Here is a 69,687-nt window from a genome sequence, read left to right on the forward strand (position 1 = left end):
TAATGAAGTGGAAAAAAAAACATAAATCTGTCACTTTGCCGTATACGTCGCATCTATTATGCAACACCACTGACTGACCACCCAGAAACGTGTGCTGGTGTTGTGCCAAAAATCAATTGGCTGCCAAATGGCGGCCGCAGGAGCGTGCACAGGAGGACTTTAACAAGAATTTAACAAGATTAACACCTAAAACAATTATTTTTTTCCTCAGAATTATAGCAAAGGTGTGCCTCAGTTTGACTTTTCCTTAATAAATGCACTTTGATGGTAAAATCAGCTTCATTTCAAAAGCCGATACGCGGAAGCAGGAGCATGCAGAGGGACGACTCGCTGTGCATTTCTTCAAAATTTAACAAGATAACCACCTAAAAACAATTATTTGTTTGCTCGACATTATAGTATGGGTGTGCCTCAGTTGAACTTTTACTTAATAAATGCACTTCATTGGTTAAATCAGCTTAACTTTGCTGGACGAAGGTGGCAGGGTATGGCAAGCCAAGTGTCTCATTAATAGCCACTTTTACCTATTACATGACACAATGGCATGCCATACTGCTTGAGTGCCATCTAGCGGCTGAAAATGGTAGTGTTCAGTATTTTCAGTCAGAATTAATGAAAATGGTCATCTCTCAGCCAAAAACTGTTTTTTAAATATGGGGGGAAAACAACGTAAATAAGTCGCAGGCCATGCAAATTATACAAAAAAACTGTGACTTATATGTCGGAAAATATGGTATATGTTTTTAGTCCAATCTACGTAGAAAACAAAAGCTGAACTAGCCATGATAAAAACTTTTTATTCTTGTTTTCTTGCAGGCTTGGTCTGAAGCTGATTTTGAGTCTCCATCTTCCTGGATCATTGACTCGAGTCCATCGTCGGACATGTTCAGATCCTTTGACACTTCCTGCGAGTCAAACCACCGTACGTTATTCTTTTCATTCTCCTCAGATATTCTTTATCACACCTTGGTGCTGGAACAGCTGCTCTACAGTTTACCAGCAAGGCTCAATCAATGCAAGAACTCATCTTCACCATGAACATGGTCCAATAAAAGCCCACTCAGTACCTGTCAGATCTGCTTTATTAGGAGCCATTGTCTCCTCACTGTCAGTGCTGTGTTTGGTGTTCTTTTGCCTCCGGTACACTTAAGCCTGCTAATCCTCGTAAGGGCCAGCTGGCTCGTAGCGTTGCCTTCACCTATAAGGCCAGCCTGTGTAGATTCATGAGCGATGGTTCAGGAGCAGTTCTTACTCTAGGGACCACAAACACTGGAAAGCTGGCAAGAAAAGTGTCTCCACAGAGGACGTTAAGAGGCATCCTTGATTGTTTTTTTCCCCTTGCTTCTTTGGTTTGACCACATCAATCTGCGTGACCACGGTCCATTTCTTTGCTTGATTCTTGACCGGTATCAGTCATGGCGCTGTAGCTCTAATGGTCCATAAAATGTTGTGATTCTGCAGGCTGTTATAGATGCATCCATCACACCTGGATTCATCTGTCGGTACATGATTAGTTCAAGGATGCAGAGATGCTAAATGTTGGTAAACATCTTGGATCTCTACAGTATGAAGCATGTTGCTTATTACGCCAAGGTCACATTTATTTATGTCATATTTTTGACAGTTGGCCAAAGTGTTTCACTGTGAAATAAAGTTTTAGGTAAAACATCAGTGATAAAGAAAAACACTATAAAAACTTAATAAACAGAATAAAACTCACAGTAAATTGACAAGTATTATGTAGTTCGTGCTTTTTGCAGAAGTTCGGAAAACTTTTCCAGACAGTTAAGATCTTTTGAAGTGGGGTTATGTGGAGAAGTTATAAACAACTAATATATTACCTGTTGTAGATAGCTCTTTTATTGACCTCAGTTTGGAGAAATAGTTTTTTCTGATTAGATTGAAAAGCTAAAGACTAGTCTGAGCAATTGCTAAGACCGTCAGCCATATTAAAACAACCCAATTTTATTAAATTTATATCAGTGCTAGGGGTGCAGTTTTCTGGCCGATCACCGATTTATAAAAAGCCTGATCTGCTGATTCTGATTTTGGCTGATACCTATTTTATTTTATAAGCAACACTGTCAGGTGTTATAAGGTCACAATGCACGTCAGTTTTCCAATATTATTTTATTGAAAAACATACCCTTGAACAATATCCTAGAAACAATACAAACTTGTTTTAACTGGCCTGTTTTTAACTGGTAGTGCTCTGAAATATACATGAAGTTTAGACAATTTTTGTTAAAACTACAAAAAATTGATCAAATCAGTTTCTCATGTAAGTATCGGCCGATCTCCAATCTCCCAAAATTAAGGAAATCGGGGCCGATAAATCAACTGGCTGATTTATCAGTGCACCCCTAATCAATGCAGGTGATTGTCATCACTTTGCATTACGTGATTTTTTCAGCAGAAACTTTATATTATTGCCAAAAGGTCCCCAGGCTGAACAGGAACTGCTACAGCTAGCTGCCACAGCTATTTGCACAAATATCCACAGAATGCTATGTCAACAACAGTGTAATGTGAACGTAATGGCGGCATAAAGGCCTGGAGGCCATCTTATCACCAGCAAAGTGGGTTTTTTCCGCTATGGAGTGTGCTGTTTGTGGGACTCACTCAGTTTGTTGATAGCTCCTCAGACTGAAGAAGTCCTTTGGATGAAGGACAATATGTGTCAGCAAAAAAAAAAAATAGAAACCGTCCAGATGGCATGACTAAATGCTGGATTTTAATCTGGATTTGTGAGCACAAACTTTGGTGTTTCTAGAATAGCTTTCACATGAACTTGCTGTAAATGTTTATATTGGAGTTACTATACAGTAGTATAGCAGCAGCCCTTTGGTCCTGGTTCAGCTCAGACTAGCCATGAGCTTGTCAGTGAGGTCAGAATTAAAGTCCGTTTCTCTACACCAGCTTCAAAACATGTTCATAACCTTTCCACAGAACCCCACTTCTTTCTGTAATGTCACAGATGTTTAAACAAGAAATTGAACTTTTTGTGTCAGAAAAAGTTTTAATGAGGTGTGTAGAAAGTTACAGCAATATTTGGAGCCGTTCATTTATTTGAAAACGCGGTGAGTATATGTCAGGCATGTGAGCTTCTGTCAAACCTTTAGCGTTTTCTGGGCGTTCTTTAACGTTGCCTTCGCTGTGCAGTTCGTTTGTCTTATAATGGACGACCACACAAGTAAAGGGAGTTTGTGAGTGTTTCGTAAAAGAGTTGATTGATTTGTTATCTTGTTAAACATGTACAATGAAATGTGTGAAATTCTTTCAGCTTTAAAGTGCATCTTTTTTTTATCATCAGCACATTTTAAAATGAGTTGTTCCTGGTTTCGCCATCACTTATACAAAGTCAGAAAAAGAGACTTCACTTTCAGAATCACAGTTGTGAGTGCTGACCTTTTAGAGGCCAAAGGCATGGTCACTCTCATGAGGGTGGTGGTGGTGGGGGGGTCATCAGCAGGGCGAGGAGAGGTCAGTCTTACGGTCACCCCGTCTCTAAAAAATCCCCAGTGTGGAGCTCGTCTTTTGTGTGGATAGGTGAGATTAGGTCACCCTGGAGGTGAGAGCAGTTCAATGTCTCAATAAGACCTCGGAGTGATGGGGGGGATGACCTCATTCTGACTCCGTCATCAGATCAGTCAGGATAATCAGACGGGCTGATTTACATTTAGATTCAGGAGATTACCTCTTTAACGTCTGATGCTTTCCCTTTTTTGTGAAAAGATCGTTTTTGCAGGAGTAATGCATAAAATGGGACGTTATAGTGACAAATCTGCAGATTAATTAATTTGTTTTCCATTTGCATCAAGTTTTTCTTGTTCTTTTAAACCAAAACTTTTCACTTCTTTAATATTTTGGAGATAATTGTTGAATTTCAGGCTCCAAATGAACACTTGTAAGCAAAAACATGACTTTCAATGAGTCTTTTTGGTGCCTAAACAGCATTTGAGGACAACAACAAAAAAAAGCCTCACTGTGAATTTCTTTTTTTAGCTTTTTATTCTGACTTTGTCTCTAATTCATGAGGCACGCACTCAATGGCTGGAGCATTTCCTGTCATTATCGAATATTGCTGCAGTCATTGAATCATCTGCTCAGACTAAAATGAGGCTTTATGAATAAAATGAAACATGCACAACATTATTGAGCATATATGAACTTTTTGCAACATGTTCATGAAGCTGTCCATGCATAGTTCTTCTTTTGAAAAGCTTTTGCCTGACTTCAACGACTATTTCAGCCAAAGAAATTACAGTTTGTGTTTGTTCTACATGTTGGGACAACAACAGGAAAACTCTCAGCTAAATTAAAAAAACATGTTTTATTCTTTAAAATCATGATCAGAACAAAAAATTACAAAGTGGAAAAAGTAATAAAGACTAAATTAAGAGCAAATGTGAATAGTTTTGTAAAAATTACATAATCAGTTTTATTTATGTGAATTGTAAATATTTAATGAGCATATTGCAAATAAAATATCAGAATAAGCTTTATTATCGTTGTACTGAAATACAGTAAAATTATGTTGGTACAGTCGTCCGAAAGATGGGCGGAGTTCACGTTGCTGCTGCTACAAGAACGCAGCCTCTTATCCTTTTTCAGAATACGTTTTTAGATAGAAAGGGGGAAAAAGCCATGAGGTGAGGATAGTGGCATTACAAAAAAAGATCTCTTCACACCACGTCCTGTCAGCACACGATTTGAGACATCAAAAAACTCTACCAGCAAGCACATTTATAGACACATTACATATGCATTTGACAGCAAGACGGTGAGATTTGTCCATGAAGCACTTCCAGGTAGACCATAGTCCTGATAAGATGTTGGAAATTTGATGTCGGCCTGTTTTCGAGGCCAACTGGGGGAGTCAGATTCAAATAAGCCACAATTGTTGATTTTTTTTTTCAGGCAGACTATATTTTCTTGTCATCTTTGTGTCCTGCTGGTATTTTCAAGATTCAAAATGGCCAGATTAGTGGGCATTCCACTGGTCCATGCTTATGAGCCTCCTTCAAGTTCGTCTCCAACATGCTGGTGAGTCCCAGAAGCCGCAGGTGGCCTGCGATTCTCACAAATCGCTTCCATCTTGTGGTTTATCTCATAAATCAGCTGATTTTGAGCTGATTTTTTCCATGGCCAAAACTGCTGCCATTGTCTTCTTTAATAGCCAATAACATAGGAATCCACCGATGCCAGAAAGCAGGAACCCTGCTATCGTGAATCCATTTATATAAACATCTTTGGTGTCATCCTGAGACAAAATGGAAAGACACATCAGCTTCCAAACTCCCCACAGATCCATGACATATCCTGCTGCGTGAGTCTCAGCGAGGCATGAGGGTTCTCCAGGACCCTGTCGCTTTGTTGAAAAGATTTTGTTAATTGCGTTGAAAGTCCAGATGACCAGATCCATGACGATAGCTTTCGTTTCAGAAGATGTGTAACAGGAGCTCAGATTCACAGACAGAGAGCAAAAAAGCAGGAGGAGAACAGGAGAGGGAGAAAAGGCATCCGCCTTGCACAAGAGCAAGTGCGGACAAGTATATATATTTAAGAGTTGAATTAATATAATGAATTAATATAATTCAGAGTCTGGAATATTACATTATTTTTGTAATTTTTTGACCGTTTTAAAAGTTGCGACCTACTTTTACACATTTTGCCTTTTTTATAATGCTCCCAAACATAACTTATCATCAAAATTACTTTATAAAACGCGCAAAGTGCAAAACAACAATGACTGAACATCACTATAAACCAAATATTACACGAAAAAGGCATTCTCTTTTCATCACGCCCTATTTCTCATGAGTTGTCCACCTTTATGGATCGACTGAAAACGTCGGAGCAATTGAGAGATTAAACCGAAGCCAGAAACCAGCTGTGATAGTTGCCTCTGCTCCCAGGCGAGGCTCGTGATAACAGCTCTGCTCATCAGGCATTCATAGGTGGAATAATCCCTCCCCTCATATTTGTTTCACGCTTGTTAGTGCTCGGCCCACAGTTTAGCATTCAGCTGCTAAGTAAAGATATTAGAGTCCAAATGAATGTGGTGATGTGCAGGGCCACAAAGAGCACTAATCTGAACTGACCCTGGTGGATTGTTTCCTGAGGAAGCTACGGGACAGATTAAGCTGCAAAAAGACAGAGATGATGCGAGCAGAGATTAGTCATGTAGCGAGCAAGGATCAACCCCCACCGCCACCCTCCGCAGACCACACACCAACAGTGTAGCCATGTTACTATTGTCTCTAAGCTCCCATCACTGTGGACTCACAGACAATTGTTTCTGAAATCCTGCCGCGTTTACCCAAAAAACTTTTGATTGGCACTTGTCAGCGCTGATAGAGGCTTTGGGGAAAAGGTCTGAAAGGAAAATCCCATGAATAATAATTTGACGAAGCTTTTTTTTTTATAGTCCACTTCCCTCCTTGTCTCCTATTCTTTCAGGAGATAGAGCAGCAAAGGTTCTGCAGCACTGAATAGCTTCTGGACGCTGATTGTCTCGGTGCTGCTCATCTCTTTCTCAAACATGCAAATAATAAAAAAGACACAAGTCCAACCTTCTTGCCTCTGCCTGGTGCGCTGGATGCTAAGGGGTGGGCAGTTTGTGGTGTGTGTTTTGTCTTTGGTGGCCTTTCTGAGATCAGCGAGGGGATTTGACTTGGCTGCTTGCAGCCAAATCCAGCTATCTGCTGTGCTCAGATGCTGCGGTTGCTATGGTAACCTGCTCTGTGTTTATAGATCAGCTCTGGTTTCCAGCCTGACCTGACCCACAATCACGTCAGTGCATTCGTGGATTAGCCCTGTTAGAGGTTAGGATAGGGGATTTTTGTTTAGGAACTATACCAAAGCCAGAATAATTTTAGTCTGAGGCAGAGCGCACTTCATTCAGTCAGAGCTGAAATCAGATGTTTTGTCCGAAACAATTTTCTTTTTTTTTTGTATGTCTCTTACATAATTTGTTATCAACAGTTAGAACAACTCTTTAAACGAAGAGAATATAAGCACTATTTAGTTGTTGCCCTACTTGTAAAAATATTTTAAAGGTTGTCCTGATGCACGAATCATCCAGGTAAATAAATCCAAAAAAGTGAAGTCAGGTCATCTGGACAGATTGTTTTCTCAAAAATAATAATAACTTTTAGCCCTTTATCCAATTGTCATGCATCCCTACAATGGAAGAACAAGAGGTCTTGTGTGTTGTGCCGTTGTTTGCCCACAACACAAAACTATGGAGACATCATCCTGGACGTCTCCATCTTAACATTGAAACAATTCAAAATAGAGTTTAGAGAATTGTATTAAACGTTTTAAAATATGTCATGACACAAAATATGCCTTTTTTTTTTTAAACCAAGCCAAACTCTTGATTTTAAAAAATGCAACAGATCTAAAAAAAAAATGTATGTGGATTGCAGCATTTAGTAACAGGAAACCTTTTTTTTTTTTTTTTTTTTAACATTTTAAACTGAAAGTTCAGCTGTAGCTCAGGGCTTCCATCATACCCAGCCCAAACAATAAACCCTGTTTCTGTGTGCTGGTCATTTTTAAATAAAAATATGTTTAAACGTCTTAAAAGGCTGATTGTTACAAGCCCCTCTTACCTTCTCATGTAGAAAAGTGTTTTTTTTTTTTTTTACATACAATAAAAAATTGTTCAGATATAATGGGTCTCCACTGACTAGACAACAATCAGAAACAAACTTTAGCTGTTAAATTCCTGAGCCTTTTCTATAGATTCAGCAAAATGTTGTTAAGCTATCAAAGTTCATGCCCAATAATCTAGGTAAAAAAAAAAAAAAACAACAAAGTTAAGTCAGGTCATCTGGACAGTTTCTTTTTTCTTTTTTGTTGAAACGTTTCATCCGTCATCCAAAAGACTTCATCAGGATACCACAACCAACTCGGTCCCACAAGCAGCACATTCACATAGTGGGCCAACCAGTTTGTTGGTTGATGATGTGTGTTTTTATTTACTATGGCTGAGATTGTTAACTCTGCCCATGAACCGCATGTTTGGGGTTAGTAGAGAACTGGATGAGGAGCTGAGTGAGGCTGAGCTGTTGCCTCAAGGACGCCTCCGAGTCTGTGAGCTCCTGCTGTTGATTGTTGCTCCTTTTGAATAAGATAAAGTGAGAATATTCTCCAGCAATGAAAGCCAGTGACTAATGCTTGCATGTGTGTGCTTGTCTGTCTGTTAGATATAATATGTGGATGGAGTTTGATGAAGGACTCGTGCATCTCCAAATGTGACTCTTTGGAGGTAACCTGATTCAAGATGGCCTCCACAGCCTATTAACCTTAATACAACAGAAATGGCGTTAATGAAGTCAATTATGCACATATTAAATTTGAATTTGATGTGATTATTGCTGAGAGTCATTTAGCCCATACTCTGTGTCCTGATAAATTGTGCAAAGTCTTGCTATTTTGTGTGGGATTGAGGCAGCACAGTGGCTCAGTTGGTAGAGACGCCACCTTTCAGCGAGCAGGTCGCCACGGTTCAAATCCCAGTCGGGGGCCTTTCTGGGTGGAGTTTGCATGTTCTCTCTGTGCATGTGTGGGTTTTCTCCGGGCTGTATCCAGGTACCAGACCAGAAACATGAATGTTAGGCTGATTGGTAACTCTAAATTGTCCCAAGGTGTGAGTGAGAGAGTGAATGGTTGTTTGTCTCTATGTGTCCCTGTGTTGGACTGGAGACCTGTCCAGGGTGTCCCCCGCTTCTCACACAGTGACTGCTGGATATGGGCACCAGTGACCCCTGCGACCCCAAAAAAGAAGAAGCGGGTAAAGATGATGGATGGATGTGTGGGATTGTGCTTAACTTTATTTTCTTGAATTGATCATAATGACAGAAATTCAGTCAAGAAGAATTTTAGTTTAAAACTCTGCTGTGAAAAGTGGCAGGTGGTGGTGGTGGTATGCATTTCTTTCAGGAATGCTAGACCCATTTGTGCTACCCTGTAGTCGTGTTTCTAAGAGTGTAAGAACTGAAGCCCAGGAAGACTTGAAAGGTGGATGGTAAAATTGAACAGGACGTTTATTTACAATATTTACAAGATATATTTCTGGGGAATGGGTAAGTATTTAGAGTGTCCAGCTTAGAGACTTGAAAAGGATGGGATTCCAGAGTTCCAGGTAGGTGTTGAAGAGTGCAGGTCGAACCAAAAACGGAGGTAGGTGACAAGATCCTATAGGCTCTGTATAAGGGAATGGTTCCAAGGAGTAGTCCAAACCCAAACTCAGGCAGAACTAGCTGTTGATACCAGACTCGAGGAAACAAGAACATAATCTTTCAGGGAGCACAAGGAAAGCAAGCTTAAACCTTTTTAATCACAAGTACACAGACCGTACACTGAACACCGTGTCAGTGTTTCAATGGCGTCCTCCGGCAGCCTCGCACCTTATATAAAGCAGAAGGTTCATTAGGGAGATGACAACAACACTACAGCACTATTCTCTGACATTTGACAGAATTAATGAATCCCATTAATGAGTTTAAAAACGTAAAAACATGAATTTAACACCCCACATTTTGTGGCTAATATAACATGTTCAAACAGAAGTTCTGCGTTTTTGGAAACTGAAACCTTCACTTGTCATTCATCATGATGTCAAGAACAGGGTTTTATGCTGCATGCGAGGACAAATGATGAATTTTGTGCCGTGAAGATGAATAAATCCCCCGTCCATTTTTCTGTTTTGGTGACATTGGAGCTGCGGCGGCACACGAAGGCGTGTGATTGTGTGCAGCGTGGTGGAAGACATCCTGTCAAATGAGACACGGCTCCATCAATCTGTGCTGCTGACCTTTGCACGCTCGCCGGTGGAATAAATGAATTCTCCCCGCCACGTTTGGAAGGCTTAATGAATCTGGTGCACGTCAGCTACTCCAATGGTCAAGCTCTCTCCTTCTCAATGAATAAAACCATCTCCAGATGCAGCACTTTTTGAATTAACAAAAGAATCTCTCATTTTGCATAAGTAGCACGAAGAAAAACTCCTGAAACTCTAATGGAAACTGTTGCAGAAGACAATCGCAGACTTCTTTAGCCTCAAGTCTGTACTGATGGCGCTCTTTGTCTCCACACTTCTGCACCAAGAAGTGTTTTCAGTGGACTTTGTGTTGGGAGATAATGGTACTCCTAATTGGCTGAGCGATGACAAAACAGATGGCTGTTTAAGTTTCAGGAACAGTGTTCACTTCTGTGAAAGAACTGAAGGGAAGTGTGGCTGTGATGAGAATCATGGCATGTGATGAAGTGGCTTTGTGCAGATCTTCATGTTCATTCTTGTGTTTTATACATTTTAACATTACTAGCTACAAGCATTGCTTACGTTATTTTAAAAGTACATATATATCTAAAGCTGTTTGCTTACACTCCAGGTTTTCATTCACATTTTGAGAAGTCCATTGAGGAGGAAGCCAGTCTTCTGGGAATGAGCAATCAGGTTCAGCAATCGGACGGAGAAAGGGTGTTCAGGCGTGTTGAAGAGGAGAGGGACCCACGGATGGAGGAGAGGAAAACAAAGGCGTTAAACATGCTCTCCAAACTGCAGGACAACACACCTCAGCAGAGCAACGGCAGCAAAAGTCGCTCCAACTTTGAGGAATGTGAGTCTCTTCTAACAAATAAAGCATTTATTTTTTAAACCGGATCAAAATCAGAAGGAAGTCGCTGTTTAAACACGTCATTAAATGGAAAAAAGTGGTTTCAAAACAGCAGGAGAAATGACAAAGTATTTATTTATCACTGACGGGGATGAGATGCAGGGAACTCAAACTGAAAATCTGATTTGGAATTAAGCTGGGATGTTGTCGCAGCAACGCGTTAAAGCTGTAATTTTAATTCGTTTAAACAAAGGATTTTTTACTGTCTTTACTGACCTTGTTCAGCCCTGACTAAACAAAAATGCTAAAAAAAAACTTTAAATATTCTCCATTTTGGTTGCCTCACCGTTACTTTTAATTATATTTTAGTATTATTTGGTAATTAAAGGAGTAGTCCCGTCAACTTCACAGTGATATTTGACTAAGTGTTATCCGTAGTTAGTATCTTATCAGTTAGAGTATGGAGTGCTGAGAAAGAAGCAAACACCATATTACTGTTCTTATTGCAATGCACACTATGCAGGGATCAGCCAGGCCTCCATCTCACGTCTTCAGCTCATCCAGAATGCTGCTGCTCGGCTTTTAACCAGAACTTGTAGGTCTGAACATATCACACCAGTTCTGTCCTCCCTTCACTGGCTCCCTGTTCGTACGAGGATAGTCTTTAAAATTCTTCTGTTGACCTTCAAATGCTTAAATGGCCTCGCACCCTTTTACCTCTCTGAGCTTCTGGAACCTTACGTTCCCTCTCGGGCCCTGAGATCATCCGATCAGCTGCTTTTGGCTGTTCCAAAAACAAGACTGAAGCTCAGAGGAGATCGGGCTTTTTCAGTCATGGGCCCCAAACTCTGGAACAACCTGCCCCCCAGCATCAGGCAGACCACCTCCATTCCTCACTTCAAATCCCTGCTTAAAACACATCTGTTCTCTCAGGCATTTCACACAGTGTAAATTGATCTAGTGTTTTTTAATCTGTGACCCTATTTTTTTAAATGATTTTTATTAATTCTTCAGTTATTATTATTAGTGTATTGTGTATATATATATTTTTTTTTTCTCTTTAATTTACTCATTGATTGTTGTTGTTGTTAAGCACATTGATAACAGGTTCTGTTTTAAATGTGCTCTATAAATAAAGTTGACTTGACTTACAGTAATTAGAAGCTTGAAAACTTTTTTTTTTAATGTACTCAGTTTTTGGTTTTCCATGCATCCTCTCGCTGATACTCGTGCTCTCTGCTGCTACTTCAGACCACCAGAAACTTTTCCACTATGATTTGAAACAAACGGACAGCTCGTCAGGATTCTGTCGTCTGAACCGGCTGTTCTTGCTTTGCTTTGGTATAGAGTGCTTTAGATTGTATTTTTCTGTTTCTTTTCTGGAAATCATGCTGTGCTTGTTTTTAGTCCTACTGAACAAACAGATAATAACGACCATCATGTTTTTACAGTCTCGTCTGTTTATTCTCTACTCCTCAATCGCAATTATTACTTTTTTTCTTTAGTTTCATTAATGTCTTATAAAATAAAAATAATTTTATAATTCTGATTCACTTGATAAAGCTGCATGGTAAGTTTAGAAGAAGGATAAATATTGGGAAATTGCAGTGCAAGTCTTGGTTGGATTTGGATTTGACATCTTGTTAAATGCTGAAGAAGTATTTAGTAGTAGTATACAAGTCGTCACAAGTAGTATTTAGCTTTCATTAGTAACACATTGCTTACAAAACTCTTGCATTTCTTTCTGCAAATGGAAACCAAAATTTGATCTTTGGAATATATTTTATTTTATCAAATGGGAAATATTGCCTCTTTTTAAAATCCGATTCGTTTGGGGCGTAGATTATTAACAAGAAAAAGATGCTCGTTAGGGAAATGTGCTGAATTTGTCACCGTACAATCTGTTTTTGTTTCGGCCTTCAGTGTTCACTAGGGTCTTTTTTTATTTATCCTGATGAGTAGTTTGTGCACACACACAAAAGTGTTTGTGTCCCCCAATCTGACGACTGTCTCCCATCCAGACTCCTGTGGCCCCTCATTAGTATCTGAATGGGACTAACAGGTTTTAATTGGTCTTGTTTTATCCAGCGCTGACAGCCTGCCAATGGATTCCCAAAATTCTCTCCCTGCACACTCCACATCCACGAGTAACTTCCTGTATTCAGCCACCCATATTCTGTTCTCCCCTTTGACCTTCCTGGTCACCATCAGTCAGCGAGCGCTGCAATGTGGCTCGTGTTTGAAGTCAACATTCGTTCTGCAGCAGAGAGTTTGTACACAAGCACAAAGAGCAGATAGATATAAACTTGGTAAAGGGATGAAAAGTTTGTACAAACCTTTGTAGACGTAAGAAGAAATGTTGGTTTAAGATGAAACGATCACCAATGTAGGTCAGGGTTCACCATAGAGTTGACTAATGAGCACATCTAACATATTTTTACTTTGGCTCACAAATCTGACAAAAAATAAAATAATATCCCAGGCCAGTTAATTCATGTTAGAAACAGCACCGAGTGGAAGTTTGTTACTGAGGGAAGAAGACTCTGGGTTAGTTAATTATAAACCAATAAGAAGTCTGAAAATGAAGTCAGAAGAAGTGAAAGAGGTAAGAGGCTTCTTAAAGAAAACTGTATTGGATATTCCCTCCGTCATTGAAATATACTGTAAGTAAGGTACCGGTGGCCACATCTAGGCTATCAAATATTGAGTTGTCAAGTCAAATTCCAAGATGGCCACCACTATACCTATACATATATATGTGTGTTTGTGTGTGGGGAAGGGGGACTGGCCATGCCTATAATTTGAGGAAACTATGCTCTGTAGTTTTTCTATTGCATGAAAGTATAGTTTTCTCAAATTATTGGGGTGGCCCTTGGGGTTGCAAGACCACCATTAACCACCCCCTGGCTCCGCCATTGCACATGGTGGTGGATAAAATTTCTCCCTCAACCTGCCTGGATCTGCCACTCTGCGCTACTAGGGACAAACAAAAACAAACAAACAAACAAGAACCTTCTGTTTTGTAACTCCAACCCACTTGAATATTTTGTGTTAAACCCGTTAAGGTTTATCTTGATGCATGGGAAATATTGCCTCTTTTTAAAATCCGATTTGTTTGGGGCGTAGATTATTAACAAGAAAAAGATGCTCGTAAGGTTTACTTACATTCACTGTTCAACTGCAGTCCATAAAATCACTTCTGTCGAAAACAACAAACATTTACTATTCAAATCCCTCAGCAACAGGCATATCAGCATACCACTTGTCTACACAGGAATTATTTAATTGATTTTTGAATAAAATATAAATTAAATTGGTTAAATTTGGAACCGTTGGCTCGTAGATTTACAAAAACCTGAGAACTGGGGTGTGTTCATCTCTATCTGTCGGTCTCGGTGGTGACTTTATGAAACGATAAAAATTAATCCAACACTTACGATCTTCTGTGGTAATTCATCCAGTTTTCAGTGTTTAAAAACAGCAACTGTTATTGTTGTTATGTGCTGTTCTTCTGGCAGCCAATAGGAAGCCGTTTCATTCAGCATGAACGTTGTCCTACCTGTCTGACTACGGATATCACGATCTGGTGGTTTGTTGAACCCAAAGTGCAGACAGATGCTCAGGGAACTCGAAGGTAAAATAATAATTATTATTATTAAATGAAAACAAAAGGCTGACGGGGCAGCAAAACTTGCATATAATAATGAGGAGACATGGGGGAGACGAAGAGGACGCCTTTACAGGACAATCCACTGACGGGAACAACAAGGAAACACTAATGGGAGACAATGACGAACACCTGGGGTGACTGGATTAGAGGATGTGTGTGACAGGAGCTGGCAACATGAGGGATAAACACCGATGAAGGCAGGGCAGATGACACAAGAAAAACACAAATAACACACAGATCCTCTAAACTGCAGCCATATAGGCTGACAACAGAAATGATTGGACAACCTAAATCCAATACTTAAAATAAAAAAAAGAAGTACTTTCATATCCAAATGATTAAACTTGTCCCAGTAAATATCAATTACAGAAATGTAGCAAACGTTTAAGAGGTCATATGTTGCACAGAAGTATATTTTTAGATCCTTACTATTAATGGACTAAAACATTCATTCAACCTTTATTTATACAGGTTAATCCTATTGAGCCTCGGGGACTCATTTAAAAGAGAGACCTGATTTTAACAAAGAATGATGACAACAGAAGACACTCATAAAAAGCACACAAACTGAGACAAACAATTAAAAGAAAATGGTATTAAAAAAACGAAACAAAAAAAGCTAGGTTATAAAACGATGTAGAAAACTAAAAACAGGAACATGTCTGCATTGGTTTTTGCCATGAACGTAGCAGGTGTTTGAAGCCACTTAGAGAGGTCAAGGTTGAGAGCTTCAGATCTTTTTGTAAGATATTCTAAGAAACAGGAGCGGAGTAGGAGAAGGCCCTTTTGTCTAGTTCAGCCCCCACTGAGAGAACACTGCAGGTAATAATGTCCTGAAAGCGCACGCTGTAGCTGCACTTGCGCAGACATAGGAGGAGATGTATGAAGGCAACAGATCAAAAAGTGATTTAAAGATGAAAATGTACCAGTGATAGAGACTACGTGAAGTTAGTGATGACCAGTTAACCAGTGAATACAGGGTGCAGTGATGGGTACGATAGTTACAGCTAGTTATGAATCTTAGTGCATCCTGATAGACAGCGTCCAACACCTGCAAGGTGCTGGGGGCGTTCATGTAAATAATGTCACCATAGTCAATGGAATGAAGGAAGTTACAAAGCAGTTACAAAGTGTTTCCTAGCATTCAGAGTTAAACAGGATGAATTTCTGAAAAAGAAACTCAATTTAGCTGTCTTTACCAAGTTTTCCACGTGAAGCTTAAAGGAGAGATGAAATCAATCAAGAAACAAACATTTGTAGGAATCGACAAACTCTATAGGAACACTATTCAAGGATGTAATCGAAGGAAGAACTGCTGGGACCGATTTCCTGTTTGAAAACAGCATTCCTTTGATTTTGTCAGCATTTAGGACAAGTTCGAGATGGAACAAATCTGACTGGATGATGTCAAAAGCAGATTGCAAAAGCTGGAAAACCTGTGTTAGCTCAACAATAGACAACTGTATCGTCAGTAAAGAAATGTAAGGATGCACCAGGGATGTTCTGACCTACATTACCTATGTAGATTGTGAAGAGGGTGGGACCAAAGACTGAGCCTTGAGGTACACAGTTATTAACCGTTATATAACTGGAAGAGGTACCATTATGTTGAACACACTGTCTCCGATCTGAGAGATTGTTAGAGAACCAACCAGTGGTGTGATCTGAGAAACCAGTTTCTGAGAGCTTATGACACAAGATGTTACGATCCACAGTATCGAAAGCTTTAGACAGGTCTAAGAAAAGTGCAGCACAATAATCCTTAGTATCCAATGCTTCAACACTGTCATTAAAACCTTCAGTGAAGCAGTCGTTGTGCTGTGTTTTTTTCCTGAAACCAGATTGATGTGGAGGTAAGATGTTAAATGAGTCCAAATACTTTTTCATTTGAGAGTTTATCCGTTTTTCTAGAACCTTGGATAAAATGCAGAGTTTAGAGATTGGTCGATAGTTGTTCAGTGAGGTGGGGTCACCTCCCTTCAGCAAAGGAAGAACAAAGGCCGTTTTCCAAGCATCTGGAACAGAGTTTTAGCTTATATACATTATTTACTGCTATAATTATATGTTTTCTTGACTTTGGGACCTGTTGGGGCCTATTTATCCTCTTCTGCCTAACTGCAGAATACAGCTCAGGCTGTGAGCCCAGGAAGAACACTAAAATCACGTAGCTGTGGTTTCCTTTGTGTTGTCAAACAGAGCCTGTTAAGCAGCGGCTGCTGCGGTGCGAGGAACTTCGTGGGTTTCTGGTGAATGTTATTACTGATACGGGACACCTGTCGGCCTTGAGCCAGCTTCACTTTGACCCCACCCAGCAGTGCCAGCAGCACATGTTCTTCCAGTCTACATCAAGGCTAGCTGTTGTTTCCAAGCAATGAAACACACACACACATACAGGTACGCACACACAAACAGTGAACAAGAAAGACCAGTCTCTTAAAGAAACATGGTTGTGCGAGGTGTTTGTGTGTTCAGGTACAGTGCCTTTATGTAACTCCTGTTTGCTCAGCCTTTGGTCTGGAATTGTGTATTTATCAGTCCAGAATAACTGGGCAAACAAACAGCTCGTCTATTGATGAGCGACAGCGTGGAATATGTGCGCTGCATTCACAGCACAGAGAAAGGAAGGGGCAGAGTGGAAGAGAGAGCAAAGTAAATCTGTCAAAGAGTCTATTATGTGGTGTCCAAACAGAGAGCGCCGTCCACAATGGCCTTATTAATGGGACAATGTCAAGGAGCGGCAGGGCGATAATAGCAGATGATTTTTCTTTGTGGGGTTATCTCTGAAGATCTGCTCTTGCAGTAAAGCAGATGATTTGGCCTCTGGGGGTCATATCAGTGAGGATCTGTGGCAGGAGCTGATTGGTCTAATGTGTGTGTCTGTGCTCAGAAAGCGTAAGTTGTGGTTTGTGGCGAGGCCGGTGGCGTGCAGCCAGAGACAGGAGCGTGGCTGCTACGTGTGTCTTTGTTTGTTTTCCTAGCAGAGCTTTAACCCCCCCCTCCCACTCCACCATACACAAACACACACTCCTTGGTCTTTTTAGAGAAAGTGAGGTTGAGGAGCTGTGTGTCGGTGTTGCAGCACATTGCCTGCAGGAGAATGCTCCCAGATATTGGCATCCACTGTTACCTATTTATTGCATATTGGCTGCATGTATAATTCTGCTCACTATAACTTTCCTCAGTACCCTGAGCATCAGTAATTACAGCTGTGCCACGTTTCAGTATCTGTCCTCTAGATTAAAAACTGGAAAACTGTCCTCTAATCAAATTGAAATCATCTTTAGTCCCGTTTTAGGTGTATAAAACCTCATGTTTGAAGTTGAGATAAAACTGTGGCATTGATGATGTCACTCTAAACATTGTAATTGAATATTCCATTTCCTTACTCTGCTACTCTCTTTACTTGCTCTACTCTTCCTGTTTTGTATTTGTAATTATTGTTATCCTTAACATGTGTTTTTTTTGTCTTTCTTCCTATAGAAAAAAAAAATGGACCTGCCATTCTGTTTGTTTGTCTCTCCTTCCTGTCCTCTCAAACCCCAGCAGATGGTCCTGAGCCTGCTTCTGCTGGAGGGTTCTTCCTGGAGAATGTAGAAGTTACAAAATAATTTGAAATACAGATGCTCTATCAGAAGGTGTCAACAAACCTTGACATTAAAAGGATAGTTCAGATCTTTGAAAGTGGGCTTCTGTGGTAATGTTTTATCCGAACCTCATTTTGAAGAAAAAAAGTTTATTTCTAATCAAATGGATGAGCTAACTATGAGCAGAACCAAGATTAGAACAGGCTGCTGCTGTTTCAAAGCAGCTTCAATCTCAAAACTCTCATTTGCAGTTCATGCCGACACTGTTTATATGGGATTCTATAGTCGTTTTGTAACTGCAGCAGCAGCTAGCTGTAGCTGGTCCAGTGCAGACTGGGACACTTCCAGCAGGAGTATTTAAACATTTCTGCCAGATTAATTGTGTAAAACAAATTTATCATCTGGATTTTTATAAAGATTTCAGGTAAACACATTTTCTAAAAAATAAAAATTAAAATCTACTTACCGTAGTTTGTGGTTGTCATGCCCAACTGATAGCAAATACTTTATTTATTCCTTAAGACTGAATTATTTGAATTTTTAGCCCTGAACCCCATTTTGTGTGTTCACACCAATGAGAATGTCTCAGACCTTTATGATTTATAGCAAAGAGGTTTTTAACCCGTACAAATCAAACATCAAACTTTTTTGGAGGTTGAGGAGTTAAAGCTGAACTTGTAACAAATACAAGCATATAAAAACTACAAAAAAAATTTAAACAAAGAAACCAGACATCTATTTACAGCTTTGTTAAAAATGCCAACACAAGCATACAAAATAAAAAGTAGTACTGTCTTTGTCAGTTAAAAACATTGTATTGCCTTAGCAAACATTATAATGTCTACTGTATTCTATCCCTCTATATTATTACTGTGCGCTTTATTGTCATTCTTCCTAAATAAGCTTAAATAAATTATTCTAGAAGTTGAAATCCGTCACATTCTTGTCTGTTTACGTGTACGGTTTATGTGTACGGTGGCCCTGAGGTGTAAATAAACAACATCTGAAAAAATGGAATTACATTTCAAAAAATGAAATAAAATTTGAAGAAAAAAAAACCACACAAAAACATAACATTTGAAAAACCAGAATTCCATTTGAATAAAATGGAATTACATTTGAAAAAACAGAATTACATTTCAAAAAACAAAATTAAATTTGAAAAAGCACAACAAAACCAACAAAAACACAACAACGTTTGAAAAACGGAATTACATTAAGCCAAATCGGAAGAGGCCAAAGCAGAAGTGGCCAGAATCACATTTGAAAAAAACTGAATTACATTTGAAAAAAAATAGCATTACATTAAGCCAAAGCCGAAGCGGAAGTGGCCGAAATCACATGAGAAATATGGAATTACATTTCAAAAAACAAAATAAAATTTGATAAAACACAACAACGTTTGAAAAAAACTAAATTGCATTTGAAAAAACGGAATTAATGTAATTCCGTTTTTTTCAAATGCTGTTCATTTACACCTCAGGGCCACCGTAGTTTTTCGTGCCATATGGGCATAGTGATGCTTCTTTTGTTTCTGGCTTCTGTTTATGCAAAAATAATTGGCAACAACTCATGGCACACTGACTTTTTAAAGTGTCACAGTGGAAGATTTTAATCAAAACTTTATGTGACTTTGAATAAAGGGCCAAGGAGTCGTAGTAACAGATTGTAGTAATTTGTAGCTCTGCTATGAGTTACTTAAAAGGTTCACTTTTATGATTACACGTCGACGTTGTTTCCTTAATCCAACAGTCTTTGTGCTGTTTTATGTTCCTTACAAGCACTTTGGTAGTTGTAGAAACAACAGCCTGGTCTTTTTAATCTGTAAACCTGCAGATTCACTCCTACTGCACCTCCTGCTGGCCCACAGCAGCCTTGAGTTTTTTTGCTGACACGTACCTTTAATGTGGACCCATTCGTGCACAGTAAAGCTTCATAGAAATGATTTGCTTGTTCTGGTTCACAGGATGATGCTCAGACCTTCTTATCAAACAGCACACGCTTAATATTTTATAAGAATTGTTGTTGTTTTTTTTTCCCATCACGTTGAGATTTACAAGATCATCTCAAATTTAGCAACATAAACCCAAATAATCCCACAAAACTATTTCTCATTGATTTGTCTTGTTAGGATACAGTTTTATCACTGCGTATGAGTCCATCTCACTCCAGATTTGTGCTAATGACATGTTTTATGCCTGTAAATGTGGGACACACACTCTGACATTCTTCTGCTATTAAAAAGGGGGTCACCTCCTCTCCGCTGCTGAATGTGAGCTTTGTTAAAGGAATGACGGGACATTATATACAGTGTGAGTTGATGAGCAGATACAAAAGTCTGGCATTAAACGGGAAAGAGAGCAACAAACAAGTTCAAAACACAAAGAGCGCCTCTGTGTACAAGAGAGACTGTTTTACTGAGGTGTGCATTTTCTACAGTCGAAGTGTGTCTTTTATAATTAGTACGTTTTGGTACAAAACATTTTAAATAACGTGTATGATTACTACACTGAAAAACAACACAAATATAGGATATAATGTTTAAATTATCTTTATGTACGTAAGAAAAGTGTGAGCTAGCCCTCTGCCCTGCTAGCTATTATTAGCCTTGAACACTGTGCAGACCAATTGGCTGAGCATTACGATGCAGACTGGACCATCTGATCAGGGATTTATCTGCAGTAATGAGGGCGTTGCTCCAGCCTGTCATGGTAAAGTAGGAGCTGTTGCTCATGATGTACTGCGCTGTCTACGTTCCAACTCTTCATTATTGATGGGAACTTGCTAAAAAAGGTCTTACCTCTAAGATATTATCTCTGGCCTGGGAACACCTTGCGGTTTATCCAGGAGGTGTCGGAGAGTACTGAGGAGAGGGATGTCTGGGTTTCCACTCTGGACCTGCTGCGTCCACAATCCAAAGAAAAGCAGACATGGACAGACTCTCTAAATGACAGCAGCGCAGACATACGACTTGTGTCTTGTAGCAGAGCGCACTATCACTAATGCTAGGTCGAAGCCACTCATCCTGTGGCTACAACCTCCACACTCCACCTGAAGGTAGTGGAACTTTTGGCAGGGGGAAAAATTCCCCACTCCCCCGTCCTTGGACCCTGCCATCCTTGGGTAATGGTAAGGGAAACACTGAACCTCAACACCTGTCAAAATCCTTTTTATTCTTGACCAGTTTATTTATTTTGCGATATTTGGAGATCCTCTTAAGACCTTCACTTGAATGTTTTGTGATCCACAACAGGGTCTTGACCTCCTTTGCTTGTGTTAGACAGTGTTTAGATCAAAAACTGACCAAGCATCTCCAAACGTCAGGTTACTTTCTAAACGGTGAGCTGAAAAAAGCTTTGGATTAGATGCTGAGATTTGTACATTTTTCATTTGTTGGCGAAAACACATGGAGGTCTTTTCTTCAGCCCTGCTCATCAGACAGAGGCATTTAATCATATACAGATGAGTAGCAACACTGGTCAGAGCAGCAGTCAGTGGTGTTTTTCATTTGTCAGCTGCAGATATTAAAAATGAGGTCCAAGTGTGTGTTAAATGAGTTGTGACCTCCAGCTGTTTGCAGCCTGTAGACCGATGCAGAGGCAGTGACTCTGCAAGAGAAAAGGAACAAAAACAGAAAAACAAACGCTTGTGAAAGAGTAAACCTCCCTGCTCATCATCATCATCATGGCCCCATTCTTCCTCTCTCAATTGCAACTGAATCGCCTCGGTCTCATTACAGATTACAGCCTCAGCAGAGTGACTCTCCCCTTTCTCTCGCCTTTCTCCACACAGTCCCTCTCTTGATTAACATTTTCTGCTAGGCTTCACACCAAAGGCCCAACCTGTGCGCTTTAAAGGCAGGGTGAAAAAAAAGCCATCAAGCGCTGGAGTGGAATCAGATAAGGCTATCAGGCAGGAGGCTTTACTGCCTTGGCTTTGTCCTGCTCCTCCACCCACCCTCGCTTCCTCCCTCCGTCTCTCACTCCACTGCACCTTTTGTCCGGCTGAGTCCCTGACGGCTCGCTCCCCTCAGCCTCCGACAACATCCAGCACCTCTGCTGCGTGTGAGCACAGCCTCGGCCAGGGTGGGTAGGGTGGACCCACTGAAACTTTAGTACGCTTTTACCGGTAATTCTCTCTTTTTTGCTAAAAGTGGACAAAGTTAAGTTCATTTCATGGTTAACACGTATCTTCTATAAGACAGTTGTTTTCATTTAGAAATTCCCCACACTGCTGGTGGTTGGGCTTTGATCAAGTTAAATAAAATTTGATTTAGAGTAGCTGAGACTGACCAACCTCTGTCCGCCTAACTTTCTTTGAAAGAATGTACCATATTTTCCACCGTACATGTCGCTTCGCCCTATAAGTCGCATCAGTCCAAATATGTCTAATAAAATGGAAAAATCCATAAATACGTTGCATCTATTACGCATCACCGCTGGCAACCTGGAAATGTGGGTCGAACTCGGAAATGTGGGTCGGTGTTGTGCCAAAAATCGATTGGCTGCCAAATGACGGCTGTGGGAGTGTGCACAGGAGGATTTTAATAAGAATTTAAAAAGATTAACACTTAAAAACAATTATTTGTTTGCTCGAAATTATAGCAAAGGTGTAACTTATAATTAAGGAATGCACTTAAATGGTCATATTCACTGCATTTGGTCGGGGCAGCGCAGTGAAATTAAGCTGATTTGACAGCTTGAGCGAGCAGAATGAAGGTGGCAGGCTGTGGCAAGCCAACTGTGTCATTAATAGCTACTTTTTACCTACTACACAACACAACGGCATGCCTTACCGCTCGAGTGCCATCTAGCAGCTGAAAATGGTATTGTTTAATATTTTAAGTCAGGATGAATGAAACCGGTCATATCTCAGCCAAAAATTAGTTTATAAGTATGGGGAAAAGAGTCCATAAATACATCGCTTTGGCATATAAGTTGCAGGGCATGCAAATTATGCAAAAAAAACAACAAAACTGACTTATAGGGCAAAAAATACGGTATATCGCCCGCCAGATTGAGAAGTGACGGAGGTACAGGGTCGCTGTTTTAGTCAAGCCTTGTAAACAATGTTATGTGCGATCTCATACAATTCTTTTGAGATGTGTTAGCTCTCAGAGTATGTGTTAAGGGTGACTATCAGCAACCACCACGCCAAATTTTAGCTCAATACCTACAAAGTTGACTGAGTTATAACTATTTTGATGGTAGATTGGCTGTGGCCATTTGAGATGGGCTGACCAAAGATGGATCAAGTGGTTTATGAAGTATTTTGCTGACAGACAGCGTTAGTGACACCAATAGTTACCGTAATAGCAAAGTTTTGAGAGAAAATATTGTAGTGCTGGGATGCTCAGCTCCTGCCACACCATCGTTTTGTTTATATCTTTACATTTGCCGTCGTAAAGCCATCTTTATGTTTTCGAAGGTCAGTTAGCTGTGACGGCCATCTTGAATTTTGCTGACTCCAATAATTAAGCACCAGTTTTTAAATATAACACCATGATTTATTTATTTATTTATTTTTTGTAACCCTGCTTTCAGTTTGTACCCAGGTCAAAATGCAAACAAATTAAACCGCACGCTGTCCCATTAGTTAGAAATGCAATATTTTCTAATCAGATTTTAATTTATATTTATTACAGCACTGATGCTGTACTTAGTTTAATTTAATGTATAGTCATTTAAACATTATCTGCTGATTACATCACTTTTTTTATTTCAAGACATAAGGATGTAGTAATTACTGTCTTATAATAAATTATGGCCGGACTGCGGCTGCATGTGTGCCTCCTCTTCTTCTGGACATTTGCAAACAGATGCAGCCTGCAGGTTGTTTTGATCAATCAAGCTTTAACAAGTCAAGTTGACTTGCTTTGAATGTAACATTTAGCACGTGAAAGGGTGAGGCCTGGTTTTGATTAGCACTAAGCTGATAAATAGCAGATTCAAACCGGCCCCCCTGCTAGTGCAGAGAAACCCCAGAGGTCCAGAGGTTTAAGTCCAGACTGATATAATAAAGTCTGTTGCTTTTTTATTCACCAAATGCATGAATAGATCCATTATTCAGTCGACTCATTCTCATCTTCTAAATTGAAGTGGCAGCAGCTTAAAAGCTCTTTTTTTCCAGCGCCCTTCTTTTTCTCCAAGTTGTCCTTTCTTTAGAAATGTATCTACTAAAATATTCATGGCGTGTTTCTGTGATTTATGCTTTTATGTTTAAGACTGTTTGCTCCGAAGTGATAGTTTATTTTTTATCTTGAATATGAAAAGTTGCCATGAAAGAGGGGAGACTTTTATCATTGATGCGTTCATGGACACTCGCAAATATTTGTATATTGCTTCGTGTGTTGCCTGTTTTTCTGTCTGTACAGCACTTTGGTCAGCCTTGTCGCTGTTTTAAGTGCTCTATAAATAAAATGGTGTGGTATGGTAAATAAAACAGTAACATAATAGTTCCAACTTTTAGTTGCATTGTAGGACTTTAAAACTAAAATATTTATTATCTTTTAACAGGTGGAAAATATGCGATGGAAGATCATTGCAGTTTAAACTTTTAGCTTTTATGGCTATTCAACTGGTGGCCCGGGGGCCAAATCAGGCCCATGAGTGTGCTCAGTTCAGTCCACCAATGGGTTCATTTTTAAATAAAACTTCATTTTAAATCATAAAACAACCTTGCATAACGAGAATAAATTCTGGATGTCCGGCCCCTGAGCTCTTTGCTTTCTATAACTGTGCCCCCTGAGCAATTTCTTTGAATAGCCCGTTTAATGGTAAAGTGTAACAAAGGTCTTAAAAGAAACACACACATATACATATTTTATATCCAGTTAAAGAAGAAGATATTGAGTTACAGCAGGTAAAGTATTTTAAAACATAGGATTAACATATTTATCAGTAACTGAGCTAAACAGAATTGTTTTCTAATGAAAATCTACATTTTTGTGTTTGAATTCATTTGTTTCATTTGAATCATTTAAAGAAACTTATCAACATTTGGCCAAACATGTTTGTAATATTTAAAACTAATAAGATCCATTAAAAAAAGAGTACCACGCAATACTGTGTTTTAGTTTCATTATAGAGTCTTTACATGTCTTGTTTTTGTCAAACTGAAATATGGTCCATTTGATGCACTTTGTATCTCATGTACCTACATCAAGATGTAAACTTTTATTTTTTTTAATGACCTACAGCAAGTTTTGCTTTCAAAAAATATACATTCATCATAACTTTTTGGTTATCTTACCAACCCCCAACCACCCCACACGCACTTAATGTTGCTACTGATGCTAAAATATAATTTTTGATAAGTCAGATTTTCAGATTCTGAACTTGTCACTCTGAGGATCTGTACCATTCTGATGCCTTCCTCAATATTTTCTCCTCTTCTTTTGTCTTTCCAGTCGACTTTTTGGCAAAGTATTGCATTTTCAGCCAGGAGAAATTGGCCGAGTACAAAAGGGCTTTTGAGGCGGTAAGTGAAAGGGGATTTAAAAACTTTATGTTCTCTTTCTTTTTTCAGGAGATTCTGTTTCACTCACTGTTAAATGCTGCCCTCCTGATCAGAAAGACACTGCTTCTTCCATATTTGAACGTTTTTTTTAAAAGCATTGTTTATTCCAGAATTTCACTGAAAGAGTCTGCACCAACACAAAAAAACAAACATAAAATAATAATAAAGGACAGGCAGGAAATCAACACTTTTAGCATTTTTGCTTAAAAATATATTAAATTTTAGGGTTGCACGATATTGGATTTTTGGCCGATATCCGATATACCAATGTGTTAAAACTTATTTGGCCGATAACCGATAACCGATACCGATATTTTACCCCTAGACCTACTTACAGAGACTACATAGCTTTCTCTGCTGTGGAATTAAAATACCACATTATTCTGCATGGTCTTTATCAGTTTGTCCTGCTACCAAATGCAGATGGCAAAAGGAGATGAAAATGATGTAACACTTCAACTCGGATTATGTTTAATGTGAAATTTATTCAGGACATGTACTCTCTCTAACACAATGAAAACACGAACAGTCACAAAAACAGCACCTTATATATATATATATATATATATATATATATATATATATATATATAAAGTGCCTTTTATATCTGTGAGTTATTTTGATGGAATTGACAATGTCCGATATTTATCGCTAATATCGTCCGATACCGATACCATGCCGATAATATCGTGCATCTCTATTAAATTGTTTATATTTTTACTATTTTGAAACTGAATTGACTTTTGATACGCTTCTAAGAGTTAGAAAGTCTGTTAAACTTTAGGTTTCCTTCATTTTTTGTAAGAAATTTAACATTTTTGATTGTATGAAAAATTCTTTAGATAAAATGGAGCTGTGCGTTTGTTTGTAGGAGGACAGCGACAAGGACGGCTACATCTCCTGCCTGCAGGTTCTTCTTGCACTGAAGACCATCATTCCTCCTGAGCTGCTATCTGACGAAGAAGAAATCTACGTCTACAGAGTAGATCTGAACCCCACACACACACATATTCACAGTCCCGCTGCTGTAACACAAGCACCTTTTTTTTTTCCTTAAGATCTTAGAGATGGTGGACTTCAGAGTGACAGATGGACTTGTGGACCTGAGGCTGTTTGCTGTGATTGCAAGCCTGGCCCAGAAAATAACCTCCATGGAGTAAGTGAAAGGCGAACGCTCTCCTCGGTAAAGCCGGAGGAGGAGTCACTGACCTGCTATAAATAAGAACAAGTGTGTGTACGCAAGTTGGTTCCACCGATTTAGTCATCGTGTGTGGGACTCCCTTTGATTCTCTTTGATTGTTTTTTACGATTCTAGAGGTCCAAGCTTTGAATTTTGTTGGGATTTGCACATATTCTGTCTCCCCCCCGCAAGTAGACACTAAATAATAATGAGCAGAACTGAACTTCTTAAATATGTATCTGACGAGATGTATTTTATTATTTTGTGAGAAAATTATAGAAATTTGACACAAAAACAGACATAAAACCTCAACTTTAACGTCAGCTAAAGCAATTTCAGCTGCTCTGTTTTGTGTTTGAACACAAAAATAATTTTCTTTTCTTCGTAATTTATTATTTAACCTTCAACGACATGGAATAAAACATGATAATAAACACTTTTGGTTCATATAAGTTTGAAAATGAAGTAAATATCACCTGATAGGAGTAAAAGCACATTACATGATGCATATTAGAAACAGCCCGACATTGTTGTGATCTGTTAAAGTGGTCTTGATCATCAGATCTTCAGGCTTTCAAAGTTTTTTGGACTTTTGTTCATTTTCTGCCCAATTCTCATACCAGACCATAATAAGTCCGAGATATAAAAACAGCTATCTTCAAGTCAAGTCCTAAAGAAACAGGAAGAAATCCATCAGAGCTGACCCGAAGAGAAGCATCATGCTTCTGCATGTGAAGTTTTCAGATAAATGCTTTTTGGAAATCATCATGATGAAGCTAAAATTCTATTTCCTCTGTCAATCTGTGTTATCTTTGGTATATGAATTATATTTAAAGGGAGCAAGTTAAGTTTGTGATATGACGCTGTGATTAAACTCGCTTCTTTGCTCAGTTTCTGTCGTGCGGTGACACAACACAGGTTCATCCCTTGAGTTATAGAGTCTTTTACCGCCTGAATGAGTTTCACGTCAGAGTTACGCAGTTCAACAGACGAATGTTCGTCAAAAAATGGACGGGTAGAGGACAGAAAGTGGTGAGAAAGCAGCTGAAGTCCAAAGAAGTGCTTCAGAAAGCCTGAAGAGCTGTTGATCAGAATCACTTGAAAAGATTACAAGTAAACCTGGCTGATTAGAAAAATTATTGCCGTAAAAGTACAAAGTATAACTTGAGTATATGACTTCTCCCAATCAGTAATCTTCAAAAATATGTTAAGAATTTATACACAGATTCAGAAACCCAAGTTTCTGTTCTGTGTGATAACAACTGAGTATTTCCTGATAAGGTAGGCTTTTTTCAGATTATCTTTTTTTTTTCAATAAATCAGTGGAGAAAATAACCGAAGTCTGAACCCTGCGCGAGCAGACTTTGTCCTCAGTGTCCCCGTGTCCCAACATTATGCTCCATATGCCGCAGATTCCCACACACAGCGCAGTTTTTTCCCCTGCCCTGGGGTCTGAGGCTTCCTACAGACAGGAGAGAGTGGAGCCAAGCCCACTCTGGAGGTCCCCGGGGGTCAAAGTCTGCACCCGAAGCCTCACCCCGGACTGAGAGCTCCCTCTTAGCGAGGACAGGGCCAGGGTCACGGGTGCTGAGATTTACGGCCCGCTCTTTGTGTTGTGTGTTACTGCTGCACTGCTACAAAAGGACGGCGGTGTCTGCTCTGTATGGAGGCAATTATAGTAATGATAATGAATGTCCATATTAAACCTTTGCTCACAAAACTCCTTTCTGCAGTTCCAATAATAAGAGGAGATCAAGAATGCAACCTCCGAAACGAGAAGAAAACAAAAGTGTCCCTCTGTCGTCTCACCCTGACTGAACTAAACTGATCCTCTTACCTGTTTCACTTTAACCCTGTTGGTGCTAATCCCAGATTAGTTACACAATCTGATCATGTAGAGATCTGAGGTGTCTCCCTTCGCTTCTTTTTATTTCCTCTTTTCAGCCGTACCTGCCTCGTGTCACTCATCTTTTGTTGCCTTCTTCTGCGCTCCAGTATTTTGGTTGATCTGTCCCTGTGTTGCATCGAGTTCCCTCAACACACACACTCATATATACATAGGCCTGTCGTGATAACAAATGTTGCTGGGCGATTAATTGTCTCAGAAATTATTGCGATAAATGATAATATTGTTTGAAATTTGACAATAATTAGTAATTATTGTCAAATTTAAGAAGAAATGTTGAATTTGTTTTGCCTGTAGTACCTTTTTTCGACCAGCAGATGGCAGTATAAGACTGTTTGAACCAAAGGATGGATAGTGAGGAAGTGAGCAGCGTGTGTCTTTAAGAAAAATGGGAGGGAGGCCCCTTGACGTGACATGGGCCGTCTCTCTTCGGTTCTCAAAATGGTGGATGCTCGGTGTGGTTTGAGCTCTTTAGCATAGCATTTTTCACACAAAGCTTTTAATAAAAAATAAAAAAAATAAACAAGTTTTCAGCTTTTTTTTTTTGCAGAGAAAAACTTTTTACACGAAGGCACGAGTTTCAACTGTGAATTTTGGAGCTTTGACAAGACAAAGTTTTTTTCCCGAGGTCAGCCTGTTAGCTTAGCTCATAGCTTAGCTTCTCAGCTTAGCTGCTTTTAACGATCCAAAAACTGTAAGGATGGTACTTTTCTGTGGCCCGGTTTGTGTCTGTTTCCCTCGTGCTCCCTCATTAGTTCCATTAGTACCACCTGTGTCTCGTCCCAGCTGTTTGTCATGTCTCGTCTTCTCCCTGTATTTAAGCCGTCCTATTCTGTCTTGTTCTTTGCCGGGTCGTCTTCGTTGGGTACTCTTCCTTGGGTCTTCTGAGTCTTTCCCTGAGTATTCCTGGTCCCTCGAGTTCCTCGTGTCTCTCGTGTCTCCTGAGTTCCCCGTGCCTCCTTCCTTGTTCATGTAAGTTTTGCTGCCCCGTCAGCTTGTTTATTTTGTACTTTTCGTTTATCATTAAAAACCTATTTTTGTATATCTGCCGAGTTGAGTCCCTGTTCTGCACTCTGGGTTCGCTCCTGACACAAATCCTGACAAAAACGTGATTTTGGACGGTTAAAATGGATTTTAAAGTGAAAAGAGAAAGGGAGGGGTCAGTGAAGAACTCCGGAGTTGAGCCTTTTGTCATCCAGTGTCTTCAGTAGAAAGAGAAAGACACAAAGAAACGATAGACAATAAATGAAAATGAGGTCGATAATTTTCATTTATTATGCGAATAATTGATTTATTGTTTACTGCGACTGGCCTATACTGTATATACATATATATTCTCCTCACATTCCCTGGCAAGAAGCATGTTGTTATACAAGATCTATCCAAATAGCATCAGTGAATCTGTAGCATTCATTATTGTCACTAACAACAGGAGGCAGCAGGAGCTGCAGCTTGATAAAGTGTTGGTGTTGTGGTTTTGCATCAACACTTTTGAGATAATTTAAGGACTTATAGCATTCCTTGAAGGAATGCACATCACCCTCTGTATTTTATTTACAAATTTTAAATGAAGAACATCATGATGAGAAGGAAGGGACTTATAGCCTTTTGTCATACCTTTTAATAGACATGGAATGCGATTTAATGGGACATTGCAAGATCTGTTAGTGCTTAGATTATGTGTCCTGAATGACTTTCAGCTACTACCACATTGAATTTTAGCTCATTGTTGACAAATTTAGCTAAGTTATTGTCATTTTTGTGTTTGGTAAAGCTGATTAGCTCTGATGGTCATCTTACATTTGGGTTGACTCCAAAGTTAAATCAGAATCTTATCAAAAGCTTTTGACACTGTGAGTTATGAAATCTTATCAAAAATGTTTTCTTATGGTTTCAAAAATGGCTTGAAAATTATTTGCACAACAGAGAGCAAATTTTATTTTTTTTAATGGTAAATTGTCACAGCAGGATGTTCTAAAATGTGGCATTCCACAAGGATCCATTTTGGGCCCATTCTTGTTTCTCATATACATAAATGATTTATCAAAAGCATCCAGTATTTTGTCACATGTTATTTGCTGATGACACCAATCTCTTTATTACTGACAGTAAACTTGACTCACTTATTGATAAGGCAAATTATGGGCTCATTCAGTTTGCCCAGTGCTTTCAGTTAAACTATCACTTAATGTAAAAAAAAAAATCTGATTTAATCTAATTTAAGAATAAGACAGAATTACAATCTAGAAAAAAATAAAATTTATATTAATAATTTACTCTCCAATGTTTCATCAAAAAAGTTTTTTAGGTGTCTTTATTGATGAGAAACTTTGTTTTAAGAATCATTGTGAATCTGTGTGTAAGAAAATATCTCAAAATCTTTAAGTATTATAAAAAAAGGTTGAACCCTATTTAAAAACAAGTACTTTAACAACCTTAAACGAGTTGTTGAATTAAATTCAATTATTACTTTTGGAAAGTTTCAATAAAGTTTGTCTAGTAGTTCTTGAGATATTTTGCTAACAGACAGTGTTAACTTCATCAATGTCAAAACTAAGATACACAATGTAGAACACTTAAAGTATGTGTTGAATTTATGTAGCTAAATATCTGCAAAGTTGACCGAGTTGTACATGAGTTGTATTTTCTTAGACCATTTGGTTGTGGCGGCCATTTTGAATTGGGTTGACTCGATTGTAGTACACCCACTGATTATTTTCTGAAGGGTTTATTAAAATTTTGCTATCATAGAGATAAAATCACTGACGCAAACAAGTAAAAAACGTTAACTAAATATAAATAAACTGATTCCACAATTGATTTTTGTGTTCATTACTAATTCTAACTATTTGTTAAGTATTTAAGTAAGAATCTAAAATTTAAAAGCAATAATTATATATATATTTATTTTATTTTTTTTTTTGGATACCATTTTTTTTTTAGATGGTTCAGTTTAGATTTACATTACTTTAGATATACAATACAGTACAAATGTTTCAAGCTACAACTTTGTGGAGTTTTGAAGTCAAGCTCGTCTGTCTGTTAGCAAATAATTTCACAAACCATTGAACTGACTTTAACCACATGCTCAGAAAATATTGATTTAATGTACATCTAGAAGTGATAAACTTCCAAAGTCAATCCAATTTAAGACGGTCCCTTCAGCTAGTTCATCGTCGTATGAATCGGCCTTACGAAAGTTTTAAAAAAAAACAACTTGAAAATTAGTTTTGAGTTATTTTTTTCAGACTTTTTCCTTCTGGATTTGTACAGATCAGGTGCGTGTGCGATGTCCCTCCTTGTTGAGCCCGCTCAAAACAAATCAGACCTATCTGGGTCAGGTTCTGTTTGCATCTCTTCAGTCCTGCCTCACTATAGACAGGCTCTATAGAGCGCCAAAACCTTCAGCATTATGTAAGTGAGAAGTCTGCTGCGTTGGCCTCAGCAGGAGGCCCACAAAAGAAAATGGGTTAGGTTGTTATTATCCCCCTTTCAGTTCGTCACCGCTCCCCCCAGACCCTCATTGGTTATGCTAACCATTATCACACCAGAGTGCCTGTTCGCCAGGGTTTGTCTCTAACAAAGTGCAATTAATGATCATTAGCTGATCTGTCCTGCCTCATCCCCATCAAATCCAGTCCTGAATTGGAAGAAAAGGGCCAAGCGTGGTCCTGGGTGCACTCGGGCGTGCATTGTGCTGCATGGTCTAATGCTAGGTCGTTGAGCGCTGGATGAGGAGGTCCTCATTAACTTCGGGCGCTCGTTAGAGAAGCCACACGCTGCACCAAAGTGGTCCATCCCAACACAACTGGTCCTGTCTCCGAATTGCTGGCTTTTGCAGCTCTGCGACTGGTCACATTTCACCAGTGTGTGCTCTAACAAGTCCCGCTCTCACTGCTCTCACCCCACCCACCCTAACATACACACTCAGCAGCCACCCCCAAACCAGAGCAGTTTTATCCGTTAATGTGGCGGGAGGTCTTCGTGTGCCGACGCATTGTTTGTCAGCGAGGCCACTGTGAGCAACCACAATGGGCTCAAAACACTTTACCGTCACTTCTCGGCAAACACGAGGTCACTCGGGACAAAACCGCCAAAAATGAGCCGCCATGACACGACACAAACGAAACAACACTCGAATTAGGCCACCAGACTTACTTGTACGATTTAAAGTGCATTAGTAGTTTTGATTTTACATTTAAAAATATGTCCTTTTTAGCTTCACGGAAATCTAAAGAAATTATTTTAATTAAAATCCTACCTTCACTTGCCATCTTTCATGCCAGAGTTTTAGACAAAAGTCAACTTATGATTAGAAATGACAGAGTTATGTGTTAAAAATGACTTTCAGCTACTGCCACATCAAAATACAGCTCAATGTCTGCGAAACTGACTGAGTTATGGCCATTTTTGTTTAAGATGAAGTCAGTTAGCTGTGGTGGCCATCTTGAATTGGAATGACACCAGCAGTTAATCAAAAATTATTTTCTGTAAGTTTAATCAAATCTTTTCGGTGGTTTATAAAATATATTGGTAACAATATGCAAATACACAAACGGACCTTTGAAGGGCTTGTTAAAATCTGGATTTATTTGATATTTATCAAATAAAACCTAACTGGGATGATAAAAATGTAGCATCCAAGAAGACTGAAACTTGTCATTTCAACACCATCTGAATTTTTATTTATTTTTTTTTTCTAGCATTGCGCTGCTCTGGGTTGGAGTATCTGTTACTTTTATTCGGAGTTATTGCTTTTGGAAACTTTAATTCCTCTTTTTTTCTGGATGTAAATCGCTTTTTTGGATGATTATTTACCCTGGTATCAGATGCTGTGCAGCTGCAAGGATTTTTACTGATACCTTTTTACTTTTGTGCATTTGTTATGATGCGTAACCATGGCAACAAGTATATATATATATATATATATATATATATATATATATATATATAACCAGGAGCAGCTAATTAATAATCAAAAGCTCAACTATCTCAACTACAGCCCCAAATCCCAAATGAGTTGAAAAGGAGGTGCCGTGAACGAATTCCCGTCAACCTGGCGGCGGGAGTACCTGACTGCCGAGATCCTGGAGCTGGTGGGAAACTTGGCTCGTGACAACAGGAGGACTGGGATCATCCCCCAGTACCTTCGGCTGTTTGTCCGTGACGACGAGGAGCTCAGCAGACTGCTGGGAGGAGTGACCATCGCTCAGGGAGGAATTCTGACTGGCATTTGGGCTGTCCTGCTGCCCAGGAGGACCGAGAGGCCCAATGGATCTGACAGCAAGCTGGATCTGGGTGGATGGATCAGTATCTGTGGCCAGATCCTTCAGATTTGCAGCAGGAGATCCTTCCTGCCCACAGCCATCAGCCTCTATAACAACTCTTGAATGAGACCAGGATGATGAGCTACGACGACACTTTAATTTCCCTTTGGGATTAATAAAATATATTGAATTGAACTGAATTGATTTCCTTTTTGCATGCTTAACTTTATTAAATCCTTTTTCAAAAAGTTATTCCACGTCTCTTTGCTGACTGTTTGTCTCTTTGCTTGCAGTGAGTTCATGCGATCACTAATCAGCAACATGGACTTCCGCTCTCTTGAAGTGAGGCTCTTCAAAGCGAAGGTAAAGCTTCCTCGCCACGTTTGTGCGTTTGCTTTTGTTTACACAGAATGCACTCGACGCAGCATCCGATTAGTCCGATCCCATAGTCACTGACTTCCTCTCCGCCTCACTTTTTTTTTTTTTTTTGTGGCTCTGCAAATATAATTATAATGAAATCAACAAGAAGACTCAGCGAGCAGCGATTCCAAAGCTTGCTGTGTGCAGCTAGCGGTTGTCAAGAGAGGCACTCAGCCCTCGTGCATAGAAATGAGGGGAGCAAGCCCAAAGAATAAGAAGGGAGCTTTTCTCTTTTCATAGATTAGCACGGCCCTAATCTCATTAAAGTGTCCAGCAGTGAACATGCCGTCCACTCCGCTCTGGCTCTGTAATCAGCCCGAGACACACGGCTCGTCTCAGATGGTCCGGGACGGGCCTACCAGCTGGCTGCTCACAGGCCAGGCCGGCCCTCATTCATGCGAGGAAGTGCTGAGCAACAGAGCGATGGGCGCAACATGAAAGCCGGTGTGTGTGGAAAGCGAGCCTCTAGCCAGGTAGGAGAGGCTTTGTAATTACAGAGCTGTTAGGGATAGGGTTGTTAACTGGAGAGGCTGCTGGAGGGGGAGGGGGCTAATTGCCAAAAGGATGGTTCCTCCCTCCACTCAACAATTATTACCTAGCATGCATTAACTGTGCAAACAGGTGCGCTCAAACAAGAGTGTGGAAATCTGAGGCTGTGGCACACAAAAACACGTGCACATGAACATACTCTCACACAAAAGCAGCTCACGTCCTGCTTTGGGTTGAGTTCACTTCAGGTGAAGCTTTGGTTCCAAAAGAAAACACCAGGCTGCTTCTGGTGAGCGCTCCTTTCAACTAATGACTTCTGAATGTATGAAGAAGAAGATTAGAGGCCTAGTGTTCCTTGAAGGAATGCATATCACCCAAATGACAGCTGTAGTCTTTTTGATGTCACCCACAGAGTGCGTGTTGTGAAGGTTATTTACAACCACATCACGTTTTAGCTTAATATCTGTTTATTAATTGACTGAATTGTAGTGATTTTTGTGTTTTGTATGAGTCGACTGTGGTTGCCATCTTGAAATAAATTACCGTATTTTTCGGACAACAGGGCACACTTCAAATTGACAGTGAGCCTTATAATCCAGTGTGTTTTATGCATTAATTCTGGTCGTGCTTACTGACCTCAAACTGATTTTATGTGGTTATTGTGAATGTGTTGAATAAAGTTTGACTTATCTGACAGGGTTTTTTTTTACTTATGCCCCTTATAATCTGAAAAATACAGTACGACAAAATGCAAGGAATTGTAGATGTACATTTAGTACATGCACAGCGCTGCATGTCTAAAACGATTGTCTGCTCACCTGCAGCAACTCTTCCTGTTCCTCCTGGAGGAGAAAGGGGAAGATTCAGGCGCTCAGCAGGGCTTCATAAGCAACAAGCAGCTGCTGCTGGAGCTGAAGGCCGGCGGCATCCATCTGGACCAGGAGGCGGCCATCAGACTGGAGCTGCAGCACATTCCTCCACTGGACCTGCTGGACTTCCTGGCCTACCTGCCCCTCTTCATGCTCATTCACAAATCTGTGATCTCCAACCCATTCAATGACTCCAGCCGCCTCTGAGCGCCGCAGCTGCAATTTGTGGACGACTCAAGACTATCAGAGAAGGCTGAATCAAAGCAAGTAAATAAATATTAAATAGGACATTACATAAAATGATAGCTTTTTAATGGTCTTTAATTTTGTTTCACCAAATCTGTTCAACTTTGATCTTTGAGTTTGTTCTCAAAACGTATCCCAAAAGTCTGAGCGTTCTAAATAAAACTTTTATCTCCTGAACATTTATGATTCATTACTGTGATCACAAAGAGCTTTACAGAATCGGTGCTGCAGAACAGTATTCAATTTGAGAGTGACATGAAAAATAAGTTAACAGAACTTGTGTACATAAACCTCCTGAAAATATCGAACAAGTTCGAGTCAGGTCCTCTGGACGAATTCTTCTTTGTTGAAACGTTTTGCCTTTTATCCAAAAGACTTCTTCAGTCCTGAAAAAGTCCATCCATCCATTATCTTTACCCACTACTTCCTTTTCAGGTCACAGGTTCATGGTGCCCATGTCCAGCAATCACTGTGCGAGAGGTGGGGGACACCATGGACAGGTCTCCAGTCCATCACAGGGACACATAGAGACAAACAAGACAAACAACAATTCACTCTCTCACTCACACCTAGGGACAATTTAGAGTTACCAATCAGCCTAACATGCATGTTTTTGGTCTGTGGGAGGAAACCGGAGAACCCGGAGAAAACCCACGCATGCACAGAGAGAACATGCAAACTTCACCTAAAGGTCCCTGGCCGGATTTGATCTGGTGACCTTCTCGCTGAGAGGCAACAGCTCTACCAACTGAGCCACCATTCCACCCTGAAGAAGTCTTCTGGATAAAAGAAGAAGCATTTCAAGAAAGAAGACTCCATCCAGACAACCTTGTTAGATTTATATTGAACACGCATCAGAATCTCCTGAAAATGTATTTGTAGGTTCTCAAAGTTTTATACATCTGTCACCAAACTGTGGGCGGCAATTCATACTGTAATACATCCTGGTGCCTACCCTCAGCCTAGCAGTATACTTTACACCACATGTGTCAAAGTCAAGGCCAGTGGGCCAAATCTGGCCCTTGATAACATTGTATCTGGCCCCTAATCATTTCTCACTTTGCTTAAAAAAAAAACTACTAAATACTTTGTTTAGTGCAGACCTCTCAGGGCAGTTTGTTAACTTTAAATCCAGAAAAAAGGTCATTTTTTTCAGTAAGCTTTCATTTTGACAGAAAGAGCAATGGAGAACATTAAATGGGACCAATTAAAGTCTTGTTGATGACCCTGCAACCAACATGTCGGCTATCTGACTGGAGTATATTGACTGAAATCGACCCTTGGCTTGGACCAAGTTTTTAATTTTGGCCCCCTTTTGTAACTGAGTTTGACTCCCCAACCAAGTACTCAGTACAGTATAACAAGCCATTTCATAACTAAACCCAGATCCTGTAGGTCTCCTGTAAGTTTTAGGCATGCGGTCAGTAAGTATCATGTACTTATCTGGTTGTTAGAACCAAATACAGAAGCACATCTGTCTGGTCCTTACCCTGTAAGAACCAGGTTCCATAATTGACAGTGGGGGAGGTCTACTTTATGTCTGAAGTTATAAAATCAGATTCTTCCATGCTTAAATGTGAGAAATGTTTTTAATGTATGAAGATATACTTTGAATGGTAATTCAAACCCCTAACCTGATTTTTTTTTTTTTACCTATTTTGTGAGAGTCCAGATCAAACCCTCCCTTTTCTCTCTTTAATTCAAACAATGGACGTTTGGTCTCACTATGTAAATTTTGTGCGTGTTCAAAACCATCATGGGTCTATCTGTTGTGAAGAGAAAACTGTTCTTATTGCACACCTAAAAACCAAAGACCATCCACATTCTGGCTGATATATATATATATTTTAATATTATCTGAAAACCTAAAAACTGTCTTTGCTTTACAATTTGTTGTTATGTTGTTTATTTGTCACATGCAGGTTAACACAAGGTCAACTGTGCAATGAAATGTTCAGGATGAGAAGAACTGCGCGACTCGCTAAAACCAAACAAGAAATACCCAAGCAATCAATAAAGGTGCATATTTGGTGTTAAATTCTGGAGTTATTGAAACATAAATTTGAATTTATGCTTATTTCCTGATTTATAAACAAAAAAATGTGCTGGCAGATTTTTTTTTCTCCTTTGAATCACCAAATGTTTCATGTTCACTGTGACCAAAAGGGTAATATAATGAAAATCCACGTTTTAGTTAAATCTGCATATCTTCTGTTATTTTTATGTTTCTAGAAGTTTTCCATGTATTCCTGCCAGACCCCTGTGTGGCCCACGGACCCTCTTTTGAAAATAATTGATGGAAACCTGAACACAACATTAAGTTATTTCTTATTTCTTTCTTGAAATAAAAAAAAATGTGAATCTGAGTTAAATGTTTCATTTTATTTATTTATTTACTTTTTTCTCCATCCTCTGAAGTAAAACCAAAGGGATGTGAAAGACATGCACAAACACCAAGCTCCCCACTCCTCTTCCCCAGGTGGTGTTTGTGTGTTCAGCGACATGCTGCTGTCAGGAGGCACACGCCATCAGCCAGTTCGGCTCCATGTCTCCACTCGACCACAATCCAGACTCCATCCGCTCATTAAAGCAGACACGCGCCCGGGCTGCAGCTTCTGTCCTACCTGTCACACAAAAACTCGAACCCCCCTCACAGACCCCCGCTGCTCCCCCCACACGCAAATAGGCCCACTTCCCTTTTATTTTTAACGTTGACTTCAATGTAGCATCAGAACTTAATTTTCTCCAACTTTAAAATCCTCGCCTTTTACGCACGGATTAAAGCTGAACAAACCTCTCTGTGGGACAGCACAGAACTCAAGTTTTATGGGAACGTTTTTGTTTACTTGAATATTTTAAGGTAAACAATCCCCGTTTATCGCATCTTAATGTTTACCTCCCCCTCCCCCCCCCCCCCCCCCCCCCAAAAAAAAAAAAAAAAAAAGTAGAAAACGTTTTAGAATATAGAGCTTTAATGCCTTTTACGCACGTTTCCCACTTGTTTAAAACAGTTTCTGGTGTTGCAGATAATACAAAAGAGACTAAACAGAGCTGACCAGTGAGGGCTTCTGAGAAGGAGCTGAAAACAAAAGCGTTAATGAGCCACTCTCTCCTAGATTTGAAATTATTTGATAAGAACGAATGCGTAAAATGCGCGTAACTGTGCGTAAAAGTGGATTTCTTCTGTAATAAAGTCTGTTGTGCCTTTTTTTATTCTATCCCGGGTATCATCATCTCTTGATCAGACATTTACCCCGTTCCTTAAATAAAAAGAAGTCATGGAAAGAATAAATTTAATAGCATCTCCTTTTATTCTCAGACTGTAGAAAATATGGTTATAAAGAAATAGCATCTGTTTATGTAAGCAGATATAGAGCTGGCAGTACAAACATACAACGCATGGCCATCGCACTGTTTTGGTACAATAGCTGCATAAGATTTGATCATTGTGACACATAATGCAACAAGATGAGTGTTTTTGCCATTAAATAAGACACATTGGTGCTAGAATCAAACATCGGAGCGTCAAACTCCTTCTGGAAACCTCGTGAACAGAAGAGCCAGAGAAATAGATCTGCATTAGCAGGAGGTAATAGAAGCAACTTCGCAATATATTCAAAATATATACAAAAGGATGTGTACAAAACATCTATAAATCTCTTACATACAAAAATATCTTAATATGTTTCTAAAAAAAGGCGTTTGATATAGAATTTAATAGAATAAATCCGCGACTTGGAAGATTTACTGATTTAGAGGTTTCCTAAAGTGGGTGGGTTTTTTTTAGCATAGATGAGGAGCAACATTTTAAATAATGTTTTTCTTGTGCTGCCGATGAGCGTGAGTCCACTTCTTTTGTTTATCGGACCAGGATCCCCCTTGCTGCTGGGGGGGAACCGTCTTCGTTTAATCCTTTGGCGCAGATCTCTGGGCTGATCATCCCCAAGTTTCCAGGACCTCGCGGCCTGTTCAGTCAGCCAGTGGAGGACTGGTGAGTTAGGACGCAGTGCATCTTGTTCTCGAGGACCACCAGTCGCTTCCCGGACCACCCCAAGCTCAACATGATGTGTTGATCCTTCTGTGAGGGAGACAAAAAGAACAGTTGAATTTGGAGTTCAAAGTCAGTGATTTGTTTCATCTTAATGACGTCATCTCTGCTTACAGATGCTCAGAACCAGTTGGTGAAGTCCAGCAGCTCCTGCTCCTCCGGGCTGAGGGGGTCATATGAGCCCTCATCAGATGAGTAGGAGGACACGGGTGAGCCTGCCATGGAGTTCATGTCCGCGGAGTATCCCTGCGACATGCTGGGCGACAGGACGCCGGACTGGAAGGCGGCGCTCACCGCGTCGTGCTCGTCCAGCAGCTGCTGCAGCGCGCGGATGTACTCCACGGCGGAGCGCAGCGTCTCCACCTTGCTCATCTTCTTGTTGGCGGCGCCGTTGGGCACGTGCTCGCGCAGCGTGGCGAAGCCGTTGTTGACCAACTTGACGCGGTTGCGCTCCCGCTCGTTCCGCCGCGCCACCGCGTGCGGCTGCTGCTGCGGCAGCGTGTAGCCGAAGCCCGCGAAGTTCAGGCGCCGCTTGCAGCGCAGCAGCTCCGGGGACGAGGAGCGCGCGCGCTTGGGCTGCTTGGACTTCCCGCTGCTCTGGCTGCTCTGGCTGCTCTGGCTGCTGCAGCTCGGGCTCAGCTGGATGCTCTGCGCCGCCGCTGCGGCCGAGAAGAAGCAGGCGGGCATCAACTGCTGCTGCATAATTTCCATTTTGGCTGTGAGCTCCATCCCCGCAGAGAGAAAGAAGCAATAAAGATGAAGCACCGGGTTTCCAGGCGGTGCGCGCCGCTCGTGCCGTTCACGTGTTGTTGCGCACTTGTTTCAGAGGGGCAGTCCGCCTGGCTGCTGCCTGGCGCGCTTCTCAAAGCTCTGAGTCCTGCAGACAGACGCCACCGCTTTTCAATGCCTTTGGATTGGGTGGGGGGGGGTTGGCCACGCCCACTGGTCGCGTGTGTACACCTTAGACTCCTGCGCCGGGTACCGGTGAGTTGCGCGCGCCGGACGCGTGCCACTTGAAGCACTAAACAAACAGGCAGGGGTGCGTTTGGTTTTGTTTCGAGTCAGGAGGAGCGCGCGGAGCAACAAGTCCCGAACCAGTTCATCAAGTTTGCTCATCTCAGAGCGGCTCGTGCTAATTTTATTATTAATGTTATCAAAAATTAATATGAACAAATTGATTGCCTCTTTAAGGAAGTAACAGCACAATTTAATCTGTTTGGGCGAGTTTAGGTGTTTAACATCGTAAAGGAATAAAGCAGTGTGGGTCTGAGAGGCAGCTCACCTGAGGCGACCGGAGCCGCTTTCACGCGTCATTTTTCCTCTCAGAGCTCACGAGCTGGAGATGCTGGTTGGACTCGGTCCAGGTTTTATTGTTACCAGAACAGACGCGCCCCAGTGCCGCCTGATTTCAGGCTCTTATTGTGCAGCAGAGGCTGGATGTTCCACTTTGATTGGAGCCGATCATCCGGCTGCACCAAGCGGAACGCTGAGGCGCAAACTGGTGTTGGTGGTGTGTGTGTGTTCTTTGTGAATGATTTGCCACACTTAGTGTGCTTACAGTGGCGCGGACGGGGTGTGTGCTCCTGATTATTGTTGCTTTGAGACTCGAAGGATGATGAAACAATAAAAGAGGACCGAACTGTTCCCTGCGCTAAGCGTCTTTACGCGTGCGTAAAACCAAACCCACCTTATAAGGTGTGCAGCTCGTTTGAACATTTTTTTTGCAAATGTGCGTGTGCGTATGTGTGTGTGTGTGCGTGCCCCTTTTCATTTTTTCCCTCTATTTTTGTGTGCGTTCATAGCTACAGCCACCAGAACGCACACCCACCCACGTATACTTTCATTTCTTTCCTCACCCCCTTATTCACCCTCATCTCCTCCCCCCTTTTCGCCCAGCAGAGTTTTAAAGAGGAGGCGTCGGTTCTTTTCTCCCCCCCCCCCCCCCCCCCCCCCCACCCCCAATCCACTGCCTCCACGCAACCTCCAGGCTTTCTGAAACCTATCCATGCCCCTTCTCAGGGGGGCTTCCAGAGTCCAATTAGCGCTTTGTGAGGACTTTGCTGGTCTTCCTCAGGCTGAGGAACCACTCGGACTCTTCAGTCCAAACAGACTGTAATAATTATTCTGACATCTAAGCGTCCTAACCCCCCATTTATTTACTACTTTTTGTATTTTTCCTTCTTTCTTTGTAATCAAACAAAACGTTAGAAGGGTTAGACGTGATCTGTGACAAAAGGGATTATGTTTCAATTTGATTATCATTATAATTAATTTGAAATGAAACAAACGGAAAACTCTGATTTGACCATTTGACAATGGTTTTAAAACCTTAGAGGTAATCATTTGTCACGAAAATGAGAATACCAAATCCTTTACAAAAATCATATTTATTTATTAAAAATAAAAAATTAAAACACAGAAATACTCAACGACTTTAAACGGTCCTTTTAAACATTTATCTTCAGTTGTTTGTCCTGCCACTGAAAACCTAGAGGTGTTTTCTGCTGGATTAAACAAGTTGTTGTAAAATACCTCCCTCTAGTGGACAATTGTAGGATCAGCAGCAAGAATAAAACTGATATGATTTATTTTTTTTCCATTATTTCTACACGTGTAAAATTTTTAAAGAGGAAAAAATTATAATAATCCAAAGTGTAATGTGACAGCTGACATTTACATTTATTATATCTGAGTTCTGGAAAGGACAATTGCATTGTTAGACACTTTAAATTCAAAAGATTTTATATTTGTTTTATTGTCATGTTATTTTCTGGTATGAAAATTACATAATACGTTGGAATTGTTTAATAAATCACACACAAGCCACTTTTTTATTTTTGTCAAATAAAATAAACTGTTGTTTTCAACAGCATTGAAGGCTGCTGAAATAGTTTTATTCATCCATTTTTTTCTTAAATTTCTATATATATATATTTCACAGTAAATTATATGACAATACACAAATAACATGGAAGAAAAACACGGTGCATGTGCTCTCTTCATGCTTTTTATTAAGATAGAGAAAACTAAAAAAAAAATTGTCTAAACCAAACAAAATGACTAGTTATAAAAGGTTGCCACATGAAAACAAATCTTTATCATTATGTGTTTTATTAAAAATGTATGTGGATAGGAATTATTCAACTAAAAAAGCCGTTTTAAATCAATTAATCTCAACACAATAAAAATGATTATTGACAAAACGTCGTGTTATTGTATTCAAAAACTTAAAATATGTTTCTTAGTTTTCACAAGATAGAAACTCTTAAATAAAAACACAGATTTGGTTTGCGGATCAGCATTTTTGACTTCACCGAGCTTCTGTAGTTTTTAGTCACGTGGTTTTGTTTTCGAGGAAGTGGTGCTGCTGCGAGAAGAGTTAGCGGCTGTTTCTTGTTTTTATCAGACAACAAATTTGGACTATCTTGGTGAAATAAAGCAGCAGCAATGCGCTCTTTAAACTTTGTTCACCAGGTCAGCTTGGACTTCTCAGGAACCATGTTTCCTCACGCCATCTGTTTGGGAGACGCAGACAACGACTCGGTAATGTAGGGGTTTTTTGTGTGTGTGTGTTGTTTTCTTAATTAAATTGAGTCTTGAAATGTCATATGGGAATTTGTCCGTCAAAATGAAAGTGCACATTTAATGTGTTCATCTAATTTATATTTAGTTAATTGAAGTTTGGGCCACAGATCTGTCTCTTAAGAAAATTCCTTCTCCTAATTTATATGTTGGACAGAAGCAGATCATAATTTAAGAAGTAATGTTATGTTAACCAACCTGTTTTACTACTTGAAGTCTTGAAACCGTCTTCCTAACGTGCGCTCACATTTTCTGTCTTCCACTAATCCCCATAAAGCTATCAAGTGTGTTAAAAAAATATAAATTAAACAAAGAAATGCCCTTTGTTTAACTGAATGTCTACTTAGTAGTGACTAGAGCTGGACGATATCGCGATATTTAAAAAATATCGAGATTTTTATTTTATTTTTTTTGGACGTAAGTATAGTTTTCTTCTTTCTCCTCACTGACTCCTTCCTTGCAATAAACCACGTTCAGAACTCATTTAGCCGTGCTGTGCCTTTTAGAGGAACACAGAGCGGAAGCACGGCATTAATTTATTAATATATGTAAATAGATGTCTAAAAAAAATAAACAATAAAATTTTTTTAGGCATTTATTTTGTACAGTTACCGCTGTTTATAAATGTGCCTGTGTGACAATTGCGACAAAACTTTGACTCAAATATATTTTTGTTATTACTTAATGGAAAGAAAAAATATTGTGATATATATCGTATATCGCAATTTTTGTAAATAAATAAAAAATATTGAGATTCATTTTGGTCCATATTGCCCTAAGCTTTTTTTCTTTGCAGAGAAGTAAAGATTTCAGACAAACAATATCAGCATAATGGGTCAATTATCACCCAAACGCCTATAAAATATTGCCCCTACTGATTTATCGATCGGGCTCGATTGCAAAGTATTGTTTTGATCAGCTGTTCGCTCAGTTTCAGCTCCTGCAGCAAAGTGAGACGCCGTCTGTTTGCCTCGTCTGCAGCTGAACGAACTGATCGTTGGAGACACGAGTGGAAAGCTGCTTGTTTACAAGAATGACGATTCCAAGCCCTGGATCACTAGAACCTGCGTGGGCATGGTCAGTGCAGAACCAGCAGAACCAGCACACGAATCATTTCAGAGCAAATGGGATGGATGCGTAACGTGTCGTGTGTTCACAGCTGACGTGCGTCGCGGTTGGAGATGTCTGCAACAAAGGAAAGGTGAGAAAAGGAGAGAAACCGTGGCAGCTGGATGTCATCGCATGTTAGAAGTGACCCGACTGAGTTCTTCCTGTGCGTCTGTCAGAACCTGGTCGTTGCTGTGGGTGCAGAGGGCTGGTTTCACCTCTTCGACCTGACAGCTGCCAACCCCAACAAATCGGATTCCTCGAGCCAGCACGAGCTCCTGTCTCTCGATGACCAGAGGCCCTTCTTCACCCAGCATATTCCTGCCAACACCAAAGTCATCCTCATAAGCGATATTGGTACAATTCTCGCAGGCTGTGCAGGTCTTTTCTGTCTGTTAGCAAAATATTTCAGGAACTATTAGAGATATTTTGTTGAAACTTTCAGAAAGTTACCACTTGATGTACAGCTACAACTATTTAGATTTTGGAGTGGCCCTGATTAAAAATGGCCGCCACAGCTAATCAACTATAGCGAACACAAAAATGGCTATAACTCCATCAAATTTACAGATATTTAGCTTAAATTGAATGTGGTTGTAGCTGAGAGTCCTCCCCAACCCTTCCTCTGAAGGCTAATAGACTGCTTGAGATTGTTGGGTAAAACGCTGCAATTACCGGTTGGCAACTTTTGTTTTTTGTCTGTTAGCAAAATATCTCATGAACTACTGGGCAAATTTCAGTAAAACTCTCAGGAGGTTATGACTAAATGTTCAGTGCAAAGGATGGACATTTGAAATCCATCCAATTCATTATGACCACCACAGCGAATCAAACTTAGCCAACATAAAAATGATGATCTCGGTCAAATTTACAGATAATTAACTTAAATTTGATGTGGTAGTTGCTGACGATCATCCACAACACGTACTTTGATTGAAGTAAATTATTAACTCACGTGACATCGTGTTAGATCTTGCATAACATAACCTTAAAATTTGACCTAAATGGTTATATTTATTTGTTTATTATTATTCTAAAACTCCAGCCTAAAAGGCGATGGGTGATTCGCGTTCCTTCAAAGATTGCCTTCGTATATTGTGCTGATTTTGACGTGTGCGTTCATACAGATGGAGATGGGCGCTGCGAGCTGGTGGTGGGCTACACAGACCGAGTGGTGCGAGCTTTTCGTTGGGAAGAACCATCTGACAGTTCAGAGGGGGGGTCCGGTCAGCTGGTTCTACTCAAGAAGTGGCTTCTGGAGGGACAGGTGTGCTTGGCTGGCTTTTTAACACAAAAGTCTTTCATTTATTTTGAATGTGAAATAAAGCTAATAAACTAATTTACGGTCTCGAATCAGGAAAAACTTTTACGGTTTAGGAAATTAATGTAAAAAATAACCAACCTATTCAATTCAGTTTTTATTTATCAGCAGAAAGCATGAACCCAGATTATTTTGTTTTCTTACTTTTTACTCAAAAGACTTCTCCGCGGTGACGTCACAGTTTGTGTGTAGATGGTAGCTGCCATGTTGGAAGACGAGCTGTGGATAATCGTGGAGGATGGAGAGAACAGATAAAAGTTATTGTGGATCCGAGTTTGTTTTCCAGCGTGGTGGAAACTACGGATAGGCCTGTCACGATAACAATTTTTTCTGGGCAACTGTCTCAGAAATTATTGCGATAAACGATAATATTGTTTGAAATTTGACAATAATTAGTAATTATTGTCAAGTTTAAGAAGAAATGTTTGTTAATTTTATTTTGAATGTAGTACCTTTTTTTATTTTTTTGTTTTTTAAGCAAAATGAGAAGAGATAAAAGTATTTAGCATTTAAAATGTCTTGGGTGGGCCAGATAAGATGTTAACAAGGGCCCAGATTTGGCCCTCGGGCCTTGATGTTGACACATGCAAGCCTAATGGCGTTTAAAGAAAATCCACTTGCAAAACAAAAATAACTAAATTAACAAAATCTTCAAATGCCCAGTTAGTTTACTACAAATATCTGCTCACAGAATTAAAGCTGCTAATTGGTAGCATCTCGGAGAAACAGCAAAAAGACAAACATCACTTTAGTAATAATCTAATCCATGTACGCTGAGTAATTTCTAGCTGGAATAGATTCTGTTGTGTTAGTAGTTCAAAGTTCATCTGTGTTGGCACAAAAAGCTGAAATTATATGTGAAGGGTTGTTTTAATATATTACAAGAAAGAGGGAAATTAAGCTTTTGAGCTTTTCAATTTTTTTAATTTTTAATGTATCTTTTATAATTGTAAAAAAAAATGCCTATTTTATATTTTAACTTGTCATTTTTTATACATAAATATCAAACATATTCACCGTAGTGTTCCTTAAAAATGTGGATATAACTAGGGATGCACGGTTTTTCCACTTCCGATACCAATACCGATATCCGACGGTTGGTATCGGTTGGAAAATTTTATCGATCCGATACCAATCTCATACAGAAAAACTGTGCTTGATTGAAAACTGCACCAGTACAGCACACTTAAACACACCACAAGTTTGTTCAAACATGTAAAAATAACAACTTTTAATTTGTTCAGTCCGTGCAGTTATGAGTATAACATCCAATGTAAAATAAATAATCATAAATATGCTGAAACTGGCCAAAACAATAGGTTGACAACTTTGGTCAAACATGAAAAAAAAAAAAAAACTCAACAAGCCTTTCAAATGGTTCAGGGATTCTAAATATAATGTAAAATAAATAATAAAGGCGCTGACATATGAAGAAAAAGCATGGCAGATATTTAAAATTAACAGCAATCAGCTCCTGTCCTTATGGATCGGTCACATTGTCACAGATACTCGATCAAGCATGCTCGATATCGATGCTAATATCGGATCGGCGCATCTCTAAATATAAAGATATGACAGAAGTTTTTTATTTTTCTCACTAAATATGTTTGCGCACACTATAGTTTTTATTTACATTAAAGATTCATATTTGGACGTCAAAGGTGGTCTGGAAATTTGAGCCAGGAAAAGTGTGTACCTGTTATTTACAAATGGAAACTGTACTTGCATCATATTTTTAACCAGTGCTGCTTTCGTTTGAGAGTTAGCATAAAGTCGTGCCGACTTTCCTCTGGGTTATTCTAGACTTAAACAGGATGCTTGTTCTTCTGCAGGTGGACAGTCTGTCGGTGAATCCAGGTCCAGAGGGTTTACCGGAGCTCATGGTGTCCCAGCCGGGCTGCGGTTACGCCATCCTGCTCTGTACGTGGACGCAACAGGACTCCACAGAATCTGAAGAGGACGCCCCCGCCACGCCGGGGAGGTAAACCTTGTCAAATTTCAGTTACAAGCCGAACGTTTGGTTACATCAGCTTTAATGTGTTCGTCACAGCGAGGGACCTTCCAGAGACGTAGCTCTCCACCTGACCACTGGGCGAATACACAACAAGAACGTCTCCACTCATCTCATCGGCAGCATAAGCAAAGGTACAAAACACAGGAAATGGTTTATTATCTGACTAGTTTTACTGCTTTAGCAGAAAATTTAGTTGTTTATGAATGAAAGGAGCACAAAAATGAGTTTTCTGAATGCTTTATGTTTTTATTCATCTGTTTTTCAACAGGTTCAAAGGAGGAATCCTCAAAATGTGGCCTGTTTGCACTTTGCACTTTAGATGGTAAGTCTTTCACTTCTTTTTCCAATAAGACAAAAATAAAAAATATATTTGGGATAAGTAGTCCCTTTTTGTTTGAAGCGTTTTTTTTTGTTGTTTTTTTTTAATTTTCAAATAAAGGTTAGGCTTTTAAGTAGTTTTAGATTTTTACTTGTGTATATCATGTTTTTATTTACGAGTATCTATTTTCTGTTTCAATACTTGTCTGTTTTTATTTTTGTTTCGTTTTATGTTTTTAATTATACACTTGGTTGTTTTCAACATGTTCTATAAATAAAGTTGATTTGATATATAGAAATTAATAAAATAACAAAATATTAAATGTTCAGATCATCATTTTGTTTCAAATATTAGAAACCGTAATTAACTCTGACACTGACAAAAAAAAAGAATTGTAAAAAGCTACAAAATAAATTTTGTTTTTAAAAATAACTGAACATAAGTTGCCTTTAGTGTTATTACAAACAACAACTAATATTACATGGAAACAGCGAAGGGAAATATATATTTATTTTAATATTTGTTTTTATTTTAAACCTTGTGTAAAGATCTTTAGTTTTTAATTTTTACATTATTTTTATTCAAGAAGTGAGACCCAACAAATCAATCCAATAAACTGTTATTTACTGTTTTTTGAAGTTTTCGTTATATAAAGGAAAAACTTTAAAAAGAGAATAAGATCCGATGATTATCATTCACCTTTTATATTAATGACGTGAGGTCAATGAATTAAAAAAAAAAACAATGCCTTCAGGAAACTGTAGTTAAATACACAGTGATGCGTTCTTTTGTTAACTTGTTGACAAGAAGATTAGTTGAACTCAAGCATGACTGTTTTATTGGAAGCTGTTGGAGAAATTATCTCGCTTTCAAAAGAACCACTCTCACGACAGGTGACAATTTTTTTTTCACCTGTATTTTACTTGCAAGGACAAATTTCAGGCAGGTTATATACACAAATGTATATAAATATACATACATGTATACACATGAAGACCAGTCACAGAAATGAGCCACGAGCCGCGTTATCTGCGGCTTTTATAGCATTATCACCTTGAAGCCAGCTGCAGTCTTCTTACACAGCACTCTTCGTTTACACAAACATATGGTTCATGGGCAGAGATATTTTGGGAGACAACAGAGCTTCTTGTTCTTAGGGCAGAGGAGAAGAATGTTCTCAGCCGTAATAATAAAAACATACATAACCTTTGACCAAAAATTCCCTGAAAGGACCATTTTCTTTTTATCGTGGTTTTATTTAGTTCAGTGTTGTTTTATTGGGTCAAAACATTAGGGATGCACGATATTGGATTTTTGGCCAATATGCAAAAATATAGACCTACTTCCAGAGACTACATAGCTTTCTCTGACGTGGAATTAAAACACTACATTATTCTGCATGGTCTTTGTCAGTTTGGCCTGCTACCAAATGCAGATGTCAAAATAGGGGAATGGCAATGATGTAACACTTCAACTTGGATTATGTTTAATGTCAAATTTATTCATGACATTTACTCTCTAACACAATGACAACACTCGAACAGTGCAAATTTGTCAATTTTCACAAATCTAAACTCAACCGGTTCACAAGCAACAAGTGAAAAGCGCATATGTAGTAGTGCATTAATATATATACTTGACAGTTTCTTAAATTAAAAATTTACTTAAAACAGAAGCCTTTTGTATCGGTGAGTTATTTTGATGGATTGGCCGATGTCCGATATTTCACTTTATCGCCAATATCGGCCGGTACCGATACCATGCCGATAATATCGTGCATCCCTATAAAATATTACATGGACACAAAATGCTCTGCTAACACTGTATGATTATTCTTCCTAGAATACTGATTAGTGAAGACTAACTTTGAAGAGTGTCTTGGGATTGACTAATTGTGATGATGTCATCAGTTTTTTTGTCTCTCTCGTGTTAAAGGAACCCTGAAGCTGATGGACAGTTCGGAGCAGCTGTTGTGGTCGGTGCAGGTGGATCATCAGCTCTTCGCTCTGCAAAAGCTTGACGTCACTGTGAGTCCGTTTGGGATGGTTTGTTGCGAATCGTCAACGTTTTCAGCTCAAAGCCACGTCGAGAAAAGATCGGCCACATGTGTTATAGATTCAGTATAATTGGATGTGTTTATTCGTAGGGCGATGGCAGAGAAGAGGTGGTGGCGTGCGCCTGGGACGGTCAAACCTACATTATCGACCACAATCGAACTGTGGTGCGGTTCCAGTTCGATGAGAACGTCAACGCTTTCTGCGCTGGTGAGTAACCTCATGCTTGGGTTTGTTTTCTACTCTGGATTCGGATCACACCTGGATTATTGAGCATGCATCAGGACAAATCAGTATCACATTTGTTTATTCATCCTGTGACTCAGATGTGCCTTAAAAAATACTACAAAAAACAAGACGTCCTGGTGCATGCTCCATTATCCAGGTTGATGAATCTAACGAGGTTAAGGCAGGTCCTCTGGACGGATTCTTCTTTGTTGAAATGTTTTGTCTTTTATCCAAAAGACTTCTTCAGTCTGAGGAGCTGCAACAAACAAATAGCACCTTCTCATAGTGGATCAACCAGTTTGATGGTAACAGCCAGAACTAGCTGTTCACATCAATCTAACAATTGATTGTTAGTGCCCTCATGGCCACTTGCTATCCACAGGAGGCTGAGTGATACTAGCAATAACAGCATTGTAAGAGGGGGACAGTTGAACCCGGAGGCCTCCACCCCTGTTTAACGATGGACAGTTTCTTTTCACAAAGATGGCCTCCTCTACTCCTCTCTCAAACCATCGTTCCTCTCTGTCCAGGATGTGAACATCTTCATCCCTGGAGATGAGTGTAGACCACAGAGTCCTGGCCTGATGATGTTGCTCTTCTGTGCTGGGCCATCCTTTTGGCCAGTGGCTGTTTTCCAGCATATAAGTCACATCAGTCTTAAAAAGCATCATGAAGAGGGAAAAAAACATATAATTCGCTTCGGAGTATAAGTCGCATTTATTATGCTTCACCTCTGACCCCCGGGAAACGTGGGCCGGTGTCGTGCCAAAAATCGATTGGCAGCCATGGGAGCGCGCACAAGAGGACTCGCTGTTGCAATTCTTTGAAATTTAACAAGATTAACATATAAAAGCAGTTACTGTAATTTCTGGACTATTGAGCGCACCTGAATATAAGCTGCGCCAGTAAATTTAAAAAGAAAATTTACATTTTACATAAATAGGCCACACTTGTCTGTAAGTCGCGGGTGTTCGTGTAACATGAGATATTTACACAGAAAGATTTTTTTTTTTTACTTTTAATTTACCGGTAACACGCACAAATACAGTAAAAAAAAAATATATTTTTTTCTGAGCAGTGCGTGTAACACAGCTGATAAAAAATATACAGCAGTCTCCCAGGAAGTCATTGATCGCTACCCCCCAAGAGAGACATGTACTGAGCAGCTATGTGAGTGCCTGGGTGTGACGAAGTGCAATGTTTTGGTGGCATGAAGCTCGTTAGTCCATCCAAAAATAAAAAATAAAAATCCATAAATTAGCCGCAGCATTGTATCAGCCGAGGTGTTCAAAGTGTGTGAAAAAAGTAGTGACTTATAGTCCGGAAATTACGGTATTTATTTACTCGACATTATAGCAAATGTGTGTCTCAGTTTAACTTTTTCCGTAATAAATGCACTTTAATGATAAATGTCTGGTGGGAAAAAATATATATATAAGTCGCTTCGCAGGACTGGCAAATCTACGCACAAAAACTGTGACTAATACGCCGGAAAATACAGTAGTTTCCCCAATGTAAGACTGATCACCCTTCTGACACTGAACAACATACACAATATTACTCTGTTTGTGCCAGGGGACTGGATCTTTGGGCCTTGGCTTTAATGTAGTTTGGTGTTTGAAAGCCAGTGGGACATCTTGTTTAGAAAATAAGCACCTCAGATTACTTCCACTGCCTCAGCAACAAGAACACATGGAGACAGATGAAACAATGATTTGACATATTGAGACAAAAGTGCAGCGCTCAGCATTTTAAACGCCATCCATCCATTGATCCATCCATCCTACCTAACTAACTAACTAACCATACAAGGCTTCCAAAGCCCAACGTCACAACAGTCACACAACTTGTGAGTATTCTTGGTTCTGATTTAAGTAAAAACAGAAATAGAGTAAAGTGTTTTTTGCATATATCAAATGTTTTTCACTCCGGATAAATATATTTTCTCTCATCTTTCCGATCCTACAAAGCCGCTCTTCTTTGAATCGTTGAATTCTGTGCAGAACATCTATCATGTCCATAAATCTGCTCTCGTGGTTGTCATTGAGTATTGTGTTATGCGGATTAAAAATCAGACGTGTTCCTCTGCCATTTTGGACGTTAAAAACAATAACTAGGATGCCTGAAGCAGAACGCCGTTTAACAATAGTGCTTCTCTGAAACTTCTCGCTGTGTGGATAATTTATATTCATCGCTCTCAAGCGGCCAATCAAGTTTGTTTGCTTTGTGCTTTATTTCATTAAAGTTTGTGAAAATGCAACAAGATAATTCTGCATCATTTTGATTTAAGCATAAATCGTCTAAATATTTTTTTTCAAGCACGTAAAATGTATTGCTAGGATGACTTTGGTTAAGTCTTGTAGCTCGTTCTGGCCCCATTTGTTCTGAACCTTTGGATCCATCCCTCAGCTGTAGTAATGCAAATCAGCACCACCAGGTGGCAGTGTTAAGCTTCTGTATCTATAGAGCTACATGTGCAGAAGTGAGTGAATTAAAGAAATAAACCTTGTTTGGCCTGTTTTATTCTGTTAAGATTGGTTTATTTTATTTTATAAACCTACATGCTCCTCTTTACGTTCCACTTTTTGTCTGTTCTGTTTATCCGTGCAGATTAGATTGTTTCTTCGTTTACATGGAAGCCGGTTTTGCATTTGTGTTTATTTCACATACCATGCATTCGTTCATTAAATACTGTTTGCAGGTCAGTATACATGTAAGGAGGGTAAAAACAGCCCCTGCCTGGTGTACGTCAGCTTCAATCAGAAAATCTACATCTACTGGAAGGTGAAGCTGGAGCGTATGGAGTCCACTAACCTGCTGCGTGTGCTGGAGGAGAAGCCCGAGTTTAAAAGCCACCTGAAGGCGCTGGGAGTTGGTGAGTACATAAACAGCTTCAGCTCAGACTGGAGCGTCGTTCATTAAACTCAAAACTGACATCATCTCGGTGTGAGCTTGAATTTGAACAGCTGACCAGCTGTGATTGTTGGGTGGGATCGTTTCTTCCATCCTGTCGTTAACACCCAGAGTCTGACCTGAATGCTAACGAGCAGGAAGGAGAGATATTAACTCCCCATTTCTAACAAAATCCTCAGTATCTGCAAGTTTACCGCCCACACTTTTCCACTTTTAAAGGTTGACATTTTAGAAAAACTGTTTGTTTGTTTTTCTGTTTAGCAAAAGTGTACATAGCTTTTTTATGTGAAATAATAATAGCAGCTATTCCTACATTTAGAGCCTCTTTTCTTGTACCGTATTTTTCAGACTAAAAGGCGTTAGGCCTGTCACGATAACAAATTTTGCTGGGCGATTAATTGTCTCAGAAATTATTGCGATAAACAATAATATTGTTTGAAATTTAACAATAATTAATTGTCAAATTTTAGAATTAATGTTGATTAGTTTGGTGTATCTTTTTTTGACCACCTGATGGCAATATAAGACTGTTTGAGCCAAAGATTGGAAAGTTGAGCAGCTTCTCTAATAAAAATGGGAGGAAGGCCCCTTGACGTAACATGGGCTGTCTCTCTTGGGTTCTCAAAATGGCGGACACTCTGTGTGGTTTGAGCTCTTTAGCTTTGTTGCTCTGTCTGTGAAACTACTTCTGAGCCTCTCTTGCATATCTTCCAAACCATAATTATGGACTTGTTTTGATCAGTTGGTCTCTCAACACAATTTACAACATTTCTTCGAAGAGAAGACAGGCTTTAGGCTAGCCGATTTGCCCTGTTGGCACGCACGCAGCTGGATATCTCATCGACTTGAAGACTTGATGATGTGTCTATCTCTGGTGCCATTTGTGGATTTTAAGGACACATATTTAATTGGATTTACAATAACTGGTTCCTGCTTTTTGGATTCGGCTGGTTGCTGGTTTTATCAACAATCAAGGAAGTCGTCGGCAGCAAATTTGGACCCGATCATGCTGCTTGCCTTTATGATGGTTTGGTTCGTGCCTCGAGTACCCAGACTCAAATGCTTTGGGCTGAATGGATCAGATCTCGGGGATTTTACTCAGTCACGTTCCATCGGTGTGGACATGTAATTTGGACATTTCAGAACCGAGTGGACCAACACAGACTCAAGGTAGATGTCATTAAGTTCTGCATGTCCCCAAAACAACTGTGTGTTTATCTGAATTTGGCTCCCCTGGCTGGCCTTGAAGGTCATCTTATCTGAATTCGCCTGGAGAACATGTGATCTGACGCTCACCACCGCCTCCCTGAGGAATTTCCAACTGATAACCAGATGGAACCAGCTGAATAAACTTTGTGTCATAATTTCAGGACTCTTGGATTCTCATAGACGTTATTCTTGGCCATTCCTCGACATACCTCGAGAATGTTTACGGATCTCACCAGAGAAAACTGGTTGATTATCCCATCCTTATCAGAACTCTTACAGTGACCTCGAGAGCGTCTCAAAAATCTTCAATGAGCCTTATAATCCGGTGCACCTTATGTATTAATTCTGGTTGAGCTTACTGACCTCGAATTGTTTTTACGTGGAACAACTGAACAATGCTGAGTTATTGTGAATGAGTTGAATAAAGTTTGACTTATCTGACTGTTTTGTTTCGCTTAATGCGCCTTATAATCCAGTGCGCTTTATTTATTGAAAAAAAAGAAAAATCCAGTAGATTTTTGTTGTAGATTAAACGTGACTAATAAAAGTCCCAAACCGTTTTTCTGGCTTGAAGTCACTGATTTTTATGATTTTCATCTCTAATTTAAAAATCTAAATTCATTCAACCTTTATTTATACAGGTTAGTCCCATTGAGCCTCGGGGACTCATTTGAGACCTGAATAAATAAATAAATCGCCTACTAATACACCAAATTAAAACATGTTTACAAATAAATAATTAATAAACGAGTAAATACATTAAAAAATAACATTTACTGGCATCAGGCCTACCTTTAGCCTGCACATTCATCTGCTTGTGTCTCTCCTCGCATGCTTTTGTTGCCTCGTTGCACCCTGGTGCAGCTTCTTTAAATATTGAAATTAGTTGGTTTGGTTTCTGCTTTTACTGGTGACCAGTTTTTGTGCTTTTTTATAAGGTTGTGCTTTGTTGGACTCCTGAGCCCTACCAAAGACCCTTTTGTGTTGCGTAATTAGCTTCTGAAGGCTAACAGGCTGCTCCATTTCACACTGGGTCCACTCCTTGTCAGTTTTTTGTTGTTTTAATTTTTTTTTTTGGATGCATGTTATCAGCTGTAGAATCAAGAACTGGTGTTCTTGCAGCTGTATCTAAGCAGGGTGTTTCATTTATGTTTTAACTGAGAAGCTAAACTTTTCATGTGTTGCGTTGATATGTTGACTGGCCTGTAAATGATGTAAACCCACTTTCAGCATATGTGAGCTATAGAATATATATCAGTTTATATCATGAGATTACACTTTCATGCAAATTATTCTTGTGGATTGTGTGATATTGGACTGCTGTAATGCAGCTTTGTAGGGAAGAATATTAATGTTTTTTACTACTTGATATAAGTATCTTCGGGGAGGAGGTCCTGCCTCAAGTGGAGGAGTTTAAGTATCTCGGGGTTTTGTTCATGAATGAGGTAAAAATGGAGCGAGAGATTGATAGGCGGTTAGGTGCGGCATCTGCAGTGAAGCGGGCGCTGTACCGGTCTGTCGTGGTGAAGAGAAAGCTGAGTCAAAAGGCGAAGCTCTCAATTTACCGGTTGATCTACGTTCCTACCCTCATCTATGGTCACGAGCTTTGGGTTGTGACCGAAAGAACGAGATCTCGGATACAAGCGGCCGAAATGAGTTTTCTTTGCAGGGTGTCTGGGCTCTCCCTTAGAGATAGGGTGAGAAGCTCGATCATCCAGGAGGGACTCAGAGTAGAGCCGCTGCTTCTCCACGTCAAGAGGAGCCAGTTGAGGTGGCTCGGGCATCTGGTTAGGATGCCTCCTGGACGCCTCCCTGGTGAGGTGTTCCGGGCACGTCCCACTGGGAGGAGAACCAGAGGAAGACCCAGGACACGCTGGAGGGACTATGTTTCTCGGCTGGCCTGGGAACTCCTTGGGATTCCCCCGGAGGAGCTGGACCAAGTGGCTGTGGAGAGGGAAGTCTGGGCCTCCCTACTTAGGCTGCTACCCCCGCGACACAACCCCAGATAAGTGGAAGAAAATGGATGGATCAAATCTGTTTGGACTTTTTAACACAACACTTAAAGCACATTTTATCATCAGTCATTTCTTGGTTAATCATTGAAAATCCACTGCGGTTGTTTATTTCCTGCTCGTCTTTTCATTGCTTTTTTATGGTAGAACATTAATCTTCCAGCTGTGTCAGTGATTTTCAATATGAAGTATTTTACAAGAGGTGATAAAAAAATGATTTAAATGACAAATTTACACATGCCTGACAGTGAACCTTGTTGATCAAACGCACCTTCTCAAGATGTGGAAACTAATGTTTAGGTTCATTTTTGACGGCACTCAAACATACCAGCAAAAGTTCTCGGAGCAACTTAAAGTGCTTGTTTTTGTATGAATATTGTGTGATTGTTTTTGAAGCATTCACACTATTGTGATCCATTTTTCTTCCGTACTTTTTCAGCATCTTTTTCATTCCACAATTTTTGTGCTATTTCAAAAAATCATATATAAAAACGTTCAGCTCGTTCAGGACAATCGTGCTATGACTTTTGGTATTAGTGCAACTTTAGCTTTTGAAATATTTATCCTTTTCTGACATTTTTTTCTCATAGAAAATGAATTGAGCTCATTTTACATCCTTCAAACTTTTAGATGTGTTTACAACCTTTTACTGCTCATTTCACATTTTGTGCTGCTTCAGCTTCTTTCAGCTTCCTTGTGCTAATTTAAACTTTTTTTCAACTACCTTCAGCTAATTTCAGCTGTTTTTTTCAGCTGTTTTGTGATCCTTTTAGATTATTTCTGCTAACTACAACATTTTTGTGCTTCTTCGAAATTATTTCTGCTTATTTCAGCTTGTTATCAGTTTATTTATGCAAGTTTAGATTGTTTCAGCTACTATTTAGCTGTTTATGCTAATTTTAACTTTTTCAGCCTAATGTAGCAAATGTGCTCTTTCCACTTCCTTCTGGTAATTTAAGCTATTTTCTGCCTTATTTTTAGCTACTTTTCAGCTGCTTTTTTATAAATTTCTGCTTTTTTCAGGTAATTTTAATTTTTTGTACTTATTTCTGCTGCTCTCAGCAAACATGTTCGTTCTGCTTTATTTTGCAAATTTAAGCTTGTTCTACAGTTTCATCTACCTTTTCTTTTTAGCATTTTAGCTAATTTCAGCTGTTTTCAGATAACTTCAAGTTTTTCGTAGTAGTTTTTGCTACTTTCAGCCTCTTTAAATTATTTCTATTAATTTCATCTTGTTGTGCTCTTTTCAGCTTTTTTCTGCTAGTTTTAGCTTTTTCTGCTATTTCAGCTACTATTTAGGTGTTTTGTGCTAAATTTAGCTTTTTCAGCTAATTCCACATTTTTTAGCTCATTTTAGCTTCGTCCGCTTCCTTGTGGTAGTATAAGCTTCTATCTGCCTTTTCAGCTATTTTTTAACTATTTTGGCTAAGTTCTGCTTTTTTAGCTAATTACCTAATTTTGTACTCATTTTTGCTTATTTAAACCAAATGCAGCAAATCTGTGTTTTTTCTACTTTCTTCTGCTAACTTAGGCTTCTTCTTCCATTTCAGCTACATTTCAGCGTGTTTTTAGCTTATTTCAGCTGTTTTTCAACAAGTTCTTCAGCAATAAGCATTCATACTGCATTTTCGCAGGAAATGCAATTTCTCTAGGTTTTTTTTGTTTGTTTGTTTTTTTCTTGATGGTTGTGTTTGCTTCTGGTCATGTTTATCACTTCAACATTTGAATATTTTGCATTTATAATTTTTTTATTTACAGATTTTCACACAAAAAAAAAATCATCTGTCCATTATGTCATATAGAAACTAAAGGGATATATAGTTATAGATATGTACTTCATTTTAAGAAAGTAAAGGTGCCGTGAATATTAATATAGTCTATTTATTAAAGACATTCATCCAGAGACAAGGGGAGAAAAAAAACAAACGCTGTACTCTGTACTGTGCATGTTGGTGTCACCTGCCTCCATCTGACCTCCCAGCAGCTCTCAGGTGCTTCCCTGCTGTTTTATTTTTACTTTTTCTTATTGTAGCAAGTGCCCTTTAAACCAAATGGTGATTACTAAGAGTTCAGTTCTTGTGAAAAAGTTGCTAAAAAGGGCCAGCTGGTCTTATATTTTTAATTTATAATGGAGGAGGTCAATCATCAACTTGCTTCAACTCGAGCGAATAACTAGTTTCAAGCCTGAAGCATTTTAAACCTTGCAAGGTAAGCAGGTTTTTTTCCATTGAGATGTCAGAGACAAAACATTTTGACCTTGAAATCTGGTTTTGTGTCATTAAAAGTGAACTTAAGAAGCCACTTTGCATCAAACTCGGAGTATTCACGGATACTTTTTCCTCCCGTTAACCCGCAATATCTGCTTCAGTCAATTATTTCTCTTGAAGTCCAATGATTATTTAACCTGAAATGTTTTATTTTTTTGTTTATTGTGTGTCTAAACATGGAATGAAGTCACACTCCTCTTAAAATATGCAAGTTAAGCTTCTAAAATGTAAAATTATTTACAAAATATGCTGTAAAGTACTGAAGATTGAATGTTTTCTCACAGATATACTTAAAATATCTAAGTTGATTTATAAGTAATTATATGTACCTTACTAGCTATAAACACTGACATCATGGTGCTTTTAATTTGTAGATTTTGACCAGTGAGTCAGTGAAAGAGGGTTTAAGTTTCATTCAGTTGATTGTGTTGAGCGTGTGAGCTTAAAGCTCTACTTAGCGTGTTTAATCAAAAATTTTGTTTATTTAAGCTTTAAATTACTGTGGTTGGTTGATTTTTCAGCTACATGGAGTACTGTTATAGTACTCAGTTCTATTTTTTTTTTTTTTTTTTTTTGCTGTTTTGGTATTTTAATAACGTATTAGGTAATTTGGACTTGTTCCTTTGTGCTCCACTGGGTACAGCTAAATTGCACCAGTGTGCAAAAATAAAAAGCCATTGAACTTTCCATTCCAATAAAAACACTTTAAAGTTTCCTTCTTGTTGACAAGCAGTTCTTTTCTCTTACAAAATCAGAGCTGTCGCTGACAACGACTTCATAAACTATCTGTCTTGCAGATTGGTGAACTTCTGCTCATGTTTACCTCAAATGCTCTTTTTGTACCCGGTCCTCTTATTAGCCTTTTGCCACTGAACCTAATTACCGTAATTTTTGGACTATAAGGCGCACTTGAAATCCTTTAATTTTCTCAAAAATCAACAGTGAGCCTTATAATCAGATGCGCTTTATGCATTAATTCTGGTTGTGCTTACTGACCTCGAACTGATTTTATGTGGTTATTGTGAATGAGTTGAATAAAGTTTGACTTATCTGACTGTTTTGTTTCGCTTAATGCGCCTTATAGTTCGAAAAAAATACGGTAGTTGCAAATTGCTCTTTCAGGTTTTTTGTTGTTGTTTTACCTTAAACATTTGATATGTATACTGTGTTCCTTTGTGGATAAATACTGGATTTTTGAGGTTCACAAATCATTTCATTTCATTTTAGTTTCCATTTTACGTACTGTCCCAACTTGTTTTGTGAATTGGCGTTGTACGGTGTAATCAGCCTGTGTATAGCAACATGACAATTGATAAAAAGTTTTCTAAGGGACTCATCAGATCCCCTTACATCCATCCCCTCACTTGCACTTGCATCTATAGGGGTCATTTTATTTCTAAATGTAAAAAAAAAAACACTATTAAGAAATCAATTTTTTTGGTAGCCAGAGCTCTTACATAGTGAGAATCAAATAATAATGCACCATTTTTTGTTTCATACATTAACCTGAAGACCGAAGATTTTGCAAATGCCCTCTCTGTATATAATTGGACTGAATTCTTAGAAACCTCTCATCGTGGTTCACAGTAAATGCTCATTGTCAACGGTAAATTGCCACTTTGTGCTTTTTGCCCCCACAGATGCTGAGGATCCAGCTGCAGTGAGGGAACTGGTGGCAAATGTTCTCTACCAGGATGCACAAACATAGGACTGTGACGTATGTCATCACACTGCTTTCTGTTTTCCCTCCAAATGTAAATATCCTGCTAATAAACACTGTCTCCCCCCATTCTGCTGGTCTTATTATTTGTGTTTCCTGTAGAAAGACATTTCAGGCTTAGGTTTCTGAATTACTTGCAGCTGCCTGTAATCTCAGACTGTCACACTGCTGCTGTCATTGGTATTCTGTTTGTCCAGGTTGTTTTTAACAAGGCAGGGGAAAGATAAAAAACACAATGCAGGAGGAAACGCTGCACTGTTTAACCCGTTGTTCTTTTTCTTTCTGCGCTTTTGAGTTTTTGAGTGAGGAACAGCACAGATGTGACGCTGCTGTCAAAACATCACTGACAACTGGCTGAAAGGAGATCAAAAAGCTGCACTCCTCCTTTTCTTTCAGTTTTTTTTTTAATCTGGTGGGTTCTCAGCTTTTAAATCCTACAGATTTGTCACAACACAACTGCTTCATAAAGAGCCTGGCATGGCAGCAAGACGGCAGCATTGTCTCACAGCAGAACGACGGATTACTTGCAGGGCGTGACGAATGGCAGGACTGAGGAAATGACCTGCTGTTCCTCTTGGGAGGATCCTGTAACCACCTATGTTGGCTGCCTCTGTCTTTTGCATGCAATATAAATGAGATGTGTGTTTGTGATGGTGTAACCGAGAGTAAGGCTCAGGTGTCCTGGGAGCCCACGGCCTCTCATCTACCTTGCTCTTTTGAGGTGTGCTGAATCCTGGGCCAGGAGTCACTTGTTTGATCCAGAATGGTTGCTCCCACTTAATAATGTACCTAATGTCTCCTGACATTGACCTTGTGCAAAAAAAAAAAAAAAACACATAAACATCATGTGTAAAAACATAATTATCAAGTCATCAAAGTTCATGCTCAATAATCCTGGTAATAAATCCAACAAAGTTAAGTCAGAGACTTCATCAGTCTGAGGAGCCACAACAAACTCAAAGTCTTTTAAGTAGCACATAGTGGACAATCCAGTTTGGTGGTAATAAGCTGGTTTCTGGATTATTGAGCATTAACTTTGATGTTTTGAACCACTTTGGCCATGGCTGACTCAGACGAGTCCGCGAGGGAGAGTGCGGACTCTAGAAACCATCTTATCACCATCAAACTGGTTAGCCCACTACGTGAGTGTGCTACTTAAAAGATTGAGTTTGTTGTGACTCCTCGGACTGATGAAGTCTCTTGAATGAGAGATGAAACGTTGCAACGCAAAGAAACCGTCCAGAGGACCTGATTTAACTTTGGTGGATGATTATCAAGTGTTTTACACGTCCTGTCCGAACAGTTTGAGTCCAGCTAGTTTCCTTAAATATGTGCTAATGGTTGCTGTCACTACACAAAACTCTTATTTTGTAATTTCTTAAATGCATTCAATTCTTTTAGTAGAGACAGTAAAGCAAGACAGTAGTATGACAGGACCTCCATGTTTTAATGTAGGTGGTGTACCGATATACCAGTAAATGTCATTTCACCACTTGCTCTTGCCGAGGTCGGACGCTTCTCCCCTCCCTCTCCGCTTTGCTTTGCTGCTCTGTCTGTCTGTGAAACTGCTTCTGAGCCTCTCTTGCATTTCTTCCGAACCATAATTATGGACTTGTTTTGACCAGTTGGTCCCTCAACACAGTTTACAGCATTTCTTTGAAGAGAAGACAGGCTTTAGGCGAGCCGATTTGCCCTGTTGGCATGCACGCAGATGGATATCTCATCAACTTGGAAGACTTGATGATGTGTCTATCTCTGCTGCCATTTGTGGATTTTAAGGACACGTATTTAATTGGATTTACGATAACTGGTTCCTGTTTTTTTGGATTCGGCTGGTGGCTGGTTTTATCAACAATCAAGGAAATTGTTGGCAGCAAATTTGGACCTGATCATGCTGCTTGTCTTTATGATGGTTTCGTTCGTGCCTTGAGTACCCAGACTCAAATGCTTTGGGCAGAATGGATCAGATCTCGGGGATTTTACTCAGTCACGTTCCATCGGTGTGGACATGTAATTTGGACATTTCGGAACCGAGTGGACCATCACAGACTCAAGGTAGATGTCATTAAATTCTGCCTGTCCCCAAAACAACTGTGTGGTTATCTGAAGTTGGCTCCCTTGGCTGGCCTTGAAGGTCATCTTATCTGAATTTGCCTGGAGAACATGTGATCTGACGCTCACCACCCCCTCCCTGAGGAGTTTCCAACTGATAACCAGATGAAACCAGCTGAATAAACTTGTGTCATCATTTCAGGACTCTTGGATTCTCATAGTCGTTATTCTTGGCCATTCCCCGACATACCTCGAGAATGTTTATGGATCTCACTGGAGGACATTGACTGATTATTCCATCCTTATCAGAACTCTTACAGTGCCCTCGAGAGCGTCTATGAACATGCTCACCGCTCTTGTCATCTCCCCCCCCTCTCCTGAATGTCTACGTCACTATGTGCTTGTTTGTGCGAGGTGTTTTTTAATATCAGAGTTTTTCTTCTCAAGCAGGAAGAAAAAGTCTGACAGGAATTTTTTTGCCTCCAATTCCTACATGTGTTCAGTTTTCTACTTTTTGTCTGTCTAAACAGATCTCACTTGTAAATGAGTCTTCTAGGCTCAATGTGACTTATCTGTCTAAATAAAGGTTAAATGAATGAATGTTTTAATGTAGATGGTGTACCGATGTAAATGTAGGTTTTTACATCTTCAACAACTACCGTGTAGCTTTTGAAAATCAGTAATTAAAGTCCATTTGATGGTATCCGATAGCTTTGTTTATTGAAGACGAGCATGGAAATGCACTTTATTAATGACAATAAATATCACTAATTTAGGTCATCTGGACACTAAAACTAAAGCATAAGTAAGTTCTATTTATAATTTTTAATTGTAGGTTTACATTCATCTTTTGGGTTTTTAAACTGATGGTTTGAGTTGTTTCTACAGTATCTCTGAGGTTTATTTAAATTTGGCCCTTGACATTTATTAGCAATAATTTTCCTTAGGGTAATACTTTTGTTCTGAAGTTAACATCCACTGTGTGATGAATACTTAAAGCCTTAAGCACTTTTTTCATTGGTGTTAATGAAGGCAAGACTTTAAAAAGGGTATTCTTCTCTTATTGATATTTGATCATAAGATAACCTCGTTAGTTAATGTGATTATATCACAATTATGTGCAGCTGAAGCTTGGCCTTTTCACTGGTGATGAGCACTCCTGTTCACTGATCTCATTGTGAGAAGGACCTTTAATTCAAGTAGGACCAGGCTGATGCTGTTAATTTAAATAATAGCAAATACACACAAATTCAGGGCTGGAAACTTTCAGCCAAGCGCTATCCTGTTTTTGTTCTGATCTCCAGAAAATAGTCTGTTCAGTATACTTCTCTGGTTTCCTCCATGAATTCTGTGCAACAGTGAAATTTACGTCAATATATTCCCCAAACAGACATTATGAATGTGAAATATGTCTGACTTTTGACTTAATCATGCCAGGCTAGTGGCCTTGTTCAACCTTGTGGGGGCATGTAGACTGATATGCAGCTATTTAAAACACATTAGGCCATTTACAGTTTACAAATTATTATATATTTTCTGCCTCTTGTTTGTTTTTATTGCTTCATATTTTTTGCATGTGGCAAAAATACGAAAGTTGGACAAAGTGGTATATTGTTTCTAGTGAGTTTGCTATTGTACATATCACGATATTCAGTAAATTGTTATTTTTTTATCTGTAATACATTTTAATTTATTTCTATAGAATATTTATGTTATTCAAAAATATAAATTTGCAAGCTAATGTAGTCTTAGAGAAATTATTTTAAATAATTTTAGTTATAATAGATGGTATGTTCTGCAGTGAATACAGTATTTACTGTAGGTCTTTGCGCAATACTATTGGCATGTGTATGTCTACTCATATTAGCTCCACTGTACTTGCATTTTGCTCAGTTATAAACCCCCCAAATTTGAAGTTGAACTTCTATTCATTATGCATATTTCCTTATCAAAATATCAAGAACCAGTGAACAGATTTTATTGAAACTCTCAAAGTAATCATCAGATGCACGTTGCAGTGAAAAGATGGGAAATTGGAAATACCTTCCTTCCATCTGTATTGTGAGCTTGATAAGTTGGAAAAATAAAAGGCACCAACTTCTGTTTTGATGTGTTCCTATATCTAGGCATAAGAAAGGAAAGTTGAGTTGTCATGTCAAAATCCAAAATGGCCACCACCATAATGTATGTCTGTATGTGTGTATACATATACATATGTACATACATACGTATGGAGGTATACATATGTATGTATGAATACACATGTTTACATACATATAAGATACACTAATCATGGCAGCACAAGAACAGGCCCTCAGCACAAGAGCAATACAGGTCAGGGTCTACCATACCATACAAGACCCAAGATGCAGGCTGTGCAAATATGCCCCTGGGTCAGTCCAACACATCAGCAAGGTGTAAGATCCAGGCAGGCAAAACATACATGGAGTGCCATAACCAAGTGGCTGGAGTAATATACAGGAACATCTGAGTCAAGTATGGACTGGAGGTCCATATATGTATAAAATATGATAATAATACAAATGCATATGTAAACTGGCCACCCCAAGCATTTTGAAAAAACTATTCTTTCTGATTTTTACATTTCTTAAAAGGATAGTTTCCTCAAATGTTTGGGGTGGCTAAAGATTAATCTACGATGGTCAAGGCCACCATTGGTCACCACCCAGCTTCTCCTTTGCGCCTGGTCATGGTTAAATTGCTCCCAGGATCCGTCACTGCAGCGCCTTTGACAAACGTAATGGTACATGCACAGTGTAACTCCTAACCACTTGATTATCTTGCTGCAAAAACATTTAGGTTTTGTAGGGGGGGGTGGGAGGTTGTTGCGATAGACATAGCTTTTCCTTAGTTTACACATATCCCAGGAGAAATTTGATAAGTTGGCCTACTGCTTCGAGGCCAACCGGGGGAGTCAGATTCAGATAAGCCACAATTGAATTTTTTTTTTCAGGCCGACTGTTTTTTTCTTTTTCTTCTTGTCAGCCTTGAGTCCTGCTGGCACTTTTGATCCAAAATGGCCAGATTAGTGGGAATTCCACTGGTCCGTGTTTATGAGCCACCTCCAAGGTCGTCCCCAACATGCTAGCGAGTCCCAGAAGCCGCAAATGGCCAACGATGCTCACACATCACTTCCATCTTACGGTTAAATTCATAAATCAGCTGATTTTGAGTGCTCGAAGCACAAACCAAACCTTCACACAGACTCGGCAGTTTTGCTATGGCTGAAACTGCTGCCGCCATCTTCTTTAATAGCCAATAGCATAGGAATCCACCGATGCCAAAAAGCAGAAACCCTGCTATCATGGTTCCAATTATATAAACATCTTTGTCGTCCTCCTGAGACAATACAGAAAAACACATCAGCTCCCAAACTCCCCACGGATCCATGATCTATCCTGCTGCGTGCGTCTCAGTGGGGCATGAGGGCTCTCCAGGACCTTGTCACTTTCTTGAAAAGATTTTATAAATTGCGTTGAAAGTCCATCTGACCAGATCCATGACAGTAGTTTTAGTTTCGGAAGATGTGTAAAATAGGAGCTCCGATACACAGACAGAGCGCAAAACAAAGCAGGAGGAGGACGGGAGGGCAAGAGGAGGGAAAGTGTCCGCCTTGCACGAGAGCAAGTGAGGAAACAAAACCACTTTCAAAACTAGACATTGGGTAGTCAATTAGGTTCTGCTAGTTTACCTTAGCTTTTTTTTTTTTTTTACTGTTTTAGGTGCTTTTTTCCTGTGGTCCAACCATAATTCACTAATATTTCTACTGTTAATCAAGCTCTTAGCCTTCAAAATGATTACTGTACTTTTTTGTTTAGGAGATCACAAGCAAAGGGGTTGAAAGGTCAACATTTACTCCAGCTATAATGTCTATAAAAGACACAGCCATGGGATATTTTAATGAGTAATACTGTATACCCATCGTTAAGACCCTTTTTATTGAAGCTGACAGCAGTCTGACTTCTTCAAGGCTGCTTTGCTTCATGCTGTGTTGAATAGTTCCTGCTTCACTTACTTTAATGCCAGGTTCACTAAAAAAAGTGTAGCATTTAAATAAAATATTAGGCAATATGTTTGCAGCTTCACTGACTCACCGTTTTAAATAAGGGATCTTGCTGCATGAATAAAGAATTGATTCATTTCATTATGCGTGGACTTTTGAAAGGCTTTAATGGATTGAATGTGGAAGGAATTGTTAAGAGTTGGTCTAACTTTAAAGAGGTTTTATAACCTTTCTTTTCAGTGTCCTAAAAGCTTAATGTTAAAAAAAATAAAAAAATTAAGTGAGCAAAAACTTTGAACACTGACCGACACTTCATCACTGTTTACATCTTATCCTTTTACAAACCTCAGTTTTAGTTTACATTGTAGACCTGCAGCTGCCATTAGATTTATAAATATAAATAACTTTTATGGTTTACATGTTGTCATTTAGTTTCTGCGAGGAAGTAAAAACAACCACGATGCTGTTCCCACAAGCCTCGAGCTGCTGCTGGTAGAGTTCAGCTACCATAAATAGATGATGTCTGCTGGAAACGTTGGGTCATTTAGAGCAGTGGTTCCCAACCCCGATCCTCGAGGAACACTGTCCTGCATATTTTAGTTGTTTCCCCGCTCCAACACACCTGATTCAATGATTTAATTACTTCCTCAAGTTCTGCAGAAGTATGTTAATCGCCCACTCATTCAAACCAGGTGTGTCTAAGTAGAAAAACAACTAAAACATGCAGGATGGTGTTCCTCAAGGACCACGGTTAGGAACCACTGATTTAGAGACAGTTGCGTTAAAGTTTATCTGTATTTGTCTTTATTTAAAACTCTTTGGGGGAAATGTAATCTATGTTGTACGTTAAGAAACCTGCTTTGGTATTATACTTAATAGCTTTGTGGAGAGGGTAGGGAGGTATTTCTTTTGCAGCTGTTTTCCCATCAAAAACAGACATATTTAGAAAACTAAGCTCTTAAGACTCAAGAAGGCCAATGAATTTATAGTATCCAGTGTAGACCTTTTTTTTTTTTATAATGTTTTTGTGTTATTTAGGTCATGAGCTTTACTTGGAAGATTAGAAGAAACTTGAGGGAGACTTATGGAGCAAGTCTGCTTTTTGAATTTGTTCCTCATATTTTTTATTTGACAGCTACTCAAATGTTTAGGGACCCTTCATTCAAAGTTCTTGTAAATGCTATTTTCTGCCAGTTATCTTTTTTTTTTCTCAGTTTGGATGCTTTTTATAACTGAAGGCTTCTAGTTGTTGATATTTTTGACTATCCTTACATTTAATCCATTATTAAGGTCTGTCTGCAGGGTTTAAAACTAGTTTACATTGGGGAGTGTTGGAGTCAAACGAATAAAGAATAAAAGAATATCTGGCCACTAATTCCATTCTTTAGATTTCTCAATCAGGATTTCGTAAAAAACATAGTACTACCACTGCAGCATTAAAGGTTATAAATGATATAACAGAAGTTGTAGATAAAAATCAATGTTGTCTTTCACTATTTATAGATTTCTCTAAGGCATTTAATACTGTGGATCACTTCATTCTACTTAACCGTCTAACAACAGTTGTTTTTTCTACACATACAGTTGGATGGTTTGTAAACTATCTTAAAGATAGAACCCAGGCTATCCAGTTAGATGTTTTTTGTTCTGGAGTTCAGTTTATTCACAAGGGGGTACCACAAGGTTCTGTACTAGGCCCTTTGTTATTTATCTTGTATATTAATGATTTTGGAAAGGATATTTCAAATGCAGCAATTAATTTTTATGCAGATGACAGTCATTTATTGCTTTGCAACTACGCCCACAGAATTTTAGTGTTCCTCGTGTCAGAACAGAAAGGGGCAAGAAAGCCTTCAGCTTTTCTGCTCCAACCTCATGGAATAGTTTACAATCAAAGCTTAAACTTGGAACACTAGTATCTCTGAATGTATATAATACCATGATAGATCCCTTTTTACTCAAGTTGCAGAAGTGTAATTGTTTTAATTGAGTTGTTTGTTATTTAAGTCTATGTTTATTCTGACTATGTGTTGTAACCGTGTTTTTTACTGAGTGTTTTTTTCCCTCTGTATGCTGTCAGTCTTGGCCAGGTCACTCTTGTAAAAGAGATATTTTGATCTCAATGGGACAAACCTGGTTAAATAAAGGTTATGATGATGCACTCTTCGACTTGAAATGTACTACTGTGTGTTTGTTTTAGAACCTGGAAATGTGGGCTGGTGTTGTGTTAAAAATCGATTGGCTGCCAAATGACAGCCGCGGGGGCATGCACAGAAGGACTTTAACAAGAATTTAACAAGATTAACACTTAAAAACAATAATTTGTTTGCTCGAAATTATAGTAAAGTTATGTCTCAGTTTAACTTTTCCTTAAAAAATGTACTTTGTCGGTCAAATCAGCTGCATTTCAAAAGCCGATACACTGAAACATGAATGCGCAGAGGGCAACTCATTATGCATTTCTTTGAAATTTAACAAGATAACCACCTAAAACAATTATTTGTTAGCTCAACTTTATAGGAAAGGTGTGTCTCAGTTGAACTTTTACTTAATAAATACACTTCATTGATCAAATCAGCTGCATTTCACCAGGGCAGCGCAGCTGAATGAAGCTGATTTGACGGTTGACCCAGGCTGACGATGGTAGCAAGCTGTGGCAAGCCGACTGTGTCATTAATAGCCACGTCTACCTTTTACATAATACAACAGCATGCCATACTACTCGAGTGCCATCTAGTGACTGAAAATGGTAGTGTTTAATATTTTCAGTCAGAATGAATGAAAAGGGTCATATCTCAGCCAAAAATTGGTTTATAAATATGAGAAAAAATCCATAAATACGTCACTTTGGCACATAAGTCGCGGGACATGCAAATTATGCAAAAAACTGTGACTTATAGGGTGAAAAATACAATAGTTTTTTTTCTTCTTTGCTTGCAAGAAAGGTCATATAACACCTTGACTGTATACGGAGAAGTAGGCAGGACATAAAGCCCCACAGTCTCGTATGAAAATGCCGGGGGGGGGGGGGGGGGGGGGC

General features: G+C 39.2%; 3 protein-coding genes across 3 annotated transcripts; 2 read left to right on the forward strand and 1 right to left on the reverse strand.

Moving 5' to 3' along the window:
* The first annotated feature begins 10,558 nt into the window (after positions 1-10,558).
* Positions 10,559-35,738, forward strand: LOC119428516. The gene is made up of 6 exons (XM_037696198.1): positions 10,559-10,631; positions 25,291-25,361; positions 26,272-26,382; positions 26,459-26,556; positions 34,047-34,116; positions 35,487-35,738. Exons 1-6 carry the CDS (start codon positions 10,559-10,561, stop codon positions 35,736-35,738), a joined length of 675 nt encoding a protein of 224 aa, XP_037552126.1.
* Positions 35,739-39,088: 3,350 nt separating this feature from the next.
* ascl1a (achaete-scute family bHLH transcription factor 1a) lies at positions 39,089-40,691 on the reverse strand. Its single transcript, XM_037695688.1, has 2 exons — positions 39,940-40,691; positions 39,089-39,855 (listed from the first exon to the last, which is right to left on the reverse strand). The coding sequence occupies exon 1, from the start codon at positions 40,552-40,554 to the stop codon at positions 39,946-39,948; it is 609 nt and encodes a 202-aa protein (XP_037551616.1). The 5' UTR covers positions 40,555-40,691; the 3' UTR covers positions 39,089-39,855; positions 39,940-39,945.
* Positions 40,692-43,248: 2,557 nt separating this feature from the next.
* itfg2 (integrin alpha FG-GAP repeat containing 2) lies at positions 43,249-60,634 on the forward strand. The gene is made up of 12 exons (XM_037695673.1): positions 43,249-43,368; positions 44,389-44,484; positions 44,567-44,608; positions 44,694-44,871; positions 45,642-45,781; positions 47,668-47,816; positions 47,886-47,980; positions 48,118-48,171; positions 50,104-50,195; positions 50,315-50,432; positions 53,152-53,325; positions 60,492-60,634. Exons 1-12 carry the CDS (start codon positions 43,273-43,275, stop codon positions 60,557-60,559), a joined length of 1,302 nt encoding a protein of 433 aa, XP_037551601.1. The 5' UTR covers positions 43,249-43,272; the 3' UTR covers positions 60,560-60,634.
* Positions 60,635-69,687: the final 9,053 nt, after the last annotated feature.

Source organism: Nematolebias whitei, chromosome 22 (assembly GCF_014905685.2).
Source record: "Nematolebias whitei isolate Nwh7 chromosome 22, NemWhi1, whole genome shotgun sequence".
NCBI classification, from domain to species: domain Eukaryota; kingdom Metazoa; phylum Chordata; class Actinopteri; order Cyprinodontiformes; family Rivulidae; genus Nematolebias; species Nematolebias whitei.

Bases quoted from the DNA above. Each gene is read 5' to 3' on its own strand.
- LOC119428516 (XM_037696198.1), top strand. From the start codon at position 10,559: ATGCTCTCCAAACTGCAGGACAACACACCTCAGCAGAGCAACGGCAGC. The intron at 10,632-25,290 runs GTGAGTCTCTTC...TTGTCTTTCCAG, and splicing joins TCGCTCCAACTTTGAGGAAT to TCGACTTTTTGGCAAAGTAT. The intron at 26,383-26,458 runs GTAGATCTGAAC...TTTTTCCTTAAG, and splicing joins AAGAAATCTACGTCTACAGA to ATCTTAGAGATGGTGGACTT.
- itfg2 (XM_037695673.1), top strand. From the start codon at position 43,273: ATGCGCTCTTTAAACTTTGTTCACCAGGTCAGCTTGGACTTCTCAGGA. The intron at 45,782-47,667 runs GTGTGCTTGGCT...GTTCTTCTGCAG, and splicing joins AGTGGCTTCTGGAGGGACAG to GTGGACAGTCTGTCGGTGAA. The intron at 48,172-50,103 runs GTAAGTCTTTCA...CTCGTGTTAAAG, and splicing joins TGCACTTTGCACTTTAGATG to GAACCCTGAAGCTGATGGAC.
- ascl1a (XM_037695688.1), bottom strand. From the start codon at position 40,554: ATGGAGCTCACAGCCAAAATGGAAATTATGCAGCAGCAGTTGATGCCC.